At 40.6% G+C, this 72,089-nt stretch overlaps 1 protein-coding gene across 2 annotated transcripts; it reads left to right on the forward strand.

Moving 5' to 3' along the window:
- Nucleotides 1-10,489: 10,489 nt before the first annotated feature.
- Nucleotides 10,490-41,623, forward strand: INTS13 (integrator complex subunit 13; the record flags this gene model as incomplete). 2 transcript variants are annotated; one of them, XM_080706308.1, is made up of 16 exons in its annotated part: nucleotides 10,490-10,714; nucleotides 13,196-13,270; nucleotides 17,898-18,100; nucleotides 18,695-18,775; nucleotides 21,602-21,704; nucleotides 23,789-23,917; nucleotides 25,664-25,748; nucleotides 28,775-28,864; nucleotides 29,053-29,142; nucleotides 30,424-30,602; nucleotides 32,754-32,924; nucleotides 33,188-33,342; nucleotides 33,653-33,883; nucleotides 35,468-35,607; nucleotides 40,703-40,838; nucleotides 41,584-41,623. In XM_080706308.1, the coding sequence occupies 16 exons, from the start codon at nucleotides 10,490-10,492 to the stop codon at nucleotides 41,621-41,623; spliced, it is 2,133 nt and encodes a 710-aa protein (XP_080562434.1). The 2 variants fall into 2 exon arrangements, with proteins under 2 accessions (XP_080562434.1, XP_080562435.1); XM_080706309.1 differs by having other exon boundaries at nucleotides 21,614-21,704.
- Between the last annotated feature and the right edge of the window lie 30,466 nt (nucleotides 41,624-72,089).

Raw genomic sequence — 72,089 nt, forward strand, 5'->3', positions numbered from 1 at the left:
TTAAAAAATCAGAAGCTTTTCTGTACACCAACCATAAATCCCCTGAAAAAGAAATTCAGAAAACACTTCTACTCAGGATCTCCCACAAAAAAAAAACAAAAAAAAAACTTAGGAATAAACTTAACCAAGGAGGCAAAAGATCTCTACAAAGAAAATGATAAAACACTGAAAAAGAAATCGAAGAAGATCTTAGAAGGTGGAAAGATCTTCCCTGTTCATGGATAGGCAGAATAAATATCATTAAAATGGCCATCCTTCCAAAAGTGATCTACAGATTCAACACAATGCCAATTAAACTACCAAGATCATTCCTCACAGACATAGAAAAATTAGTCCTTAAATTTATCTAGAATAACAAAAAGCCCAGAATAGCCAAAGTAGTTCTCAGCAACAAAAACCATGCAGGAGGAATCACAATACCTGACTTTAAACTATACTACAAAGCCACTGTAATAAAAACAGCATGGTACTGGCAGAAAAACAGATACACAGACCAATGGAGCAGAATAGAAGACCCAGAAACAAGTCCACACATTTTCAGCCAATTGATTTTTGACAAAGGGGCCAAAACACTGGAAAAAAAGATAGCCTGTTCAACAAATGGTGTTGGCAAAACTGGTTAACCATATGCAGAAAATTGGAAATTAATCCCACTTTCTCACCCTGCACAAGAGTCAATTCAAGATGGATTAAAGATTTGGAAATTAAACCAGAGACCTTGAAGCTACTTGAAGAGGGCATAGGTCCAACACTGCAACACATAGGCACAGATAAACACTTTCTCAACAAGACCTCAAAGGCACAACAAATTAAAAGGCGAATCAATACGTGGGATTGCATGAAACTTAAGAGCTTCGGTACAGCAAAGGACACTGTCAAGAACCTCAACCAAGAGCCAACAGAATGGGAGAAGATTTTTGCCACCTTTACCTCTGATAGAGGACTAATATCCAGAATATACAGAGAACTCAAGAAACTCAACACTAGAAAAACAAATAATTCAATTAAAAAATGGGCAAGCAAACTAAATAGACACTTCATGAAAGAAAAAATTAAAATGGCCAATAAATGCTTAAAAAATGCTCAACATCACTGGCAATTAGAGAGATGTAAATCAAAACTACCCTGAGATTTTACCTAACTACAAGTAGAATGGCAATTATTCAAAACACAAACAACAACAAATGCTGGAGAGGATATGGAGAAGTGGGAACTCTAAAACATTGTTGGTGGGATTGCAAATTAGTGCAACCACTTTGGGAAATAGTATGGAGAATCCTCAGAAGAATGGGAACAAATCTACCATTTGATCCAGCAATACCACTTCTGGGAATCTATCCAAAAGAAAGGAAACCAAACTACCAAACTAATGTATGTGTATCTATGTTCACAGCTGCACAATTCACCATAGCCAAACTATGGAACCAGCCAAGATGCCCATCAACAGATGAACGGATTACAAAACTGTGGGATATGTACACAATGTAATTTTATTCAGCCATTTAAAAAAACTCAATTACATCATTTTCAGGGAAATGGATGGAAATGGAGGACATTATGCTAAGTGAGAACAGTCAGTCACAAAAAATAAGATGCTTTCCCTAATATGTGAAAGCTAAGGAGAAATGGGTCATAGGAGGAACTCTAGATGAAAAAGGAAATCCTATAGAGGAGCAAACAAGACAACCTAAATGAGGGGATGGGAGGGAGGAAGAAGGAAATTCTCTAAAACACGCAATGTACTTAAAACATTTCTAAGTGAACCACTAAGCCAAGCATGGGAAGGAGGGATGGGGAAGGAATGGGTGGGAATTGGGTAGGGGCAAAATGGGTGATGTGTACATGTATGTTCACACAAGTTTTTTACCCCAATATGATGTACGACAATATTGCACACACAAAAAAAAATTTTTTAAAGAAAGAAGTGCACAGAGACATGGCCACCTGATTTTTTAAAAAGTGCAAATGCAAGTCAAAGGAGACATGTTTATTCAACAATTGGTGTTGGAAAAACTGGATATCTATATACCAAAAAACTAGTAATATCTCAACACAATTTTTACAATTTATACAAAAGTAAACTAAGAATTGGTCACAGTTCTAACTGTAAAATTTATAGGAACACCTCTATAAGATAAATTAGAAAAAATCTTTGTAACCTGGAGATATACAAAGACTTTTAAAAAAAGGGACACCCAAAGTATGACACATAAGAAAAAAATTTGAGAGCTGGGCATGGTGGCGCACACTTGTAGTTCCTGCACTTGGGAGGCTGAGACAGGAGGATCGCACGGGTTCAAGAGCCTCAGCTACTTAGTGAGGCTCTCAGCAACTCAGTGAGACCCTGTTTCCAAACAAAATATAAAATAGGTCTGGGAGTATAGCCCGGGGGTAGAAAGCCCCTGGGTTCCTCCCCCAGAACCACCCAAAGAAAGAAAGAAAGAAAGAAAGAAAGAAAGAAGGAAAGAAAGAAAAAAAGAAAAAAATTTGACAAACTAGACTCCATTAAAATTATAAACTCCCAAGCATGATGGTACATACCTATAATCCTAGTACTTGGGAGGCAGAGACAGGAGGCCTGCAGGTTCTCAGGTTCTCAGCCACTTAAGAGAGATCTTGTTTCAAAAAAAAAAAAAAAAAAAGAAATCCATTCATCTGTTGATTGAGACCTAGGCTGGTTCCATATTTTGGCTATTACAAACTGTGCTGCTATGAACATGGGTATGCATATATTACTGTAGTTCTCTGGTTTCAACCCCTTTGGAAAGATACTGAGTAATGGTATTACTGGATCCATTCCCAGTTTTCTAAGGAATCTCCAACCAACCTGGGTCTCCATCAACAGATGAATGGATTGCAAAATTATGGGAAATATACACACAATGGAATTCTACTCTGATATAAAAAAGAACAAAATTATGTAATTCGCAAGAAGATGGAAAGACCCGGAGAACATTATGTTAAGTGAGATCAGCCAAGCACAGACAAAGAAGGGACATATGTTTTCTCTAATACGCCCAAACTAGGGAGTGTTAGGGATGCCAGAGGCACTCCAGATAATGGAAGGGAAAACCTCAGCAAAGCTAGAACAGAAGGGTAGGAGAGGAAGAAGGCTGAGGTTGATTAATGGAGGAGCTACATTCGAATATGTGTAAAAGTATGAATGTAGCATGGTCAACCTGGACACTCATTGTTGGGAGGGGGGAGGGGAAATGGGGGCGGGTGGGAGAGGGAAACAAGTGCAGTCTAAATGTGATCCACATAAAAAAATTAAAATTTTTTTCACTAAAAGAAAAATCGGGCTGGGAATGTAGCTATGGGGTAGAATGCCTCTGGGTTCAAGCCTCAGTACCATCAAAAATAAAAAAAGAAACACACACATGCACACACAGACAGACAGATGGACAGAAGAACTAACAAGACCTGTTAAGACAAATAGAAAACACAAGCTATAGACTGGGAGAAATATTTTCAAATGACTTATCTGATGAATGATTATATCTAGGAAAAAAAACTCTCAAAAGTACTATAAAAGTAATCCAATTTTTTAAATGAGCATGGGCTTTAACACTAAAAGATAATTGGCTAGCAAATAAACACATTAAGAGATGTTCAACATAATTAGCCATTAAAGACATGCAATTAAAATAATGATAAAATAGCCGAGCATGGTGGCACATGCTTGTAATCCCAGCAATCAGGAGGCTGAGATCGGAGGATCATGGTTCATGGGTAGCCTCAGCTACTTAGGCCCTTGCAACTCAGTGAGACTGTTTCAAAATAAAGAATAAAAAAATAGGGCTGGGGGTACAGTTCGAAGGTAGAATTGCCCTGGATTCCATCCCCAGTACTGCAAATAATAATAATGATGATGATGATGGTGGTGGTGGTGATGATGATGATGGTGATGATGATGGTGGTGATGGTTATGATAATGATGGTGATGATGATGATGGTGATGATGATGAAGTCCATCACAACCCCATTAAAATGGCTATTTATCAATACCATACTGCCTCAGTTTTAATAGTTGTAAAATAAACTTTATGTGGCATAGCAAGTTATCGTTTTCTTTCTCAAAGGTGCTTTACCTGTTTTTTAGCCTACTTTCCTACCTAATTCAACCCAGATGGACTACTGAGTACTCTAGAATTAAAAAATAAATAAATAAATAAAGAAAAGAAAAAAATCATCAAACTACCAGGTAATCATTTTAACTAATTTAAACAGATTATAGTTTTCTGAATCTGAGGAATGCCACCTTATATTGTCACCTTGGCAATGGGACAAGTGTTATTCCCTTTTTACCAGTGAGAAAATACCCAGAGATTCCAAATATAAAGAGCCAAGCAAACAAACAGACCTAGTACCAGAAAGAGAACCTCTGATCCCTAGAGTTTTATTCTTGAGCCAAACTGGATCCCCAGGGCCTTATATACTACATTAAAAAAAAAAATCTTGACTTCTCTAGGTTGAAAAACAAAGCAAATTAGCTAACCCTACTCCACACAGAACTTTGAAGATATTACAAAAGAAATAAATGGGAGCCAGGTCTGGTGGCTCCCACTTGTAATCCCAGTACTTGGGAGGCTGAAATAGGAGGACTATAGGTTCCAGGCTAGCTTCAGCAATTAGCGAGGCCCTCCACAACCTAGGAGACTCTGTTTCAAAATAGTGATAGGACTGAGGGTGTGGCTCTGAGGTAGAATGTTCCTGGGTTTAACCTCCACTACCCCACCCTTAAAAAAACACCAGAAAGTATATAAAGAGCATTTAAAAAAATTTAACAAATTACAATTAGGTCTCATTGTTAATCAAGAAATGTCTATTGATAGGCTGTTTAAAATTATAATTAACATCCTTTTTTGGGGGGAAGGTATCATACCCAGGGACATTTTAGGAAATTGAATCAAGGAACAATCTACCTCCAAGCTATACTCCCAGCCCTATTTATTTATTGTTTTGAAACAGGGTCTTACTAGGTTGCTGAAAGTCTCCCTAAGCTGCTGAGGTTGGTCTCCGACCTGTTATCTTCCTGTTTCAGCCTCAAGAACAGGGATTACAGGCGTGAGCTATCATGCCCATCTAACATCTACTTTAAAAATCATTGCTTCCGCCAAGGCTCTCTGCAACTCAGTGAGACCCTGTTTCCAAATAAAGTATAATATAGGTCTGGGAGTATAGCCTGGAGGTAGAAAGCCCCTGGGTTCCACCCCCAGTACCACAAAAAAAAATTAATAATTCCTTCCCTAGGTTGCATACAGAAATATTACCATCAAAATGAACTACATTGATGGGCGTGGTGGTACACGCTTGTAATCCATGTGCTTGGGAGGTGAAGACAGGAGGATCGCTCAGGTTTAAGCCCTCGCTGGCTTAAGAGACCCTGTTTCCAAATTTAAAAAATATATAAAATAGGTTTGGGAGTGTAGCTTGGAGGTAGAAGGGTTCCATCCCCAGTACCACCAAAAACCAAACCAAAACAAACAAACAAAAAAACCCTACATTTAAAATTTTTGTAACTATAAAAACTTTTCTCTTCAGAAAATGAGAAATGACAGGTAATTCAAAGGATAATTTTATTACCATTTCAGAAAAACAGTAACACAGTTTCTAAGAATCTGCATGTTCATTTCCTGTATGCAAAAAACCACAAAACAGTTGCAAATCTTTTATAATAGGAATTTACTTTGCCAGACTTCCTAAAAAATGATTTTTTTGACTAACAAGTGCAGTGAGAAAAGTATTCTTTTTAAACTCTGTAACAAGTTTCAAATTTTCAAAAAAAAAAAAGACTATTTTCATAGTGCCTGGCTTAGATCTAGTCACAAAATACTTAGATTATCTTCTACAGATAGTTCCAATTATAGGAGAATGTTTTTTAAATTTTTAAATTTTTTATTTTTTTGTGTAGTACTGGGGGTGGAACCCAGGGGCTTTTCTACCTCCAAGTTAGACTCCCAGACCTATTTTATATTTTATTTGGAAACAGGGTCTTACTAAGTTGCTGAGAGCCTCACTAAGTAGCTGAGGCTGGCTTCGAACCTCTGTGATCCTCCTGTTTCAGCCTCCCAAGTGCTGAGATTACAAGTGTGCACCACCATGCCCAGCTAAATTTTTTTGGGGGGGGGTAGTACTGGGGTTCCTGGAAGCCCTTCTACCTTCGGGTTACACTCCCAGACCTATTTCATAGGTTTTTATTTGGAAACAGGGTCTCTTATGACAGCGCAACTGGCTTCGAACCTGCGTGATCCTCCTATCTCTGCCTCCCAGGTGCGGGGATTAAAAGCGTGCGCCACCACGCCCAGCGTGAGAATATTTTTAAAAGCAAGTGTATGTGCCTGTGTTCCTGCCTTAGCCATATTCTCGCCCACTTTGCCACCCAGACATTTTCAGTCAGACTCCTGGCAGATGGTTTGGAACATTCTGCTGCTGATAAAAGAGAAACCACCACCCACCCAAGACAGCAACTGCCAGCTGTTTACTTTTAGATTTTGGTTTAAAAAAAATGTAAAAAAATTTAAGTTGCTCTGTTTATTTTACCCACATATTCATTATCTTCTAGCTGGACCTACACAAAAATATTGAAATTGTTAATGTATCACAGATGTGTCTTTAAATGTTGACAATCTAATTTGGTTTTAAATTCTTTAATGTCCAGGCAGGTAATGTTTGCAGATAAAATTAAGTGACAATATGGAAACAGAAAAACAAGAAATTTATAATCTTGACAGATCATGAAAAAATGAATGCAAATTACACAGAAAAATAATTATCTTATACAGACACGTCACTATCTGAAAGCACAGAAAAATTTCACTGCTGGAATAAAAATATTTGAAGCTTTATAAAGCAACTTTCCAAAAGAATAATTCAAAAAGGACCTAACCTAATCTAATCTAGTTATGTCTAACCTATGGTCCAAGGAGTTAATGTAAGAGCTGCATGAATGTACATACACCAAGCATTGTCTGTAGATTAAAACATTTCTCTCATGTATAATCCTACTTCTCAAATACAAATATTAGTATTATAAAATACAAAATCACTTGAAAATATTTTTTGCCATTACAAATAATCCCATCCAACAAATACTGAAAGAACAATTATCTGTGTTAGAAATGCAGGGTTGCTCTTATTCAAAAGAGATCAAGAGTCTTTAGTAATATAGAATACTTCTTCTAGGTCTACAATCTTATGGTTTTAAGGGACTGTCTCCTATGACAAATTTTCTAGAACTATTATAAGTATGAATGTTAATATGTGTATATAAATAAAGCTTGCTATGTGCCAAGCAGACTAGCTTGTCTCAAAGACATGATTACAGACTCAGATTCAAGTTGGAAGGAAAGACGGAGAAATGAACAAATAAAATATCCTAATAAGCTGGGCATGGTGGTGCTCCCTTGTGATCCCAGTACTTGGGAGGCCTGGGAGGTCGAGACAAGAGGATAGTGAGTTCACCGTCAGTTTCGGCTACTTAGTGAGGCCCTCCACAACTTAGTGAGATCCTGTTTCAAAAATAAAGAATAAAATGTGTGTGCACGTCTCTACCATATTGTACCCTATTAAGACGTATGACTACAATGCACTAATAAAAAAAATAGGGCTGGGGTTGTAGCGCAGAGGTAAAATGTCCCTGGGTTCAGTCCCCAACACCCCCCCACACACACACAAATCAATAACAACAAAAAAACTCTAATACTGCAGAACTATATCAAGTGCTTTGGGAGTAGAGCTGTATTGTAACCCGGGGGAGTCTCAGAAGTCACTGCCATAAATTGAGTTTTGAAAGACGGTAAAAGTGAGCAAAAGTAAGTATTCTAGATAGACGGCCCAGCACCTACAAAAAAAACCGCACATAGTTGTGAAAATATACACAACTTTTGGGGAAACAGACGGTTACATATTAAAATATTTGGAGAAGCCAGCTGATACTAAAAGGGTAACACATGATTGAGACAGCCAGTAAAAGGTGCTGATGATATGCAACGGTTAGGGTTTCTGTCAGCAATCGTGTTATCGAAAAGTCTAAGGAAAGGAGATAAATAAATATGTATTTCAGAATAAGTCTGTGGAGGGACGATGGAGGGGAAACCAGTTTAGGGTGGGGGAGGGCAACTACAATAATTCTGGTGAAAGAAGAACTATATTTGATTCTATATTGCCATTCACAGAATGAAAAAGAGGAGTCCTGGTTTCTAGTTTGAATATCAGGACCCATTCAGGTGCCAGGATCAGAAAAGAAATACAGGAGAAAAGGAGAAAGCCGGGGTGGGGGGAGAGTAATACCTTTTGGAGGGCAGTTTCATGAAAGAGGGAAGAGTGGGCATCCGTGTCCAAAGCTGCAGGGGTGTGCAAAGCCTCCCTTCCCCCGCCCTCACGGTAGGCTCCCAGGCGGGCACGGCGGGAAGGTAAACAAGGAAGATGCGTCCACGGAGGCAGAGCCAAGGCATTTTATTAAACTTTCCGCACCCCGGTTTCGAAAAAAGGAGCTCGGAGCCGGCGACCCAGCACCGGGCGAAGGAAGCTCCGACTCGCCTCCGCCCGCTGCCGGCCCCGGATTCGTTCCACTTACTCGGCTCTCGGTTCCCCGCAGCCGTCGGCGCTGGCGACTAGGACCCCAAAGCCTCGGCCACCCCGGCCTCATGCGCCAACGGGGAGAAGCTGGCGCGCTCGCTCCGCCTCTCCAGCCAGCAGACGCCGAGCCCAGCGGGGACCGCGGAAGGGCAGCCCGCGGGGCTCAGCCCGGCTCGGGTCTGGGAGACAGCTCCACTGACCGCCTCCGAGCTGCGCTTCCGAGCGCCACAGTCTCGCGAGACTTCCTCGCTTCCTCGCGCGGCTGCGGGGCAGAGCCAACCACTCAGCGACGAGCTGCGTAGATCGGGGGCGGGGCTCCTCGGTGTCCCGCCCTATTTATAGGCTCCCAGGCTTTCGCGCTGCCTCCCTCCAAGTCTCGCGTGTTTTTCCAGGGGGAACCGGCCTGAGTGGAGAGACCGAGCAAGGGAGGCTGGGCGGTGGGCCCTACGCCCGGGGGGGGGTCGTGGCCTTTTTAGCCGTTGATACTTCGGGGACACGCTCCCAGGTCGCCGGGATCGCTCTTCCCCAATGGGTGACTAGGAGAATCTGCGGGTAGAAAACCCCGAGGGGTGGAGGCGCTTCTCTCCCTTGGCTCCGCCCTCTTCCTGTTCGACGGCGTCGGCGTCGGCCGTCCGAGGGGGAGGGGAAGCTTGGCGGGGCTGTCGGAGAGCGCAGTGCGCACGCGCGAGCCCGAGAGCGTGAGTGTGTGCACGCGCAGGCGCGCACTCCTGCGTTTAGGAAGCCTGGGAAGGACCGGTGTGCTGGGAGATGAGCGGGGGACGCGTAGTCCCCGGTCTTTGGTACCGGGCAGTCCTGACTGTGCGCTGACCCTCCCCGCTCCCCCAGCCGGCAGCCTTTGCCGGAGAGACTGTGCTGCACAGGTTCTGTTCCTTCTCACTGCAGGACCAGACACGAAAGTAAGCAAACCTCGACCCCGAGGTCTTCCCTATCCACTCACCTGTACCCCCACCCCACCCCCGGCAAAGTGGATCCAGGAAGGCTTCTCAAAGAGTTCTGCATGGAGAGGGAAATACCTTCGGAAGCAGGAGGAGAAAGTAGCGGGATCGTGAAAAGACAGTTGGTTTTTTTAATCACTTTTGCTCTGCTTTACCATGTGCTTTGGGAATGTGGATTTGTGTGTTCAGTGTAAGCTTTTAATAGCGAAGGGAGTACCATATGCTCTGTTTTTATATAAAAAAAAGTTTCCGAAGTTCCTCCTCCCCACCGGTGGAGAAGGTAGCAATTACGTTTCTCTGTTCTACGTGGTGAATTGTGTATATCAAAAGCTGAGGGGGAGTGTGTGTGAGTTTGGGGTCCTTATCTTAATATGAACATCCGATAGGCAGTTGTTTTGGGGGGTGTTTATGATGTTTTGAGCTATACTTTGCTGTCACTCTTTTCTGTTAATCTTCCCTTGCCCTACCCACTCCCCTTTTCAAAAGTCTTGAAGCTTTTTCTTTTGTTTTTGGAGGGAAGCCCGAAAGTGCTGGCTTGGGGGTTTATGTGTGATTGATGTCAGTTAGCAAAGGTCATCAAAAGTGTATTTGAAGAGTGTCATTTATTATGTTTGATATACATATATATATATATGTATTTTCTTCTGATAACTAGGTTCTTTAAAAGAAAAAGATAAGGACTGTAATTTTGCCTGTACCTGGTAAAGTGACAGCCTAATATACTCTAGCTCTTCCCTTGAATTGATAACAGTTTCTTTCTGGTCATGGCCCTACTAACTAAACCTTGCTACACCTTATTCTTTGTCAAACACATTTTTCTGAACATATTCATGTTCCTTAACGAATCTTATCGAAGAAAAGACACTTCAATTAGAAATAATTTAAGATATTAATATGTTATGTAGCAACATTTGACTAATATATTTTCCCCCATCCATACAGGTTGAAACAAAATGAAGATTTTTTCAGAATCCCATAAGACAGTATTTGTTGTGGATCATTGCCCTTACATGGCAGAATCATGCAGACAGCATGTCGAGTTTGATATGTTGGTGAAGAATAGGACCCAAGGAATTATTCCTCTGGCCCCCATCTCTAAATCATTGTGGACTTGCTCAGTAGAATCTTCCATGGAATATTGTAGAATAATGTATGATATATTTCCCTTCAAAAAGCTGGTGAGTATGTACAAAACCTGAATTTGGAGGACTGCACTAATGAATTTGCTATAGATTTGATTAGAACTATTTGTTCATTACTTAAAAAAATGTGTGTAGTACTGACTTTTGGGATAAGTGTATTATGGATATTTAATTGGGGGCAATAGTAACAGCTAGTAATTACTGAGCCCTTACATGTGCTAGGCATGCTCCAAAAGGGCAACAGTCCTAGGAAGTAGACCGTAAGTATTGGGGCAATATTTAAAATATGTTACAACCAACATGGAGCAGGCACTGACCACTGAGAACTGTGTGAGCCCAGGCAGAAGGAGTATTGGCTATAAGCAGTTTGTCGGATTGTGCTGCTGTGTTGCCAGCTGAATATCAGTCTTGTTTATGTCTGTCCTGTTGTTGATGCATAAATTGAAGTAAGGAGATGAAGCTTGTCTTTAGCCAGTTAGAGGCAGAGCCCAAAATCTGAACCTAAGCAGGATCGGTACTTGCAGTTTGGTGAATATGTGCTAAACTGCTGCAGGATTTGCCCATCTTTGGAAAAAAAAAATGCTGTTAAGATACTACATTAGAGCTAAGGATATATATACACCTTTTTTTTCTTTTTCTTTTTCTTTTTTTCTTTTTTTTTTTTTTTTTTTGTGTGGTACTGGGGCTGGAACCCAGGGGCGTTCAACCTCCGAGCGCTACACACCCAGCCCTACTTTTTATTCTTTTCTTTTGAAACAGGGTCTCACTGAGTTGCACAGGGCCTCACTAAGTAGTAGCTGAGGCTGTCCTCCAACCACGATCCTTCTGTCTCAGCCTCCCAAATGCTGGATTACAAGAGTGCACTACCACGTCTAGCAGGATATATATACCTTAGTGGAGGAAGCTCTGGGTTTAACTCCCAGCACTCAAAAAAAAAAAAAAAAATGATGCTAATACAAATTTTTTTTTATCAATAAGATAAATTAATGACTCATAGAAACTTCAAGTATACAAGTTAAATGTTTTATTTTAGGAGAATTATTTGTTTATAAGTGGATGATATGCTTTTTGTGTCATTTGTAGCAGCCCGGGCTGGGGCATCGCCAGTTCTTAGACTGGCAAAGATAGGGCAGTCAGCAAAAGTGAACACAGAGTCCAGTACGTACATTCAGATGTATTACAAGTTAAAATATAAGTCTATTTTGAAAATTTTCTTCATTCTGTATAGGGTAAAAAACATATATAGTGAGAGGAAGGATAATGGAATGATTTAGAGGACAGACTTTGACTCAAACTTTGGCATCTTTAGTTACCAGCAGTGTGACTTAGGTCATATTTCTTAATCTCTCCAAGCCTTAGTTTCCTCTCAGGTACGCCGAACACCTGCTTTCTTGTAAGATTTAAAAGGGATGATCAAAAGTGTCCAGTAAAATCTCTGTCAGATAAGCGTTAGGGGAGAAGACCAATTGTCCGACTTTTTTCTTTGGAGAAATAAAACTCCTTCAGTATTTCATGGATATTAGGAAAAAAGATTAGATTGTCCAGGAGAAAGAAATAAATTTTATCCTCCTTTCAAAAAGGGACATAGTCATCACTGTCATTTGATGTGTTTTCTACGATGTTCCTTATCATCAGCGTACCTGATAGTACTTGGGTGGGGAGGCTGGGAAATTAACCTGGGGCCTCTTGCGTTCAGAGTAAGTACGCTACCACCGAGCTATATACTGCCGTGAGAATATTTTTTATTTGCAGGTGCATTCTTTGGCTCTCAGCGGTCTGTGGCTTTCGATGCTCTGTAGATATGGCCGCTGCCTATTTCTTTGAGCTTACCTCCGACCGCTGTGCTTGCTGTGATTTTGCCCTTTGAGGGCACACCTTGGAGGCCTTTGCATTTGCTGTTGCTGTACCTGAAGTCCTCTGTTTTCTCTAGCCATTTTGGTTTTTTCTCGATTGTTACTTTTGTGTGTGTGTGTGTGGTAATGGGGATTGAACTCAGGGGCATTCTACCTCTGAGCTACACCCAGCCCTATTTAGTGAAACAGGGTCTCACTAAACTGCAGAAGGCCTCACTATGTAGCTTGAGGCTGGCCTTGAACGTGCAGTCCTCCTCTCTCCGTCTTCGCGTACTGGGATTGTAAGCGTGTACCACTGCGTCCTGCTCCAGTTGTTACTTCCATGGAGAGCATGTCTGACAACCCAGTCTCCAGTAGCCAGCTAACTTATTTTTCAGAGCATTTATTACATGAAGTCATCATGTTCATTTATTTTACTGTCCCCCATTTTACCATATTTGCCCACCCCATATTCTCCCCATATTGTGACAGAATTGTATCTATCACTGTAGCACTGTATTTCCAGTGCCAAGAACAGCACCTGGCATGTACTAGGTATCCTAGAAGTAAAAGTGAATAAATGAATCAAACAGCGAATCAGTGTTAGAAATGACATATTATTGAAAAACATGGTGATCGAGTGAAATTAGAGTTGAATACTAATTGTTTCTTTGACATCTATTAGGTGAATTTCATTGTGAGTGACTCTGGAGCACATGTATTAAATTCTTGGACTCAAGAAGACCAAAATTTACAGGAGGTATGGTTAGATTTTCAGCTGTGGCTATTTTTGAAAATGATCTTAATGTGGTAGTTTAAAATTTTTTTAATCCATGTAGTATTTGCATATAGTCTAAAAATCCCAAGGTGCATTAAAAGAGAAAACAGTTGTCTGCATTCCAGTCTTCTCGCCCCCCAAGCAAACTTTCAATTCTAGGTGTTCTCGTATTTACATCGATATTTCTAAATAGCACATTTTTGCTTCTATTTATTGAACTCTCGATTTAAGCTTTGTCATTGTTATTAGTAAGAATTTGCCTTTTTTGTATTTCCCCTCATTCATGCCTTTCCCTTGATTTTTCAAAATTGTTTTATCATAATTTTTCGTTTGCTCAAAATTTTATACTTGTACTATAATGTCCACAAAACGTTTAATTCACTCAAGTAATTTATATGATTCTTTCTTTGTTCAAATGCTTTCTTATTCCTGGAACTTAATCATTTTCTCTTTTTTCCCCCTACATTGTGCTTAATTTTTTAGATATATCTTGTTGCTTTTCCTCATGTTTCTACAGAACTTTTTTTTTGTAGATGATTGAGTAGCGTGAGTCCCCCCTCCCTCTTAGAACACTCCTTGAAGCACAGCCTGAACCGGCTGCTCTCTAGGCCTGCCGCAGGCTCATCCTCCCCTCTCGCTTTTCAGGTCCCATTTCTCTCTTTGTGTTGTCCTGTAACTGACTTTCTATAACTTACCTTAATATTTTTGATATTTTGAGTATAACTTACCTTTATATTTTTGATATTTTGAGTATAGAAATTCCATTGTAGAAAGTGACTTTTCTGTGGATTTTTGAGGGCATCATTTCACTGTTACAGCTTCCACTGGTGCTATTAAAAAGCACAGTATCATTTTCCTTCATAATTTCTGAATACTTTTAGAATCATTTCTGTTCCCTTTTATGTTCTGGAATTTTTCATGATGTGTCTTAGTGGATATTTCTTCATTCCTGGTGGTAAGTCTTATAGTCTTTGTTTCAAAAAAATTTGCCTGTGCTATACGATGTTTAATTGTATTTCCCTGTGTTGTCTAATGTATGATATTTGTGTGTCGATAGTGTTCTTATTTCCATTTTCTCTATCTTTCTGGAATACTTATTAATGGGATGTTGTATTTCCTGGATTACATTCCTCATTCTCATTGATTATCTCTGTGTTCTATTTTTTAAAATCTTCTGGGTTGTATTTTTAATTTTCAAGAACTTGACACTTATACTCTAATTATGCCATTTTTGCCATCCCTTTCTTATTTCATGGGTGTAATTTTTTACCTGAGAGTATTAATTATGGTTCATTTGAAGTTTTCTTTTGATTCTTCTTTGTTCTGAGTTCTTTTCATGTTGAGGCTTTTTTTTTAATATGCCCACTGACATTTATCTATGCAATCTTATTTGAAATCAGCGCTCTAAATAGCAGATTAGAAAGTCTGTATGTTGGAGTAGGCACTGCTGCCTGGGCTCCACTAGTTTAAGCCAGTTATTTTCATTGAGGAACTTCTAAATGTCAGAGTTAGCAGATCATCTCTCTGGAACTGTTCACCGTCTCCCGAGAACATCTTCCGCTCTTCTATCTGCTGTAACCTTGGTTATCAGCCTTCTGGCTGGGAGAGGCTGGAGTAGGCAGACGTTCAGTTTGTATTTCCTCTTTCTGTTTGGGGTTGAGTATTTAGCTGTCTTGAAGCTAGTAGCCTTATGTGGCTATTTAGATACCAAAAAATTCTGTTTCTCTATACCACTAGCCATGGTTCAGATGTTCAGTAGGCCACACGTAGATAGTGGTTATAGAACAGATAGAACGTTTCCATCACCACAGAAGTCCTGGTGGACAGCACTGGTGTGGTGTCTAACCCTTGCTCTCTGCTGTGCTGTGGTGTCCATGCTTAGTGCCATCCTGGCTCATTTCTACCAGTGACTGACTGTGTGTGGCATGGGGGCAGGCACTTCCATGGGTTAGGGCAGAAGACCTGCAGTCAAGCCGCGCCTTCTGCTCGCATGCGTTGCCTCGCCCAGCTCTGTGTGATATGCGGTACCTTTGCTTCTCAGGCCTCTCATGGTTTTTTCCCTCTATGGCCAGTAAGAGTTCAGCTTGTTCAGTCCTATTAAGTTCATAACCATTTCTTCATTTTTATGCACTGTGTTGACATCTTTTTTTATCTCTTGTTTGCTATTATCTCCTATTCTCTATTCATCTTAGGTTTATGCTTTCTTAAAATTACTTGTGGTTTTAGTGCTTAATTATGCTTAATTTAAAAACATGTCCAATTAAGTTTATGTTTTGTTAACAATATTTGTCTAAGAATATTGAGTATCTGGTAGTTTGTGTTCTTTGCTATTGTTTAGTTGATTAGAAGACATTAGTCTACTAGATTCTTTACTTACAAATATGAATGGCATGAAAGACAGGGATTAAGGAAATATTCAAATGCCATTTGAATTATTACTTCCTGTTAAAGTTTTTCTTCTTTCTTTCTTTCTTTCTTTCTTTCTTTCTTTCTTTCTTTCTTTCTTTCTTGTGGTACTGAGAATGGAACCCAGGGGCATTCTACCTCTGAGCTACACCCCCAGCCCTACTTTTTATTCTTTATTTTGAAACAGGGTCTCACTACGTTGCAGAGGGCCTCACTGAGTAACTGAGGCTGTCCGCGAACCGCAATCCTCCATTCTCAGTCTCCCAAATATTGGGATTACAAGAGTGCGCCACCACGCCCAGCTAAAGTTTTTGTATTAATGATGCTTTTCAACAGAAATAATCTCATCTAAGGTGACTTTTAATGGAATGCTTTTAAGGAAAATGAGTTTTATCATAGTATTTGACCTTAAAATGTTTATGATTAGTATTACAACCTGAAGACATATCTAACCTTACATTTGTTTGAGATAAGTGATTCAAGGAATAAGCTTTTGTTGGATTTTTTTCTGCTTTTATCTCTACAAAAAGTTGTTATTGTTATTTGTGGTACTGAGAAGTGAATCAAGGCCTTGCCATATGCTAGGCAGGTATTCTACCACTGAGAGCTATATCACCAGCCTGTGTGTGTGTGTGTGTGTGTGTGTGTGTGTGTGTGTGTGTGTGTTACTGGGGATGGAACCAAGGCCCTTCTATCTCTGGGCTATAATCCCTAGCCCTATTTTTTAGTTTTTATTTGGAAACAAGGCTTCTCTAAGTTGATGAGAGCCTCACTGAGTTGCTGAGGCTGGCTTCAAACCTGCGATCCTCTGATCCTCTTGTCTCAGCCTCCCAAGTGCTGGAATTATGTGCCACCAAACCTAGCCTCCCCAGCCTTTTTAAAAATTTTTTTTTCTTTGTGGTACTGGGGTTCCTGGAAACCCTTCTACCTCTGGGCTACACTCCCAGACCTATTTTAATATTTTTATTTGGAAACAGGGTCTCTTAAGCCAGCAAGGCTGGCTTCGAACCTGCGCGATCCTCCTGTCTCCACCTCCCAAGCGCGGGGATTACAAGCGTGCGCCACCACGCCTGGCCCTCCCCAGCCATTTTTAAATTTCATTTTGAGACAGAGTCTTCCTAAATTGTCCAGGCTGACCTTGAGCTGCCTCAGCCTCTTGCGTAGTTGGAATTAGAGATGAGTGCACACCTAGCCAGAATGTTCCTAATATTCTTTTATTACTTATTAAATAATTTTAAGTATTCCATACATTCCTCTTCTACTGTCTTTTGAAGTACTGTGAAAGAAGCTTAAAACCTTTCTAGCTGTAGGTGAGTAAAAATATGGTTTATATAGATCTGCCCTTCTGCACCCTGCAGTGCATTTGGTAGGTGTGTTAGTCATAAGACAAGTAGTACTTCTCTCTACTTTCAAAGTGAGGGCACTTTATATCACATGCATTCCTTTACATTGTGAACAGAGGAGGAAATTCCTCTCCTGAAGGCAAAAATAATGCAAATCACTGATGTTAAAGAAGATATAAAAGAATTGACATTTTATATAAATTATATACAGTCTTACCTTTTTTAAAAATACATTCAGTATTTTTATTTTCAGACTAAGAAAAGGGCCAGAAGAGATTGACTAGAATTACAAAACCAATAAAAAGCAGAGCCAGAGTTTCAATCCCTATCTCTGACTCCAGAAGTTAGTATTTCTTTCTATTGCTTTCCCTTAGGACCATAATACCTCTCTCCTAAAAAATACTTTTTTATTGAGTTTTTCTATATGAATGGGACTTTACATAGTACTTTATAAATAATACTTTTTCTTCTTGATTATATTTTATGAATGAGCAATACCCACACAATTTAAAAATAAATTTTTATATATATAAAATAAAGCAGTGAGAGTGGACATAATCATGAAAAGGTCCTGGATTTTGTCAAATGCTCTTTCTGTGTTTATGGAAATGATTGTGATTTTTATTTCTTATTCTACTAATGATGTCTTACATCAATTGACTTTTGGGTGTTAAATCAATTTTGCATTCCTGAGGTAAGTTCACTTAATCATAGCTTGTGTGTTGCTGGATTTGGTTTGCCAGTATTTTATTAAGGATGTTTGTGGCCACATTTTTAAGATACGCTGGTTTGTAGTTTTCTTGAGATGCTTTTCTCTGACTAGTACATACTTTTGTCGACATAAGAGTTTTTCTTTTTAGCTAATGGCGGCACTGGCTGCTGTTGGGCCTCCTAATCCTCGGGCAGATCCAGAATGCTGCAGTATCCTGCATGGTCTGGTTGCAGCAGTGGAAACCCTCTGCAAGATTACTGAGTACCAGCACGAGGCTCGTACTTTACTCATGGAGAATGCAGAACGTGTTGGAAATAGGGGACGGATAATCTGCATTACTAATGCGAAAAGGTGAGCTATTCATCAGTAATTCCTTGACTAGGGGGCTTTTATTTCCTATGGTAGTCTTATTTTGCAAAGCAGAGACAGTATATAAACATGGAAGCATATTGCAAGTGGCCTTTCTGATTTTTTTCTCCTTTAGTACTGAGGCTGTGTTTATCCAGTTCTAAATAAAGTCTCATCTCAGTGAAAACTGTTTAGATTGTTGTTATGTAAATCGATTTGAGTATTTTTTCTCAGGGTTTTAATTGTTTGATATTGTGAATGAGTACATTAAAGATGACCCTTACTTGAAGTAATTTTAATGTCTATACCAAGATATTGCAGATGAATAGTGGGGTTGTTTTTGCAGTACTGGGGATTGAACCCAAAGGCATTCTACCTCCAAGCTATCTATCCCAGCCCTATTTTTATTCTTTATTTTGAAACAGTGTCTCACAAAGTTGCAGATAGCCTCCCTAAGTAGCCTGAGAACCTCCTGTCTCAGCCTCCCAAGTACTGGGATTGCAAATGTGGGCCACCATGCTTGGCTGAGTATGGTTTTATATATTTATTTTTTACTGTTTATTCCATTAAATGTGCTATATCATTTTTATATCATAGTGATAGTCATGTGCGAATGCTTGAAGACTGTGTCCAGGAAACAATTCATGAACATAACAAGCTTGCTGCAAATTCAGATCAGTGAGTATAATTCATAAATGAAATAAATATCTTCAACTTCATATATGTGTTTCGTTATAACTATTTCTGATCATTTTAATGTGATTGGTAATATCCCTTGCATTCTCTTCTGACTCAACACATTATTTCCTGACTTAGTCTCAAAATGTGGACTACTAGCTGGGTGTGGTGGCAGCGTACTCTTGCAATCCCAGTGCTTGGGAGACTGAGACGGAGAATCACAGGTTCACAACCAACCTCAGCTACTTAATGAGGCCCTCCGCAATGTATTGAGACCCTATTTCAAAATAAAGAATAAGCCGGGCGTGGTGGCGCACGCTTGTAATCCTGCGCTTGGGAGGTGGAAACAGGATCGCGTAGGTTAGAAGCCAGCCACGCTGGCTTAAGAGACCCTGTTTCCAAAAATAAAATAGGTCTGGGGGTGTAGCCCGGAGGTAGAAGGGCTTCCAGGAACCCTAGTACCACCAAAATAAATAAATAAATAAATAAATAAATAAATATAAAAATAAAGAAAGAATAAAAAATAGGGCTGGGGGTGTAGAATGCCCCCAGATTCCATCCCCAGGAGAACACACACACACACACACACACACACACACACACACACACACAGAAAAAGTAGACTACCAAAAACTTAGACATATTTTTTCCATTTTCCTTTGCACTTTAGAATTTACTTTTTCCCCATAGGAAAGGTGTTCGGAAGAATGAAATAGTTGATAAACTTTTATGCATATTTGTTTCAATGGTTCATTCTCATAGTCTGTTATGAATTTATAAAATGTGGGTTGTGTTACTCAGTATGTACCAAATTAAAACATATTAGCTTATTGCATTGTGTGAATTTTTTTTTTTTTAAAAGGCTATTGAGAAGGAAAACACGTTTTTCTCCCTCTATCCTCAACACTAGTACCTATGTATGTCACGTGTGTTTTTCCCCCACATCAGCCCTGCTTTCTGGTTTCCAACTTGGTATCCTGCAGTTCAGTTTTTACACTTACCTGCCTGGAGTTCGTGCAGACATTGCAAAGTAAGAAAGAACTCAGTGCTCCAGGTTTGTTCCCACCCCCCTTCAGACACCAACCTCAAGTAGCAAATCCACAGATTATACACACATTTGTCCAGCTTGGCTAGAAATCAGGTGTTCCCTGACCCCTTTCTCATGTTTGGCTGTTTGCCATGATAGTTTACAGAACAGGGAACACTGAAGTTTACTGATTTATTATAAATGATATGATAATGGATGTAGATAAGCAGCTAGATGAAGATGTACATAGGGGAAGTCCAGAAAGGTCCCTGCAGCTTCCGTCCCTGTGGCGGTGGAGGGTTACCCTCTGAGCAGGTGGGTATGTTCACCAACACAGAAGCCCTCAGCCCTGTGCTTCAGGGCTTTTCATGGAGGCTTCGAGTAGCCACAGTTGATGACTCATTCCCTGACCCCTCTTTCCTTCCTGGAGGATGATGGGGTAGAGTTGAAGGCTCCCAAACTTCTGATCATAGTTAGTCTTTCTGGTGATAGCTCCCTCATCTGAAAACTGTCAAGGATCCCATCAAGACTTTTCTCCTGAACACAAAAGATACTCCTGTCACCCAGGAAATTCCAAGGATTTAAGAGCTTTGTATACAGAACTGAGATCAAAGGTCAAATAGGCTTAGGAATTTACAAGGTTTTGGGGAGCTCTGTGCCAGGAATCTGAGGCCAGAGACCAAATATATATGTTTTGTTATGTCATAGCTAGTAAGAGCGTATTGGGGAGAGTTGCAATGTGAACTGTAGTTGGGATTGAGTGATTATTTTCTTGAGATAGTGATATTCTTTTTTTTTTTTTTTTTTTTTTTTGGTACTGGGGGTGGAACCCAGAGGCTTTCTACCTCCGGGCTATACTCCCAGACCTATCTTATACTTTATTTGGAAACAGGGTCTCACTAAGTTGCTGAGAGCCTCACTAAGTAGCCGAGGCTGGCTTTGAACCCATGCGATCCTCCTGTCTCAGCCTCCCAAGCACAGGGATTACAAGCTTGCACCACCACGCCCGGCTTGTGATATTATTCTTATAAGTAAGATTGCTCAAGTTTTTATGAGTGTCCTTTGCAGTTTACTCAAAATTATTTGATAAGAAAAAAATTGTACATCTACTTAGTATATATATAGAAAGCAAATATATCTAACAGAGAATGTAATGTAGAATATATGGGTGTTTATTGTAGTAAATTTCTGTAGGTGTGGAATTTTCGAAATAAAAAGTTGAATAAACTTTTAGCACTAAATTTTGTGCTCTTAGAAATAATTATTCTGATTTTGTTTTTAAGAACCATTATTATTTTTTTTCCTTTTTTTTGCGGGTTTGGGGATGGAACCCAGGAGCATTTGACCTCCAAGCTATACCCCCTTCCCTGTTTTTTATTCTTTACTTTGAAACAGGGTCTCACTAAGTTGCAGAGAGCCTAAGTAGCTGAGGCTGTCCACGAACTGGGATCCTCTGGTCTCAGCCTCCCGAATGCTGGGATTACAAGTGTGCACCACCATGCCTGGCTAAGAACCATTATTAATATAAGGGAAATTAATATACAAGGTACTCATTTTCCCTAATAGTTATTTAAAAAGCTTAATTGTAAGAATTTTCCCTTTATTTCTGTCCTTCAAACATATATAAAATTGTACATTTGAATTAAATTGATAAACATTCATACCTGTATAGCAATTATACACTATCTTTCTAAGTAGTTAGCTTTTACAGTAGCAATTCACTGTTTTAATATAGTAAGATTTTAGTAGTTTGGTGCTTGAATGCATATAGTATATATTCTTATATTTTAAGTGAAAAGTATCTCTTTAAGTCTTATGCAGATACAAAAATGTGAATTGGTTTTGATCCATACCTATCCAGTTGGTGAAGATAGTCTTGTATCTGATCGTCCTAAAAAAGAGGTAAGTATAGAAATATTGAAAAGAGAGGTCATTGTGAATAATTCTTAATGAATGCTGAGAAAGGTTAGTGTTAAAATAATCACATTGCTAATCTTTTCTGCCAAGAAAATATGTGAAATCTTCAAAGCAAGTCAGTATGGCAAACATTTAGGTTGGTAAACATGAAGACTGCTATATTTGTAGATTTTAATGTGTTCTGTTTTGCTTGACTGTTGACAATTATCTTAATGTGTTGCAAAACCAAACACATTGTATTCTTTCTATGTATTTTATTTTTTGCAGTACTGAGGATGGAACACAGGGACATTGTACTTCCAAGCTACATCTGCAGTCCTATTTTTAGTCTTTCTATTTTTTCTTTTTATTCTTTATTTTGAAACAGGGTCTCACTGAGTTGCAGAGGGCTCACTAAGTAGCTGAGGCTATCTGCGAATCACGATCCTCCAGTCTCAGCCTCCTGAATGCTGGGATTACAAGTGTGTGCTGCCACATCCGGCATAGTCTTTTCATCTATTTTTTGAGAGGGTCGTACTGAGTTGCAAAGGGCCTTGCTAAGTAGCTGAGGCTGTCCGCGAATCCCAGCCTCCTGAATGATGGGATTGAAGCATGTGCCATCACACCCGGCTTCCTAAGTATTTTAATGAAGTTCCATTACCTTAATAACTTTTTATTATGCAAAAATCTTTTTTCCTTCATTAGAAAACAATACACTCCAATAACAAAGAAGCTAGTTTTATATATTAGGTGGAGGAAACTTACTTCCCAAACTTTACTTTTAACTTTTTAAGTGAATTTGAACTTTTTTTGTGTATGTGTATGGTACTAAGGACTGATCCTGGGGCATTCTACCTCCAAGCTATACCTCAGCCCTATTTTTTATTCTTTATTTTGAAACAGGGTCTCACTAAGTTGCAGAGGGCCTCACTAAGTAGCTGAGGCTGGATGTGAACTTGTGATCCTCCTTTCTTAGCCTCCCAGTTACTGGAATTACAAGAGGACACCACCAGGCCCGGCTGAATTTGAATAATTTTGAAGGAAAAGATGATTCTGTTGATTATTAAATGGATTCATGTCACGTTGTTCTCTATCAGTAGTCTATATTTAAAGATATAAATGTATCTCTTTATGTAATCAAAGGTATGCATTCTTCTGTTCTAGATATTCCAGTCCATGGTTTGATGGTACTGGGGATTGAATCCAGGGACATTTTACCTCTGAGCTACATCCCCAGCCTTATTTTATTCTCTAGCCCACATTATTATTTTCTGGATTACTTATTTATTATTTATTTATTTTTATGGTATTGGGGATTGAACCCAGGGGTAATCTGTCTCTTATCTATATCTCAGACCTTTTTATTTATTTATTTACTTTTTTGTGTGTGTGGCACTGGGTATTGAACCCAGGGGCATTCTATCTCCAACTTACACCCCTATTTTGGTTTTTTATTTTGAAATTGGGGTCTCACTGAGTTGCAGAGGGCCTCACTAAGTTGCTGAGGCTGGCCATGATTCTCTAATAAGTGGTTTCCAGTAAAATCCCCTTTTTCATTAACTTTTTTTTGCCTTTTATAATGGACATTATTTTGGTTTTATTTGTAACAATTAAAAAATTATTTAAAATAAAATTGCCCTGGAATGAGTAAAATTTTAGGTTATCTTGTTAAGTACATTTTGGCTACTTGATCTTATTAGTGATGAAGTGAGGTATTTATGGTTTATCTTTAGGGTTTTGTCTTCTTCACAAAATGAGTTTTTGTTTTATTTTGTACTTACAGTATTTCTATGAGCTACTTTTAAATCCATTTTGTGTGGAGATAAATAGAGGTAAAAATACAAATTGGAAAATATATTTAAATCCAGGGCTATTGTCTAATGGCTCACATAGTTTATAATTTTTAATACTGTACTATTAGTGTTATGAGTGAATGAGTATATGAACATTACTGCTAAAATAATTATCATGGTTAATTTGTGGAGCTCCCCTCAGAATCTAGAAATAAAAAGTACTCAGCGTTTATGGGTTATAGTACACGGTTACAATGAACTAATGTCCTGTGGGTTGTTTTTAATCCTTTTCTGTAGTTGTCCCCAGTTTTAACCAGTGAGGTTCATAGTGTTCGTGCAGGACGTCATCTTGCTACCAAGTTGAATATTTTAGTCCAGCAGCATTTTGACTTGGCTTCAACTACTATCACAAATATTCCCATGAAGGTAAGCATTTCTTTTTTCCTGCTAGTTTGAAAACTCTGCTTTGCTTTTAAATATGTGTTTGACCTATATTATTTATTTTAATTGAATCTTTACTTTTTCTCCCCATATCATATTTTCTGTTTTACTAGCCCACATTCAGTGTCTTTGACCAGGTCAGTAAATACTGAAAAGCAGCAAGAAAGGATCACAGAACAAAATGCTGTGTTTTATTTCCAAGAAGAACATGTTACATGGGATTTTTTTTAAAAAAATTCTGTTCTCACTGTTTGCATCAACATATAATCTGTATTTTAAATTATTTTTCTGTGATTCTTTTTGTGACAGCTTTGGTATTAGATTTTACTCTGTGTATTCCAGTGGATCTTTTGTTTTCTATATCTTTGTTCTTGGCCACCTATAAAGGTACTTATAGGTAACAAATCTAGCTAGGGAAAAATGGCTTACAAATTTCTAGTAGGTTATTACTCTGTAGTTTAACAGCCATAGATGTGAGTCCTTTGATTTTTCTTCTAGATTTTCTTCAAAATCTTTTGCTGTGTGTTTATTTTCATTATATAATCATTAAGTTGTCAAAGACCAGCGTAATTACTTATCCCGTAGAAGTTTCAGGTGCGTTGCTACTGAGTGGAATTGAATTTGTCTTGATTTTATCTAAAATACAAAGTAATTACTATTCTTAAAGGTTCCCATTGGTTTTCTTATCATGCAGTTTCAATTTTTTGCTTCTAGATCATGAACTTAATACTGTATGAGAAATGTCTTTTTTTTTTTTTTTTTTTTTTGGTAATACTGTGGATTGAACCTAGAGGCATTCTACCTCTGAGCTACATCCCCAGGTCTTTTTTTATTTTCATTTTGAAACAAGGTCTCGCAAGGTTGCTGAGGCTCTCTTTGAACCTGTGACCCTCCTGTTTCAGTCTCCCAAGAACTGGGATTACAGGTGTGCACCATCATGCCCAGCTTAGACCTTTCATTTTAATTTCCACTTTATTCCATTGGCTGGTTATTCACTAGAGATTTCAGACTTACTCTTGAAACCTTTTGGATGCAAAAGCAAATTAACAAGTAAGATAACATAATACTTTTAGTATACATAACTTTATGAGTTATAAAAAAGAACCATGAGGGTAACAAATGACTTACTTTTTTACTTTGACATTAGTGTGCTACTGGTGTGATTCTCTTTTCAATCATTGTCTTTTTTGGTAAATAGATAGTATTGAAATTCTTATTTACTATGTGAAAGTAAGTTTCTAAACTTTTTTTTATTAGTTTATATTTGCTGTTTTACACAATTAGTGTTTACCAATTCACTGTGGTATTTAAAGATGCTATTTCCTCTTTTTAACAACTATCTCTTTCAATTAAGGTAAATTATCTTTAATACATTTTGTTTATAAAAATTATTAGAAAGAATACATTTGGAGCAAAAAAATCCCCAAATTTCTCTGATATAATTTAATAAAAATCATTTTATTTTCTAATCTAAATAGAGCCAATATTTTTAAATGGAGTTAAAGTACTATTAAAAACTATTGCATCTTTAAGATGTTTGACTACAGTGCACCAATAAAAATATATTTAAAAATAAGATTGCATCTTTAAATAGATTACTTAGCACACTGTGCCATTTTAGCAAATTAGTGGTTGAATTATTTGACCAAAAGTAAACCAAAAGTAAAATGAATAATTTCATTATTTTGAAAGCAAAACCATCATGTTTAAATGTTTTAAATTTGCTTTAAGGAAGAACAACATGCTAACACGTCTGCCAATTATGATGTGGAACTACTTCATCACAAAGATGCACATGTGGATTTCCTGAAAAGTGGTGAGGCATTTGAAAGTACTGATTTTTGTAAGGTAGAATATAAGAAAACATACTAACAGCTCTTGAGAAGGTCTCCAGTAAATAAACCTGAATGACTTCAGTTCATCTGTCCATGGACTTAGTTGACAATATCATTCGTTAATGGCCATAGAACTGCTATTCTATAGCATTTACTTTTGAAAAGATTAGGGTAATAGAGCAAATATTGGGAAAGATGGTCATGTCTTTTCTCAAATTCCCAAGTTTTTTCAAACAAATCATAGTCATAGTTTCTCTCCTAGAGTCAAATGACCTTGGCAAAGAAAAAGAACAGAGCAGACCCAAAACCATGATAGACTTACAACTTGGCTGGATAAAAACTTTGAAATTTAAATTATTAAGCCAGATGAGGTGATATCTGCCTGTAATCCCAATACTTGGGAGGCTGAGCCAGGAGAATTGCTGGTTCAAGACTAGCCTCAGCAACTTAGACTCTGATCCAAATAAAAAATAGAAAGGCCTGGGGATGTAGCTCAGAGGTAGAATGTCCCTGAGTTCAAGTCCCAGTACTGAAAGGGGGGAAAGAAAAGAAGGGAAATCTCAAAATTATTTTAGTCAGTAGATCTCATCTTCCAAACCTATGATTTCAGTAACCATTTATCCCCTGGCTTAAGGGGGATTTGAAGATTTGAAGCAGGTCCCATATGTTTCTAGACTTCAGTTTACATGTTTATGAATTAAAGATCCTGGATTAGATGAGTTATAATGCTCCATCCAGTCCTAACGTTCAATGAAATCTTAATATTCAGAGGTCATTTTGAAAGCTTTTTCGCTTTAACGTTTAGCTAATCCCTTAGTATGTTTTCTTTGTAGATTGTGCTTTGAGAGAACTAAATCGTTGACTTTAATCATGTCGTATGCATCAACTATGAGGTACATTATGAACCAGTTGTAACCTGTTACATATCTATAGAATCTTGGAATTTACCTGTGGAGTAGCTAACAGGAGAAAAAATATTGTGATAACTGTTCTATTAATGTGTAAGAAAGGAACATAGAAAACTTGTTTTAAGAAATATAATTCATGAAAATTGCTAAGAACTTGTAAGATGATATCAATTTTTAGAATACTGATTTTTGAAACTTGGAAAAATGTTTAGAATTTTTTTTTTTTTTTTCGGTACTGGGGATGGAACCCAGGGGGATTCTACCTCCGAACTACACCCACAGCCCTATTTTTATTATTTACTTTTAAAACAGGGTCTCACTGAGTTGCAAGAGCTTCACTAAGTAGCTGAGGCTGTCCACGAACTGTGATCCTCCTGTCTCAGCCTCCCAAATGCTGGGATTGTAAGCGTGTGCCACCACACCCAGCTAGAAATATTCTTGGTAATATAAAATATTACTCTAAAATAGTTGTTAACTGGACTTGCAGTTGTGTGTGTTAACACATGGTCATCGTGTGTAAAAATGCTATTGTAGTAATATGTGGGAATGCAGAGGAGGCTGCACACAATTGTGCCTCTAAGAGTTAGTCAAGTGTCACTGAGGAGGTGACAGTAGAGCTGTGAGTAGTGGGCTCACAGGTCAGCCCAGGTGTCTGCCCTGGACTCCAGGTGACACAGCTGACTGCCTGCCTGAGGCCTGGAACTGTCCCTCAGGCACCTCTGACTCAGAGTGCCCAGAGCAGCTTCATGAGCTTCGCCCCTTGAACTGGTCTTCTGACAGTGCCTCTCTCAGCGAATGGCCCAGCTGTCTTTGTAGTTATATAAGACAGACGCCTCTGCTTTCCAATTCTTCATCACATACTCTTTGGGGGGGGGGAGGGGTTTGCTGGGGATTGAACACAGGGGCATTCTACCTTTGAGCTACACTCCAGCTTTATCATCATCATCATCAATCATCATCATCATCACTATTATTTTGAAGCAGGGTCTTGCTAGGTTGCTGACAGCCTCACCAAGGCTGGCTTCAAGCCTGCAATCCTTTTGTCTCAGCCTCCCAAGTGAGTACCGGGATTGCCAGTGTGTGCCGGCTGCCTGGCCTCAGCAATTTAGTGAGACTGTCAGCAACATAATTAGACCCTGATTCAAAACAAAAACGAAGGGCTGGGGTGTAGCTTGTAGGTAGAATGCCCATGTTCAATCCCTAGTACCACCAACAAAAAAAATTAGGAATCAGTGTAATTACTTGTACGTTTTAAATTTGTAAGCCTTTCTCTGAATATTTATGCTATTTTATCACTTAATGGTGCAGACAAAGAGGAACCCTGTAGATACTTAAGATTTTTTTTTTTATTACCTTTTTGCATAGTGACCTGAAAAAATCTGGAAAAAAAATTAGAGGGAAATTACATGTGTGTGTGCACACGATCGCGTGCGTGTGCGCATGCGTTAAATCCTGGACATTCTACCTCTGAGCCATACCCCCAGCCTCATTTTAGTTTTTATTCTGAAACAACTAAGTTGCTGAGGCAGTCCACAAAACTCTTTCTGTTTCAGCCTCCTAAGTACTGGGATTATAAGTATGTGCTACCATGCCTGGCTTACATATTATCTTTTTTTTTTTTTTAAGGTACTAGGGATTGACTCTGGGGCATTCTACCTTTGAACTACATCCCCAGCCCTATTTTTAGTATTTATTTATTTATTTATTTTTGGTGGTATTGGGGGTGGAATCCAGGGGCTTTCTACCTCCCGGCTATACTCCCAGACCTATTTTATACTTTATTTGGAAACAGGGTCTTACTAAGTTTTGGAGGGCCTAAGAAGCTGAGACTGGCCCCAAACCCATGATCCTTCTGTCTCCGCCTCCTAAGTACTGGGATTATGAGTGTGTGCCACCATGCCCGGCTTACATATTACATTTAATCATAGCTAATATTCAACTTTATTTGACATCTTCCTAGGAGACTTTGCAGAAAAATGTTTTCCTGGAGGAATTTTCTCTTACAGAGCTTGAACTCCTTTTTAAATTCCGCATAAACAAGTTAATTTGAAGTGTGATCTATTTAGTAATGCTAATGTTTCTCTGGCGTATTTTTAAAGGTGATACTCACTCAGGTGGCAGCAGTAGAGAAGGCCCGTTTAAAGAAACAATAACATTAAAGTGGTGCACACCAAGGACAAATAACATTGGTATGTATTTTAAAACAATTGAAAGAAAAGAGCAAATCTAAAGGTTCTCCAAGTAGTATGTAGAGATCAGTTAATTTTGTTTTGAATTTTTGTTTTTCATTGTTTCAAGGCTCAGTAAGCAAGTTTTGTTCTTTGATTGTGAGAATATTTCTTCATATTCCTCAAATCTGTGTTTTCTTCTATTTCAGAATTACATTATTGTACTGGAGCTTATCGAATCTCACCTGTAGATGTAAATAGTAGACCTTCTTCCTGCCTTACTAATTTTCTTCTAAATGGTAATTCTTTTAATGGTTTTGACTGGGTTGTTATAAGTGAAATCATTAATGAAATATGAACTCTGGATAGCTATTTATGTCAGTTTAGTCTAGCCATTTATTTGCCAAAACTGTATTACACTTATAAGTTGGAAATACCCTTTAGCAGTTTTACTAAGGTTTTATTTATTTATTTATTTATTTATTTATTTATTTTCGGGTCTGGGGATAGATCCCAGGGACATTTGACCTTTGAGCTACACCCCCTGCCCTATTTTTTAACCAGGTCTCACTGAGTTGCAGAGGGCCTCACTAAGTAGCTGAGGCTGTCCTTGAACTGCGATCCTCCAGTCTCAGCCTCCCGAATGCTGGGATTACAAGCATGTGCCATCACGCCCGGTAGGATTTACTAAGGTTTTAAAATAATAGATCTTATGTCTGACTTTCAGACTACTGTTTGTAAGCAAGTTTTATTTAATGTATTTTTATAAGTCTAAATTATTGAATTCCATTTTTTAAATTTTAAAAGCTCCTTTGGTAATTCTTACGATCCAGCAGATTTTAGAACCATTAATCTAAAAAGTTTGTCTTTATCATAAGACCAGTTCTTATGTTAAGGACAGCTTGATTATCAAACTGTAAAATCCAGATTTTTTTGAATGTTTGGACCTGTGAAATATTAGTTATGATAATCGTGTTGGTAAGGAGACAGTGAATTGAGCTATGCCCTCTCCCCAGTTGTTTTATAGCAGTGATAACCTGAGCACTATCCAGTAGTTGTCTTTCTTTTCTTTGTGAATATCCAGGAGAGAAATCTTACATGAACTTGAAACTGAATGAACCCATATATCCAAACATACCAGAAACCATTATATTTGTTATGGAAGATTGTCCAAATTATTGTGTTAATCTGGAGTATGTTACAGTTAACTAAGGCTAAATTTTAGTAACCAAAATGAAGATACATTAATTAGTAATGCTGGTTTAAAATACGAGTATCAATTTTTTTTTTTGGTGGTACTGGGGTTCCTGGAAGCCCTTCTACCTCCGGGCTACACTCCCAGACCTATTTTTACATTTTTATTTGGAAACAGGGTCTCCTAAGCCAGCACGCGCTGCTGGCTTCGAACCTGCATGATCCTCCTGTCTCTGCCTCCCAAGCACGGGGATTACAAGCGTGTGCCACCACGCCCGGCTATGAGGTTCAATTTTAAAAATGAAAAAAGTCTAGACATAAATCTTAATGGAATAAATAAAGCTAATTGAACTTTATTGCTGATGGTATTATCTTGCTTTTGACAGGTCGTTCTGTTTTATTAGAACAACCACGAAAGTCAGGTTCCAAAGTCATTAGTCATATGCTTAGTAGCCATGGAGGAGAGATTTTTTTGCATGTCCTCAGCAGTTCTCGGTCCATCCTAGAGGATCCACCTTCAATTAGTGAAGGATGTGGAGGAAGAGTGACGGACTACCGGATCACAGTAAGACTTTAATATCTATACATTTTATGTTTTTAATCTGTTATCAGTTAGCAAGTAGTTACTAAGTTTGGTTAATATGCTTATTTTTTTAAAAGAGGTTTGAAAGAAGTTAAATTTTTTTTAACTCTATTTTTTTTAACTCTATTTATTTATTTATTTATTTATTCATTTATTATTGTGGTACTGGGGATGGAACCCAGGGGCATTCTACCTCTGAGCGACACCCTCAGCCCTATTTTATTATTCTTTATTTTGAAACAGGGTCTCACTGAGTTGCGAAGGGCCTAAGTAGCTGAGGCTGGCTTAGAACCTGCGCAATCCTCCTGCCTCAGCCTCCCAAATCCTGGGATTACAAGCGTGCCCACCACACCCGGCTGCACTCTTTTCATTTATACCGGGGATAGTCACACCTCTGAGCTACATTTCCCGCCTTTTTAAAATTTTTTTTATTTTGAAACAGAGTCTCACTAGGTTGCTGAAGGTCTTCCTAAGTTGCTGAGGCTGGCCTCAAACCTGCAGGCATGTGCCACTGCATCCAGTGAAGTTAATTACTTATTATTTTAAGTAGGTAAATTTCCTATAGTACTTGTTTAAAAGATCTATTTATCACTGTGTAGTCTTCTGTAATAGGAATTCAGTGAGAAGTATTTGGCTTCCACTTAGAAGTATCTGAGTTATACTGACACACTGGGATTTTAGAGAACGTAAATTCACCTGAAGTAATACTCTAGATGATATTTATTTATTTATTTGTTTGTTTATTTATTTATTTATTTATTTATTTATTTATTTATAACTGGGAAATGAACCCACGGGCATTCTCCTCTGATCTGTACCCCCAGCCATTTTTATTTTTTTTTTTAAAACAGGGTCTCAGGTTGCTGAAAGTCTCACTACTTGCTAAGGCTAGTCTTGAACCTGTGATTCCCCTGTCTCTACCTTCCAAGTACTGGTATTACAGGTGTGGGCACCTGGCTTTGTAGTTTAATTATAATAATTTAAAACGGCAAACAGAAACATACATACATGTGTTGGGGGTACTGGGGATGAACACAGAGGCATTCTACCTCTGAGCCTACACCCCAAGCCCCATTTTATTTTGAAATAGGGCCTCACTGAGTTGCTTAGGTTGGTCTTGAACTTTCTATCTCGGCCTCCCAAGCACTGGGATTAAAGCGTTTGCTATTATGCCTGGTCGGCAAGTAGAAACATTTGAATATTTGAATTGCTACTATTTGGAAATAACACCAACTTTTATTTTATTGGGAAGAACATACCAAAAAATTGTATTTTTGGTAAAAATTCTGTTGCTCTGATTCTCATATTTTATTTTTCTTCCGCTTTTCCTACTTGGTATTTTGTTACTGTCTAGTTTTTGAAGCAGTTGTGAAAATTAAATGTGATTTTGTCTATAAATATGCTTTATAAACCACAGAGTATTAAATATGCTTCAAATAATTGTTTTTGTGACTAGGCTTTCTTTTTGAAAAAAATTTCACATCTTGCTTAATAAGGAGAAAGTGGGAAAGTTATAGCTTACAGACATCTAAAAACAAAACCAAACAACTGTAAATTACCTGTAATTCCATCATGCAAAGATAACTTCTGTTTACTTTCTTTTTGGTGGTGTAGGGGATTGAACCCAGAACACTACATCCAAGCTGCACCGCCAGACCTATTTTATTTTTATTTTGAAACAGTCTAACTAGGTTGATGAGAGTCTCACTACTTGCTGAGACTGTCCTTGAACCTACCAGCCTCTTGTCTCAGCCTCCCCAATACTGGGATTACAGGTGTGTGCCACCATGCCCAGCCTCCTGTTAACATTTTGATGTTATGCTAAGGTAGTTTTTAAGTAAACAATTGGTCTTCTAATGTTAAATAATTTATTCTTTTATAGATAGAAAAAGGTTAAATTATAGGAGTAAAATAAAATGAATATTCCTGTGTTTATATTTAAGGCTTTCTTAATTTGCATTGTATGAAGTATGATAGGTTTCAAATTTAAAAAAAGTAGTAAGGTGGCTGGCTGTCCTTATGCTTTGTTCAAAGCACAGGAGAGAAGACATAAAAAAAAACAGACTATTACATGTAATCCATACTGAAACATTAGAGATAGTTTCTAATTTTATCTTATTTGGTTATTATTAGGATTTTGGTGAATTTATGAGGGAAAACAGATTAACTCCTTTTCTAGACCCCAGATATAAAATCGATGGAAGTCTTGAGATCCCTTTGGAACGAGCAAAAGATCAGTTAGAAAAACACACCCGTTATTGGCCTATGATTATTTCACAAACCACGATTTTCAACATGCAAGCGGTAAGTGTTAGTTTCACTTTTCTTCTTCATTACATATATATTCTTTGTAGAAACAAATAGAAAATCTATAATTTATACTGTTTCTCAAGCAAAGAATGAAATATCTGAGTTTGCCATAGTTAAAAAATTAGTAATTGAGAGCCAAAGTAATAATTATAGGTTCCTTCACCAGTAATCTTTAGTCAGTTTTAAAATTAAGTACTGCCTGGATGCTTTGATACTTGTTTTTTTAAAAACAGGTTTTCTTTTTAAAATTTTAATAGGTAGTTCCATTAGCCAATGTTATTGTGAAAGAATCTTTGACAGAAGAAGATGTGTTAAACTGTCAAAAAACAATATACAACTTAGTTGATATGGAAAGAAAAAATGATCCTCTACCTATTTCCACAGTTGGCACAAGAGGAAAGGGCCCTAAGAGGTAGGGGTTTTTTTCTTACTTTATACATCACATTTACTTGATGCATATTGTTTAAGATAATTTACTCTTCATCTAAATTATATTTGAGGGTGTGTATATGTGCACGTGTATGTATAATGGAGATATAAAATAGTAGGCATGGGTACATTATAATTTTGATTTACACCATTAGCTCTCTATCTAGTGAGGACAGAAGTCCATATTTATTTTCTTTTACTTTACCGGTTTCAAGTAAAACTTCAATATTATTTAATGCTAAGTATTATTTAAAGAGTATTTCTGAGAATATTCTTTTAAATCTTTGCTGCAGAGATGAGCAGTACCGTATCATGTGGAATGAATTGGAAACCCTTGTGAGAGCCCACATCAACAACTCGGAGAAACACCAGAGAGTGCTGGAATGCCTGATGGCCTGTCGGAGCAAGCCCCCGGAAGAGGAAGAACGAAAGAAACGGGGAAGAAAGAGGGAGGACAAAGAGGACAAATCAGAGAAAGCAGTGAAAGAGTATGAACAGGAAAAGCCGTGGCAGGACTCGGAGAGGTGACTGCGTGGTGCTTTTGGTGTTGTGTCACATTCTGCAGATAGTACATTCAAACTTCCCAATATGCGTTTATTCATTTTATAACTAAGTGTATCATTCTTGGCTCTAGAAGATCATTCTTCAACTTAAAAAATAAGAGTTTTACTGTTGGGCAAAGATGGTATTAATTTTTCCTAATTAGCTTCTGAAAATCATAATGTATGTTTGGTATCAGTATGAGCTTTATGCAGTAAGAATTTCAAAAGCATAATTTTATTCTTTTCAACAAATATTTCTACATATCATGTACCAGGCGTTTGGCACAAGATCCTTGTCCTGGAAGGGCAGAGTGTTACGGTAAAACCAGGCGAGCTCATCAGTGATCGCAGTGTGAAAAGTAATATAACATTTGGCCCAGGATCCCCTGGGAGCATTGAGGAAGAGCAGAGAGTCCTAATTCTGAAAACATTCCTCAGTAGTACGCTCTTTTCCCTTAGCTTCTGATTCATATAGTGATGTCAAGGTTGAATTTAAAAAAAAAAAAAAAACAGAAAAAGAGCCGGGCGTTGTGGCACATGCTTGTAATCCCCACGCTTGGGAGGCTGAGACAGGAGGATCTCTCAGGTTCGAAGCCAGCCTCAGCTGGTTTAAGAGACCCTGTTTTCAAATATATAAAAATAGGTCTGGGATATAGCCCGGAGGTATAAGGCCCCTGGATTCCATCCCCAGTACCACCAAAAAAAAAAAAAAAAACACCAGAAAAAGGAATAAAGACTTATAATGTAAAAATATTCTATCAGCTGGCTACATCTTTTACCACCTTGGCAGACAGACAACTCGATAAATATTATAATGGCATTGTAGTAAGTCTCTTAAAAACAAAACTTTTTATTATGGAATTTTCAAACCTAAACACTAGTAGAATAAATAGATACCCATTGACTACCTTAGCAATTATCAATTCATGGCAGATTTCAGTTCATATATATATAATATACATCCACCATCTTCACCGTCTTCCCCACAGGAATATTTTGAAGCTAATTCTGGGAGTCATTTCATCCATAAATCAATAGGACATTTTTATTTGCTTCGACTTTAGAAGTTTACTTTTCTTAGGGCTCCTGGGCTCCTGAAACAAAATTGACTCCGTGTAAGAAGAGGAAAAAAATTGAGCACCAGCCGATGTTCACGTCCACCTCGATTCATTTTGAAAGTGTCTTGTTCCCTGATGAAAGTCAACAAAAGCTTGGCGTAGCACATACAGTATTTCATCTCTTTAAAATCATCAAGTATCTGCTGAATATTATATTATTTCTTACCTTTTTAATGTAATTTTAGTTTTCCTCTAGTTTTTCCTATTTTCTGGATGACTAATCCCTGGATTATTGCATTATTATTATGAAGAAAAAGAGAGATTTGTGTTAATCCATTAAGTTCTCTTACGTAATTTTAGATTGAAATTTCTGATGAGCCCCTAAGTTTATTTTGTGGCATCTGTTATCTTTTATAAAGACTGATATGCAAAGATAGTTTCATTCTCGAATCATTTGTAGACTTCTCAGTGTTTTAACTTGACATTTCATCCTTTATCTCCCTAAAAGATTAAAAGGAATCTTAGAACGTGGAAAAGAAGAGTTGGCTGAAGCTGAGATTATTAAAGATTCACCTGATTCCCCAGAACCTCCGAACAAAAAGCCTCTTATTGAAATGGATGAAACCCCACAAGTGGAAAAATCAAAAGGTAAGGTACAACCGTGGTAACTCTGTATAAATTGTTCCAGTTAAGCCTTATTCATTCATTCATTCTTTCTTTCTTTCATTCTTTCATTTGTTTGTTTGTTTGGTTTTGGTGGTACTGGGGGTGGAACCCAGGGGCTTTAATTTATTTGGAAACAGAGTCTCTACTAAGTTGCTGAGAGCCTCACTAAGTTGCTGAGGCTGGCTTCGAATCTGTGCGATCCTCCTGTCTCAGCCTTCCAAGCGCTGGGATTATAAGTGTGCACCACCATGCTCAGCTAGTTAAGCCTTATTTACTTAATAATGTGTGTATGAGGAAGAGCTATCAGCTATTCTGTGTGCTAGGTTGTTGAAGACACACTGTTCACGCCTAAACTCTTATTGAACTCAGGGAAAAATATAACACTTATTTGTTGATATATTAAAGTGTGATTTGAATGAGCTTAAATGAAGGTGTTGCTATAAACTATTTTCACTGTAAAACTTTGAATCTCTTATTTATAGGTTGAGAAGTTTAATTTTCTCTTGAAGGAATTCTAGGCATTAAAGATATGACTCGGGATTGAGAGCTTCTGAAGCCATTCTAGGTCTTAGTGATCTTGAGGGTATACTAGGCTTAGTCTTTTCAGTGTACATGGGAAATGGTATGCCATCATCAAACTGATGTTCTGCTGCTGTGCCTCTTCTCAGGCATCAAATCCTTGGAGCTAGCCAGGTAACCATACCTGGCAACTTATTCTGGGCTTGTTTGGTTTTTTTGTTTTTGTTTTTTGTTTTTACTTCTGTTATGGCATATATATTGTGATACCTGTTACATTCTTCAGTTTACTTGTTTCTTTGAAGTTAGAATCTGAGCCACTCTTGAGGTCATAAGAGAAAAAACACATATTAGTTTAAAAAAAAAAGAATAAATGATAGTGTCTTCATAGGATGGTTTTATGTAGCCCAAGAATGATTATTGTCACAAATACCCACTCTTCCTTCTCATTTAACTTTCAACTTAAATATCTTCAAGGAAGAATTTTCTGACTTCCTTTCATAATTAAGCCTGGTGTTGGTCTTTGTTCTTTCATTGCATGCTAGGATTGTTGCTCTGGTAGCACTTACGAGTACCACATTAGTCTGGCATGGTGATGCACACCTGTAATCCCAGTACTTGGGAAGCTGAGACAAGAGGATCACAGGTTCTAGGACAGCTTAGCAAGTTGTGAGACTCTCATCAATCTAGTGAGACCCTGTTTCAAAATAAAGAATTAAACAGGGCTGGGGATGTAGCTTGGAGGTAGAATGCCTCTAGGTTCAATCCCCACCCCCATACACACACACAAAGAGCACTGCACTGACATTGCTTCTCAACATCTTGTGCCTACTACTAGCCTGAAACATTTTAAGGGTAGGATTGTTTTTATTTTTATTTTTTTTATTTTTTGGTGGTACTGGGGTTTCTGGAAGCCCTTCTACCTCCAGGCTACACTCCCAGACCTATTTTATTTTTGGAAACAGAGTCTCTTAAGCCAGCACCGCTGGCTTCAAACCTGCGTGATCCTCCTGTCTCTGCCTCCCAAGCACGGGGATTACAAGGGTGGGCCACCACTCCCAGCATGGGTTTGTTTTTAATTTGCTATTATGTTACTACCACCCAACACAGTCCCTGGTCCACTTCTACTATGAGTTCAGTTATTTGCTGAATGAATGAGCAAATAAATTAATATGTAATAAGTTTAGATGGGGGAAAAGCAGACTATAAATTCATATATACTGTGATCTCAGTTTTTGTTTTTGTTTTTTTTAATGTTGGTGTTTGCTTGCGTTTTGCATTACAGGGGATTGAACCCAGGGACATTCTATCTCTGAGCTATACCCCAGTCCCATTTTTTATTCTTTATTTTGAAACAGGGTCTCACTGAGTTGCAGAGAGCCTCACTAAGTAACTGAGGCCGGCCACGAACCACAGCCCTCTCAGTCCTCCTGTCTCAGCCTCCCAGGTACTGGGATTTCAAGTGGCAACCACTACACCTGGTCTTAAAAAAGTTCTTATATACATATATACTAGTTAATCACTTACATGTGTTATCAGCTATCTATTAAATTAAATGGATTAGATGGGCATGGTGACACACACCTATAAGCCCAGTTCTTGGAAATCTGGGACAGAAGGTTCAAGGCTAATCTCATAGCAACTTAGTGACACCTTGTTTCAAAATAAAAATAAAATAGGGCTGGGAATATGACTGAGAGGTAGAATACCCTTGGTTTCAACCCCCAGGATCATACACACACAAAATAAAGTTAAATGAATACCTAATGCTGTTCACCGTGGAACGCTGTACAGATGGCCTATATGGGAAGCGGTTTGATCACAAATCAACTACTTCCCCCGATGCTTTCCATTTAGACTGACACTTGGAAAGCATTTTTTTTTCTTTTATTCTATTATAAAGCCTAACTCATCTGTCTCTTCTGGCCTGCAGCGTATCTGGACCTTTTATTATACCTTAGTTTCATCTGCTTCAGAAAATTACTTTCCAGACCCCGCCAAAGTAAACTTTGTGCCTCTTGTATACCTGCTCTTCAGATTGGACTGTTCCACATATACCTCTATAGATGTAGTAAAACTCTAGTCACCTTTCTTTGTATGATGCAGTAACAGAAAAACGTAGAATGTCATTTAGCTGATAAAGATTGGCATTGATTAAAAAGACTAAAATATTTACAGTTGTTAGAGCAAGCGGTATTATGAAAGATTTTAGGTGCTTCTTCATGTGTCTTATGTTTTCTAAATTTAATAAACATTTGATTATTTTGTAATAAGACAACTCAAATAATTTTATTTTACTTCTTAAAAATTGATATACAGTAATATTAGCTTTTTGATAAGTAGTTCTGTGAATTTAAACACTGTATAAAGTTATAGAACAACTTCCACCACAGTCAGGGCATAGGACAGTCTACCCCAAAGGATTCTCTCTCATCCCTCCTTCGTAGCCACCGACACTGCCCGTATGCCCAGTCCCCTGGTAACCACGGTTGTGTTCTCTCTTTCTATAATGGTGCCTTTTTCAGTGTTACAAATGCAACTAAATATGATGCTGCCTTTCAGGTTTGGCTCCTTTCACCTGGCACGTTCAAGACTGAGCTGAGCTTTGTGTGCTGCGTGGCAGTTGGTTCTTTTTCTTTCATTTATTCATTAGGTGTATACCTAACTTCTTGGGAAACTACCACTTTGCATCCACACCGGCAGTGTGTGAAAGTTCCAGTTGTTCTGCGTCCTTGTCCGTGTATGCTCTTGCCAGGGTTGTTTTTGTTTTAGCTATCTGATAGGTATCGAGTGAGAATCTGGCTTTTAAATTCCCATTTCTTGCATGACTAACGATGGTGTGCCTCTTTTCATTTTATTTGCCACCTGTATGTTTTCTTTGGTGTTGGGTCCGTTCAGATAGCTTGTCCATTGTAAACTAAGTTCTTATTTTTTGTAATGGTTGAATTTTGAGAGCTTTTTATTCTAGAACTCCATTTATTTTTAGAAAGCCCTTTATCAAATATGTCATTTGCAAATATTTTCTTCCAGTGTCTTGTTTTGTTAATGGTGAATTTTACAAAGTGGAAATTTCTGGTTTTGATGAAGTCACATGTTTCAGTTTTTACTTTTGTGATGCTTTTGGTATTATATGTTATAAATCTAATTCAGAGGCACAATGGAATCCTACAATTTTAGGTTTTACATCTAAGCCATGATCCATGTTGAGCTATTTTTATATAAATTACAAAATATGTCATTTTTTTTTTCCTTTTGTCATACTGGAAATTGAACTCTGCGCTATATCCCTGCCCTATTTCTTTTTTTTTTTTTTTTTTCAGTGCTGGGGATTGAACCCAGGGGCATTTTAGCTCCAAGCTACACCACCAGCCCTATTTTTTATTTTGAAACAGGGTCTCACTGAGTTGCAAAAGGCATCACTAAATAGCTGAGGTTAGTCGCGAACTCTGATCCTCCTGTCTCAGCTTCCCAAATGCTGGGATTACACCACCATGCCTGGCTCTCCTACCTTTTTTTTTTTTTTTTTTTTTTCCAGGTCTGGGGATGGAACCCAGGGGCATTCGACCTCTGAGCTACACCCCCTGCCCTATTTTTTATTCTTTATTTTGAAACAGGGTCTCAGTTGCGGAGGGTAAATAGCTGAGGCTGTCCATGAACCACAATCCTCCTGTCTCAGGCTCCAGAGTGCTGGGATTACAAGCATGCGCCACCATGCTTAGCTCTGTACTTATTTATTTATTTATTTATTTATTTATTTATTATTTATTTATTTATTTATTTATTTTTAAACAGAGTCTTACTAAGGTGCAGAGGCTGGCCTTGAACCTGTGATCCTCCTTTCTCAGCTTCCCAAGTGCTAATATTACAGATGCGTCCCATCATGCCAGGCTTTGTTCTTTTCCCTTTTTATCTCGGGGAGGGTGAATTTAGCGGGCCTGAGGTTATTATCATTAGAAAGCTTGCGTGCAAGTTTGGCCCTTGGCTGGTGTTGTCTTTTGAAACATTTTGTAGATGAGGAAGTAACTTTGCCTTGCGTTTGTACTTAACAGCAGCTTTCCTTTTGTAAGTCTACAATTTGGGTTGTTGTGGTTAGGCAGAGAGTGCCTACATAATCAGCCCACAATAAAATCCCTGTACTCTAGTCTCAGTCTTTCCTGGCAGAAATAGTGTCTGCATGTGATTCTATTTTCCTCTAGAGGGAGTATGTGCTCTGTGTGACCCTCACCTGAAGGCAGAGAACCCGGGAAGCCTGGGAATGGGTTCCTCTGGTCTGCCTAATTCGTCTTCTCCCCTTACTAATCTGGCTGTGCATCCTTACTCTGTTGCTGTAAGAGTTCCTAGCCATGACTCTAACTTCATGTTTAGATACTTGAGTCCTTCAAACAGATCACTTGAACTAATGTGTAGTCTTGAGGACCCTAAAACATGTAGATTTTAGAGTATGAAAAAGATGCTACTGCCCTAATTGTGTAAACTGAATAATAGAATTAAAGGTAAGTTTGTTAATTTTGAAGTGATACATTTTTCTTCATTTTTTTCTCTTTTCTAATATTCACACCAGGGCCAGTATCTTTATTGTCCTTGTGGAGTAATAGAATCAATACTGCCAATTCCAGAAAACATCAGGAGTTTGCTGGACGTTTAAACTCTGTTAATAACAGGGCTGAATTATATCAACATCTTAAGGAAGAAAATGGGTTTGTGTTATTTATTTCAGAAAATTTTTATTAATTATATAGTGTCTTTAAAAAACTGCTTCTTTGTTGTGTTCAGCAATTTTTTATTACTGTTGTGAACTAATACCCGTTATCTGTAAAGAGAAAAAAAATTAATTTGTTTGATTCTTCATACTGATATGAAGCCCAATTATATTTATTATAACGCTGAAAGTATTTACTACTTACAGCATTATTTTTTCATTGCTTAGTAAGTATCAGAGGGAAATGTGTAGAGAATACTTAGGATGTAACACTGAATTTGTATAAAATAACAAAGGGAAAATATTTTTCTACCAAGTAATATAGTATTATAATACTTAGTATTAAAATGTAATAGATAAATCTCAAGTCTGATTAATCAATTTTTAAAAGAAATCTTAAAATGTATTGCTAAAGGAATTTCTTAGTGGAAAAAGAAAAATCCTTTACTAAATGGTAGAGATTGTTCCCTCATATTTTTGCTTGAAGAAGAAAGTGTGGTACAATAAAAATAAACAATGGTAGCCTTTGAAATGTGACCTTACAAAAGTCTCTTAATCTCTCCAAGCGCAACTAGTACACATCTGTAAGAGAAGCAGGTTGGCCTCACTGGAAGATCCAAATTTGGCTGTATTAGATTTTAATCTCTATGTGTAAGGTAGATAATTAAGTAGAAAATATAGAGATGACTAATGAGTGTTTAAATATGAACTTACCAATTCATATTTATCTCTTCTGTTTTTAGGATGGAGACAGCAGAAAATGGAAAAGCCAGCCGGCAGTGAGGAGTGACTGGAACTCAATTTAGTATATTGCAAAAATATTTTGGGCAGAATTTGATATAAGTACTTTTACAGTAAGATTGTATAGCTATGTTGCCTGGACTGGTTTTTACATTTTTAAAATATTTCAACAAATTGTCTTTTTGTACTAATTATATAATTGGCACATAAATCAAAAATTTGTCTTCCCAAAGCACACAAGTTTATTTTATGGTAAAAGATATTCCCTCTGGAAATGTTTTTAAGAAAAATTCTTAGGCTTCTCTTTGTCAAATAAAACTATTAAAATACCTGAAATACAAAATATTAGAGTGTTACTTTAGAGAAAAAGGTATTATTCATCTAATTACTGACAGTCTTTTTTTTTTTCTTTCTTTCTTTTTTGCGGTACTGGTCATGGAACCCAGGGGCATTCTACCCCCAGCTACAACCCCAGCCCTCTTTTTTATTCTTTATTTTGAAACAGGGTCTTACTGAGTTGCAAAGTGCCTCACTAAGTAGCTGAGGCTGTCCTTGAACCGCAATCTTCGGTCTCAGCCTCATGCCCGACTAATTACTGACAATCTTAAGAATTTTTTAAAAATTTGATCAAGTTAAGGTGATTTGTAGTATTTAATATAAAATCTGTCTGCATCATATAGTGAGCACTTTTTTTTAAGAACAAGTGTTTTGCTTATTTTTAATTATTTTGCCTGACATTTTAATAATTAATAATTAATTTTAATTATTTTGCTTCGGGTATATATGTGTATATTTCAGTCTTTCCATTCCTTGGAAATGTCATGGTATGTGTTTTGTGAACCTTATCCCCTGTGCTGTTTCATCTGGAAGCTCATAATAGGTTATTTCCATGTTAGATACTATTTCTAAGCTGGTCATTTTTCTTGAATGTTTATTGAGACAGGAAAAGCTCTTCATATCATTCATTTATAATAGAGTCTTAAGTCCAGAATTAGTGATTGCAGGAATCATCCCCATCGAGAACAAGTATGTGTGTGGTACTAGGGATTGAACCCAGGGGCATTCTACCTCTGAGCTTCTACCCCCAGCCCTATTTTTTATTTTTTATTTTGAAACAGGATCTAACTAAGTTTCAGAGGACCTCACAAATTGCACCACCATGCCCAGCTTAAACTTAGAAGACAAGCACTCGGTTACTTTTTATTTTGGTACTGAAGATTGAACCTCAGAGGCATTCTACCTCCAAGTTATAGCCCACCCGGATTTTGTTTCTTTCGAAACAGTGTCTCACAAAGTTGCCGAGGCTGGCTTTGAACCTGCGATCCTCTTGTCTCAGCCTCCCAAGTACTAGGATTACAAAGTGTGCCACCACATTGGGCACTCAGAGAACAAGTATATTTTTAATTATATTAAGAGATTCTGCTAAGTACATTTATTTTTGTACTTATAGATTAAAGCAGATTTTTTTCATTTCTCTTATGTGATATGTTTGACATACTATCATGTACAATCATAAATACTACAAAAATTTATTCTAAAAAGTCCCAGTGTGCTTGAATATTATTCAAAATCACCATATGGTATATACAGCCATCATTACAACTTCCATAGAATTATTAATGTATTGACTGTTTGACCTCCGAGCTATCCCTCTTTTTTATTCTTTTTGTTGTTGTTCTTGTTTTTGTTTTTTTGTGGTACTGGGGATGGAACACAGGGGCATTCTACCTCTGAGCTCCATCCCCAGCCCTATTTTTTTATTCTTTATTTTTTTAAACAGAGTCTCACTGAGTTGTAAAGGACTTCACTAAGTAGCTGAGGCTGGCTTTGAACCTGCTTAATCCTCCTGTCTCAACCTCCCAAATGCTGGGATTACAAGTGTGCGCCACCACACCCAGCTTTATTTTTTATTTTGAAACAGGGTCTCACTAAGTTGCGGAAGACCTCACTAAGTAGCTGAGGCTGTCCATGAACCACGATCCTCTGGTCTCAGCCTCCAGAATGCTGGGATTACAAGCCTGCACCACCACACGCAGCTGTGCTTGAATTTTTTAATACTGTACTTCTCTTTCTCACTTTACATTGAACTATAAGGTACCCTTATTTCAAGGCAAACGGTCTATAATTTGTGTGTATGTGGGGGATTGAATCCAGGAGCATTCTACCTCCAAACTATACCCTTAGACATTTTTTATTTTTGAAACAAGGTCTCATTTAGTGAGAGTCTCACTAAATTGCTGAGGTTTTCTTCAAACCTGTGATCTTCTTTCTCGACCTCTCAGGTACTGAGGTTATAGGCATGTGCCACCATGTTCAGCTCATTCTATAATATTTTATTTGAGATTGTTTGCTCAGGCATTGAGTTATTTGATTTCTGGCACATTTCAATTAAAACCATCAACATAATTGTACATATGTGGGAAACAAAGGAATCCACATACTAATCTGTTATGGAGATGCTGCTGAAGTGAGAAAATCTAGAAAATTCCATGTTATAAAGATCTAAAGCATTAGACTAGTTTTAGAGATCACTGGATCTGATTTTGTGTGTGTGTGTGGGGGGGGGTACTGGGGATGGAACCCAGAGGCTTTCTACCTCCGGGCTATACTCCCAGACCTATTTTTATATTTTATTTGGAAACAGAGAGAGTCTCACTAAGTTGCTGAGAGCCTCACTAAGTAGCTGAGGCTGGCTTCGAACCTTCGCGATCCTCCTGTCTCAGCCTCCCAAGCGCAGAAATTACAAGCGTGCGCCACCACGCCCGGCTACAGGATCTGAATTTAAATTTATGAAGTTTCATTCATAACTATTTCATGAGTAAAGACATAAGATTGAACCACATAAAGTTGCTATTTTGTATGTAAAATATAACTGAATATTGGCAATTTTGTATGGGTCAGTTTGACGGAATTGTCAAGTTAAATTTAACAGTGTATAATATTGAAATTTTCTTTTTCTTTTTTTTTTGTGGGTCTGAGGATGGAACCTAGGGGCATTCAACCTCCGGGCTACACCCCCTGCCCTATTTTTATTTTTTATTTTGAAACAGGGTCTCACTGAGTTGTGAAGGGCCTCACTACGTAGCTGAGGCTGCCCGTGAACCTCGATCTTCCAGTCTCAGCCTCCCAAATGCTGGGATTACAAGCGTGCGCCACCACGCCTGGCTTAGAAATTTCTTATTTGTAACATTTGAAATAAATTTCATCACAGTTCTCCATCATTAAAAAATGAGAAGATCTGAGAGAAAACGAGTTAAGTACCACTACAATTACTTTTATTTTAATTGATGGGGAAGGTAGTGGGGATTGAACCCAGGGGCATTCTAACTCCAAGCTACATCCCCAGCTCTTCATTTTTATATTTTGAAACAAGGTCTTGCTAACTTGCTGAGACTGTCCTCAAACCTTCCATCCTACTCTCTCAGCCACTCAGGTACTGGGATTACAGATGTGTACCACCGTGGCCAGCTTATAATTAATTCTTAATAAGGAGCAGGCTATTGGACAATAGATTATTTAAAATATTGAAAGGAAAAAATAATGTTCAATTTTTAAACACCAGCCAGGGTGGTGGCACACACCTGTAATCACACCGCACGAGAGGCTGAGGTAGGATGATTGCAAAGTTCAAGGCCAGCCTTGGCAACTTAGCAAGACCTTGTCTCAAAGTAAAAAGGGACAGAGGAGTAGCTCAGTAGTAGAGTGACCTGGTTCAGTTTCTGGTACTGCATAATAAGTTATTAAGTAAAAAATAAAAATACACTAAGCCCTGTGTATCCTTGTTTTCAACCAACCATGGATCAGAATATTTGGGAAAAACTTACATCTGTACTGAACATGTTCAGACTTCATTCTTTTTTCTTTTTTTTTATGGTACTGGTGTTCCTGGAAACCCTTCTACCTCCGGGCTACACTCCCAGACCTATTTTTATATTTTTATTTGGAAACAGGGTCTCTTAAGCCAGCACTGTTGGCTTCGAACCTGCGCGATCCTCCTGTCTCCGCCTCCCAAGCGCGGGGATTACAAGCGTGCGACACCATGCCCAGCCCAGACTTCATTCTTGCATGAATTCCTAAGTAGTAGAATATAACAGCTCTTTACATAGTGCTTTGGTTGTATTGGATATTACCCTAGAGGTGACCTAAAGTATATGGGAAGATGTATGTGGGTTCTATACAAATACTGCTGCATATTATGTAAGGGACTTGAGTACTTACAGTATTGATTGTCATGGGGGTCAACGGGGTCTTGAAACTAATCCTTCATGGATGCCAGGGGATGACTGGATATCACAAATTAGTCTAAATCAGGTTCAAAGACAGATTTGGGGATCATGTTTAAAGGGATAAAAGAGAACGAAAAACAGGAAGGTAAGAATAAAGAAGTGTGTTTAGTGGAGCTGTAAAAGTGTTCAGATGGCTGAGGATCAGGGCAACCAAGGTATTTAATATGCTAACCAAGATGCTGGTAATGCCTTCAGAAAACCACTTCTTTGAAATAAACATTAAGTTGCAATGATTAGTATATTACTAGAATGGAGCTCAAAGTAGATGATAATCAGTGTCAAGTATTTCATTCTGAAAAATGTCTTTGCCTGTTGTAGCTTGATAAATAGTCTGTTTTTAGGTCACTGTAATGACTTTGCTTATAGGCTAAAGATAAAATACAATAAATAAGCAAGGTTTGGTGGCACACACTTGTAATCCCAGTACTTGGGAGGCTGAGACTGGAGGATTGCAGGTTCAAGAACAGCCTCAGCAATTTAAACTCGACACCCTAGTACCAAAAAACCCACAAAAAATTAAAATGCAGTGAAAAGGTTAAGATTCCATAATTCTCTGCACATGCATAGTAGATGTGTGTGTGTGTGCGTGCATGTTTGGGAATTGAATTCAGGGCATTATACCTCTGAGCTACAACCCCATCTCCTTTTATTTTTGTTTTGAAACAAGGTCTCAGTAGGTTGCTGAGAGTGTCATTATGTTGCTGACAATGTCTTCAACCCTGCAATCCTCCTGTCTCAACCTCTGAAATACTGGGATTACAGGCATACACCACCACACTCAGCCATAGAAGACTTTTAACTCATTGCTGTATTTAATTAAGCATGACTCTATGCTGAGGGTGATAATGAATACCTTGAACTGGCAGTTTATAGCTTTTCACATTTAAAGATGTTATTGCCAGCGGAACTACTTGATTGTAAGAGAGGGTGCATTGCATGACTTGCTTAGGGTGATGGTGGCCAGGGCAACAAATCTACAACCGAGACTCTGGGCTTCCGAGAGCAAACAAGTGATTAGACTTTATCACAACACAAGGATGAGTTGTCATGCATCTTTTGACAGTTGATGCATTTAAATCAGCCTTGTTTCTCAATCAGTTGTTGATCACAGATTTCTGACCACTGCTGGCCTTGCCCGTGGTTAATGCGCTCTTACTCGAAATGGAATAGGAATTGCTGTTTTGGAAGCGGGGAAGTGGCTGCTCTGTTTCCGCGGCAGGGGTTGTTTTCTCTGTAAGGAGTCAGTGGTGCTCTGCTCTTCTCCATAACAGGTGAGGGTGGAACTTCACGCTCCAGAATGGGTGGTTTTGGAGTTTTAGCAGACCCATTTCTTGGTCAGTATTACTAATCAAGGTTCTCCCTTGAAACACCAGGAACAGGAACAAGAAAAGCATTACAGTTGTTAAAGAAGCAGTGTGACTGCTGCCACAATCAGGGTAAGTACGCTTTCCAACAAACATTTATCTCCTGTGTTAGATGAGGCTAGGACGCTGTTTCCAATTAACCACCCATCGTTTGGCTCCAAGGTAAGGTGGGGTCCACTACATGTGATGCTTCCAGTGGTGTCAATTCTGTACTCTCAACCAGGTAGGCAGAGTTTGGGTGGACATTTCCAACAGAGCTCCTTCGTTTAAACATTTCTTCCTGTATTTTCCAAAGAACTGCCATTGGCTAAACTTAAAGCCCTGTTATAGTAGGATGTGATAGTAGATCCTAGTTTCAGCGTAGTTCATGCAACTTGCTCGGGATTATTGGAATTTAGGCAGCAAGTTGAACGAAAAGCAAACCAGTCCCTTTTTTAAAAAATGAATGTGTAAGAGATTTTGTGCATAGAGTATAAGTGTGGCAGGGAGTACTTCTGGGAAGCTTCAACTCAGTGGTCAAGGCCTGGAATCAGTGGCACAAAGAATAAATTCCCGAGGGGAATATTGGAATCCAGTTCTACGGGATACCCATACAGTATTTGATGAGTTGTATCATGTTTACAACCTGCTTTCTGGAGGGTCTGAGGTATATTCATTTGCTGTTTTTTTGTTTTGTTTTGTTTTGTTTGGTGGTACTGGGGTTCCTGGAAACCCTTCTACCTCTGGGCTACACTCCCAGACCTATTTTTATATTTTTATTTAGAAACAGGGTCTCTTAAGGCAGCGCCACTGGCTTCGAACCTGCGCGATCCTCCTGTCTCCGCCTCCCAAGCGCGGGGATTACAAGCGTGCGCCACCACGTCCAGTGTTCATTTGCTGTTTTTTAACTGCATGACAGATGAGTTGAGTTGCCATCTTCCTGATCATAGGATATGTCAGGAGGGATTGGGCAGTTAAGTCTGTCCAGAGCTGTTGTCAACTGTGAGATGGCTGCAGATCTTTCCAGAGAGAATGGAACAGGGACACTCCATTTACTGAGAAATACTGTCATTGACAGTAGTGCCTCTGAAGGTCTGGTTAGCTCTTATTGCCTCAGACTGAGGAGCGACAAAAATGAGAGCACTTGGGGAATTAAAGGAGGGCTTGTGAATGTTAAGCTTCACTATTGGACGCTGAAAGGTGAAACAGGTTGCTTTTGTATTTTTGTTCAATGGATTAGGATATACCTCTGGAGAGTCTAATTTTCTTACTAACATTGATACTGGAGAAGTTCTACCCTGAAGGAAATCAAAATCTGTGAATGAAGAGCCAGGCGCAGTGGTGCATGCTTATAATCCTAGTATTGGGGAGGCTGAGACAGAAGGACACTTTCGAAGGCAGCCTCAGCTACTAAGGCTCTCAGCAACTTAATGGGGCCCTGTTTCCAAATAAAAATAAAGTAGGTCTGGGGGTATATCCCAGAGGGAGAAGGCCCCTGGGTTCCATCCTCAGTACCACCCACACACACACACACACACACACACACACACACTCTCTCTCTCTCTCTCTCTCTCTCTCTCTCTCTCTCACTCACTCTCACAATCTGGGAACGAAGTATTGTTAGTACTATGGAAGGAGTGGCCTTAGGAAAAGAATGTCGGGATTTGTTGTCATTTCCTTTAACACATTTTGGGATGCTGCTGCATTCTGTGTTCCTGTGATCTTTGTGTACCTTGGAATAAAGTACTTGGACTATTTGAAATAAAATCAGGGTAAGGATTAGGAGTGATCTGTCATAAGGTGCCTTATTAACTGAGAATTGATGATGTCTTACCTTTTGGCATCCACCCTTTTGATGACCATCTTTTGGTCTAGTCTTTCACATCCACTGAGGTAAGAGAACAAAACAAAGGCTTACTTAGTTTTGTTGTAATTTCAGTTGGCCCCATTGTGGTTTTGTTTTGTGGTTGTGCAGATTGAACATGGGGTGTTCTACTACTAAACTAGACCCCCCCAGCTTTTTGTGTGTGTGGTACTGGGGGTGGAACACAGAGGCTTTCTACCTCTGGGCTATACTCCCCGACCTATCTTATACTTTATTTGGAAATAGGGTCTTACTAAGTTGCTGAGAGCCTCACTAAGTAGCAGAGGCTGGCTTCAAACCTGTGCGATCCTCCTGTCTCATCCTCCCAAGCGCTGGGATTACAAGCGTGCACCATCACGCCCGGCTTCACCCCCAGCTGTTTTTAAAAACTCTTATTTGGAGACAGAGTCTTGCCAAGTTCCTCAGACAGGCATCAAATTTGTGATCCTCCTGTCTCAGCTTCCTTAGAACTGGAATACAGGTGTGTGCCACTGAGCCCAGCTCCAGTTGACCCCTTTGTTGAGATTGGGATAGCCCTTATCTCCCTGGGTCATCTTTCACATTTCTGAACTAATTTCTAGTCTTCAACCTTGTATCCTGAAATTTGGGCAAGATCCGTAAGGAAGCTTGCTTTTAAACAACTTGTATTAGCTCAGGCAGTATTACAGAAACTTCATGTTCTTAGGCTGGTGAAATTGTACAGAGTAACCTTGTAGAGTGATGATGGGCTGTGGATCTTCGGCCAGTGCTGGAAGGTCCCACGGGAGCTTGTTTGTTTTGCTTCCAAATGGGCTCATAGTCGCCAGAGGATCCAAGTGGAAAGCTCTGCCGTTGTGTCTGCCAGAAAGAGGCAGTCTTGACCTTGCAGCTGCTTCCAGCGTGATTTCAGACAGAGCGGTGGGAGGCGCCAGTGACCCCCCTCTGGCCCCCACAGTGGAGGTGCAGCGCAGCAGCATGGCAGGAGTTACTGCTCCATTAACAGTCTCTCTTTTTTGTGTGTGGTCCTCCAGAGTTTACACGGTATTCTCATATATATCATTGCATTGTAGCCTGCGATGACAGGGAGGGGAGGGAGAATGACTTACTGTCTTTACCTTATAATCAAAGACACTGAGGTTCAGTATAGGTAGAAAAATGCCCAGAGGTGCAAAGTAAGGGCCTGCTCTAAACCCAGATACTGGGACTTCACACTGAAAGTAGGGGATTTCACTGGAAAAGTTGTGAGTTTGGGAACATTTTTGCCATGATTCCGTATTAACTGATTCGAGCCTCAGTTTCTTCAAATAAAAAATGGGACCCACATTTACCCTGAAGGGCTTTTTTCAGTATTAACCAAGTAAAGGCTCTTTGTGAGTCACCGGGCGGACTCAGCCTTTCGCTCTACGGTGCCATCTCTGCTCCTTCCTTCCCTCCCTCTGACCTCTCTCATCTCCCCTCCTTGTGCTCTGCCTGCGTCTCTCACTCCCCGCATCCTCCCTTCCCTTTCATCCTTCTGGATTCTTCTTTTCTTTTATCCTTTCCTCTGCTTTGCCCTGGTATTCTTCTTTATCTCATGTCTCTTGCTTCCAGACAAACAGTGGGTCCCCCGAAAATGTAACGGTCAATGGCCCTGTGGTTACTACGTGTGTGCCTTTAGTGAACAGCCATGGCTGGGCTGCAGCTCAGAGTTGGAGTCATGAGGCCGGTGTCTTGAGAATATTGTCACTTTGCTGAGTAGAAACCAAAGGGCCAGAAAAATTCTGAGGGTGGTGTAGCCCTAGTGTACTACTGAATTGTGCTGGCATGCTAAGTCAGAAAACCAAGTCTAAGAAAGTATATATATATATAAAGCCAGGCGTGGTGGCGCACGCTTGTAATCCCCGCGCTTGGGAGGCTGAGACAGGAGGATCACACAGGTTCGAAGCCAGCCTCAGCTACTGAGTGAGGCTCTCAGCAACTTAGTGAGACCCTGTTTCCAAATAAAGTATAAAGTAGGTCTGGGAGTATAGCCTGAAGGTAGAAAGCCCCTGGCTTCCACCCCCAGTGCGAAAGAAAGAAAGAGAAAGAGAAGTGGTGGTGCACACTTGTGATCCTAGTACTTGGGAGGCTGAGACAGGAAGATCTCAGATTCATGGCCAGCCTCAGCTACTTAGTGAGGCCCTCTGCAACTCAGTGAGACCCTGTTTTAAAATAAAGAATAATTTAAAAAGTAGGGCTGGGGATGTAAACATACACACACAGTTTTTAAGCTCTTTGAAGAAAAGTGAGATAAAGGGTATGTGGGGGTGGTATAGGGATGGAGCTCAGGGGCCTTCGACCTCCAAGCTACACTAATTACATTTATTTTGCCTTCTCTTGTAACTTAGCTTTCTCCATCTTTTGCCAATCCTGATCCCTGATTTCTTGCTAGAATCCTAGGCTCTAAATATTTTTTTCTTTTTCCTCTCTCTTTTGTGTGTGTGTGTATTTTACAGGAATGTTTTGCCACTGAGCTACACCCCAGGCCCTTAAAAATTATAGATTTTAAAACAGTTATTGCACACCTGCCTTGAACCTGCCACCCTCCTGGCTCAGCCTCCCCAAATCTGGGATTAGAGGCAGGTGCCGGCCGGCCCTTAGTTGCTAAGGACAGTCAAGACTCCTATGTGTACACGATGGAGAGGCACTCTTCTAGGTGCTGCAAATACAGAAGTGAACAAGATAAGCAAAGCCTTTGAGTTTATATTCCACAGTTTAACCCTCATCTCGTCTTCCAGACTTATCTCTCTGCATTAACTTGTACTTTCAGGGAAAGTGACTATCTCAATGTTTTTTCTGCCTCTCCCAATTGTACCACCTGGAATGACCTCTACCCTCTGCCTGAGTCCTATGCTTTTTCTAAGATCTAGTTTAAGCCCATTCATGAATCCTCTCTAGACAAGAGCTTCATATAGCAGTGATCCACAACTTTCTTTTCTTACTCTTTTTTTTTCCAGTAGTAGAGATTGAGCCCAGGGCATTCTACCTCCGAGCTACATTCCCTTCTTTTTTTTTTTTTTTTTTTTTTTTTGGTGGTACTGGGGTTCCTGGAAACCCTTCTACCTCCAGGCTACACTCCCAGACCTATTTTATTTGGAAACAGGGTCTCCTAAGCCAGCACGGCTGGCTTTGAACCTGCGCGATCCTCCTGTTTCCTCCTCCCAAGCGCGGGGATTACAAGCGTGCACCACCACGCCCCGCTACATCCCCCTATTTTTTATTCTTTATTTTGAAACAGGGTCTTACTAAGTTGCTGAGGGCTTCCCTAGATTGCTGAGTCTGGCCTTAAAAATGTGATCTTCCTATTTAAGTCTCCTAATTCCTGGGATTATACCACCACACCCAGCATCAGCTATTTATTCTTAAAAATGACAATATTAAGTGCTGGTGATGATACAAAAAGTAAAAACAAACAAAAAACTGAAATGGTTCATATATGACTAGTACAAAATGGCACAGCTACTTTGAAAAACAGTTTCTTACAAAGCTAATCACAATTATAAAATTTATCAAATACATTAATTTTAAATTACTTTTGGTGACAAAATAGCATTACAGAACTCCAGATTTGAGGGGATTTTGTTTTGTTTTGTGTTTTGTTTTGCAGTGCCAGGGATTGAACCCAGGGGCATTCCATCTCTGAACTACACCCCCATCCATTTTGGGGGGGGCGGGTCTGAGGATGGAACCCAGAGGCATTTGAGCTCCGAGCTACACCCCTGCCCTATTTTTTATTCTTTATTTTGAGACAGGGTCTCACTAAGTTGCGCAGGGCTTCACTAAGTAGCTGAGGCTGTCCACAAACCTCAATCCTCCTGTCTAAGCCTCCTGAATGCTGGGATTAGAAGCGTGCGCCACCACGCCCGGCTTCCTATTTTTTATTCTTTATTTTGAAACAAGGTCTCGATGAGTTGCAAAGGGCCTCACTAAGCAGCTGAGGCTGTCAGCAAACCTGCAACCCTCTGGTCTCAGCCTCTCAAATGCTGGGATTACAAGCATGCGCCACCATGCCCTGCTTGAAGTCATCTTAAAGAGTAGTAGTATCTAAATATTAAAAAGACTATTTTACTAACAAGATCATTAGATGACAAATGTAGTAAAGCACTGAGCAACAAGTCTGCATCTGCCTTGGGGATATTAGAAGAGACGGTATGAGAATGAGCAGCACCATGCAGGCTTTTCATTTTCTCCAAGGCGTCAGCTTCACGTTCCCGGAAAGAATGCGGCTGCCCAAAGAGACAGGTGTCACTGGGGGTGAATATGGGGCTGGACAAATTGACATTTGTTTCTTGTAGCATCTTGGAACTAATGACTCAAGAAAGTTAGACTCCATCCTCCTGCAAACAGAAGGCTCCCCCAGCTAACAGCTAGTGCCCCTCTTGGTGAGCCTCTCGTGCCCTCACAACAGAATGACCAGTGGTGGCAGAGCAGGTGGAAAGCTCTCTATACTGGGGGAGTTAGGAGACCTGGCTTCCTGCCCCTTTAGCAGTTTTACTAACCAGTACACCTTGGGCAAATCACTTCTCTCTGGGTCTCAGGTTTTGCAGTTAAGTCAGAGAGGATCAGATTAGAAGCATCTAGTATTAGAATCATCTAGTATTAGAAGCTCTAGTATTTTATGATTGGTTAGCGATGTCAGGACTTGTGGGTCCTCTCTCTCTCTCTCTCTCTCTCTCTCTCTCTCTCTCTCCTTCCCTCCCTCCCTCCTTCCTTCCCTCCCTCCCTCCTTCCTTCCCTCTCTCTCTCTTTTTTTTTTTTTTGGTGTGTGTGTGGTGCTGGGGATTGAACCCAGGGCCTCACGCATGCTACACACATGCTCTATCACTGAGCTCCATCCCAGTCTGCTGGGATCTCTTATGAGAGAACCGACCCCACTGATTAAGGCTCTGCCCATCTGACATAATCACCCCATCAGTGCCACTTGCTAGTACCGCATTGGATGTTAGTATTTCAACCTATGAATTTGGGAGGAACTCAGACTTTAATCTCTACCAGAAGAAGCACTTCTGTGACGACAGAGGGTTGAGACTGAAGCCTTCACTTTTTTTTTCATAATACACTGTATCAAAATTCTAAACACAAGCCTGGCGTGATGGCTGCACACTTGTAATCTCAGCATTTGGGAGGCTGAGACAGGAGGATCACAGTTCGCAGCCAGTCTCATCTACTTATGCCCCTTGCAACTCAGTGAGACCCTGTTTCAAAGTAAAGAATAATTAAAAAAAAAATATATATATATATATATATATATGGCTGGAGGTGTATCTTGGAGGTAGAATGCCCCTGGGTTCCATCCCCAGCACCACCACCAAAAAAAAAATCCTAAACACAGATGAGACGAGTGAAAACTCAGAAGTCTTCAGGGTAACTCAGGTGTGCTCCAGGGAAATCATCACCCTTGCTTACTGCCTAGGGTGCCTTATTCACTTGGTGTAGAGATCTGAATATTTCTCCCTCCCTCCCTGTCTTCCTCCCTTCTTTCCCATTTTCCTTTCTTCCCTCATATTTCTTTATTTCTTTCATGGTACCAAGGATTGAACCCAGGGGCCTTCTTTCCCTGAGCCATACCTCAGCCCTATTTATTTATTTATTCATTCATTCCTTTAGAAATAGGATTCTGCTAAGTTACTGCATTAGACTCAAACCTGCAATTTTTCTGTCTCATCTTCCCAGGTCCTGGGATCACAGGCATGCGCCATCTTGCCTGGCCTAGATATCTGAATATTTCTTACTCTCTCTTACCACAAGAGTTTAAAAGATATTTTTATCCAATTTTTCTATTTGTATCTAGTGAGAGACTCCTTCAGGATCTCCTTAATCCACCTTGCCACTGGAAATGTAAAAATCTTATAAAGTCCAAGCTGAGTTCAATTCATTTTTGTCACTAGTGTTTTCTTTCCTGACACAAAGGGCTTAGTAACTAGAAAGCCACAAAACTTTGATCCAGCTTAGCAGAAAGAAAATTTATGAATTTCTTACAAGGCAAATGAAATTATAGTTCCAGGTTCCTTTAGGCCTTGGTTACATGCTTAGTCCACAGAACCTGACACTGGCCAACTTTCAGAATTTACCACACCCGCGATCTGTGTCATTGACTTTGAAATGTGAAATGTAAATTTTTGGAAAGACTTGGATGAAATACTCCCAGTAACTCGATGTTCATAAACAAGTTACACGGATGCAACTTGATTCCTTCCAGGCGTGTTCAGTTCTCACCACTGGAGAGGAGGATGGGAATTCCCTCCAGTGGATACGGCAGAGCTGGGCTGACACCAGAGAAACCTTCCTCCTTGCCTTTTCTATTTTCTTCTGACTTGCTTAGTTGTCCTGAGATCAAAACGGGTATTGTCTTCTGAGAACATTTCTGAAAAGTCGTTTGCTTTGGAATTTCATTTGAACAAACTACTCCGAATGCCAACAGCAAGATGATAAAAAAAATACCATGTTCCTAGAAAAAGGTAAAGACTGTATCCTGTTCCTACCTCTGTCCACACTGCGAAGCCTGCTGTAGAGAGAGTTCCTGGGCCAGCCAACCGAAGAGGGAAAACCCATCCCATATTTAATGTCTGTTTCTGCAGCCCACGTAGACTCAAGATTTCTTCCAGCTTTAAAGTGCTGTGATGTGTTGGTGTATCTTTGACTCACTGCAGCTGCTGATAGAAACCTCGATTACTTCTGGGAAAGCGTTGAGCTGAATGTGAGTCCTCGCTCTGCAGAGCCACCCACAGCCAGTAATGAGACCATCCCCGTCCCCACGCCCTGTTCAAGTAGGCCTCTAGAACGCTGGCCAGGAAGCAATGGCTAAGTAGTTCAGAGAACCTCAGGAAAAGATCTCACAAATAGCAGCTTGGTTAATCATTTTAGAGGTATGTGCTGAGTGTCCACTGTGGGCACTCGGTACTCTAACTGGGAGAGGTGCAAGAGTGAACAAGACAAATCCATTCCTTCTTGCCTTGTCCGTAGTCCCGTGGTGGAGATGAGTTAGAGCCAGGGGCTGTCAGCCAGGCGTGGCGGGGAAGATAGGAAGAAATGATGAAGAAAATGTTATAAATATTTAAGTCACTTTGCCTTTCAGTGAGGTTTCGATACTCTATATCAAGATAAGCTGTTTAATAATGATACATTGGTACATTTTCCTCACAGGAGAAACTTTTTGTGTGTGTCTGTGGTACTGGAGGTGGAACTTAGGGGCCTTCTACTTCTGGGCTACACTCCCAGACCCATTTTATATTTTGTTTGGAAACAGGGTCTCACTAAGTTGCTGAGAACCTCACTAAGTAGCTGGGGCTGGTTTTGAACCTGTCGATCCTCCTGTCTCAGCCTCCCAAGTACTGGGATTTCAAGCATGCGCCATCACACCCGGCTACAGGTGAAACTATTAAACAAGAGTGGGAAAAGAAACTGAAGAACATTTTTGGTTTGAAATCAAGAAATCAAATTTTTGTATTGTTTAATGGCCACAATAAGTCTTATTTTTCAAATTAAATTCTTACAAAAATGACATCTTAGTTGTGAGCTCTGAGCATACCCCCAGCTAATGCAGCCACGTAAAGCAGTCAGACTTACAGACTAACAAAACCCATCAACCAACCCACACCAACACACACACACATGAGGGGCACTGGCACAAAAATGTAGTGCTTATTTTTTCAGAAATAAAGCCTCAGAGCCAGGTATAGTGGCACGCGCTTGTAATCCCAGCATTCGGGAGGCTGAGACCTGGAGGATCGCGGTTCACAGACAGCCTCAGCTACTTAGTGAGGCCCTCTGCAACTTAGTGAGACCCGGTTTCAAAATAAAGAATAAAAAATAGGGCAGGGGGTGTAGCTCAGAGGTCGAAAGCCCCTGGGTTCCATCCCCAGACCCGCAAAAAAAAAAGTCTCAGGCTCTTGTTGGAGTTGTTCTGATTGGTAGTCCACCTAGATCCATGATTTCTTCCAGCTTATAGCATGACAAGCCCTTGAAAGCCTGGTGCTGGTGCCAGTGTGAGTCCAGCCTGTCTGCTGCGGCCAGCACGCTCGCCCTTGCCCTCTGCCCTCGCCCTTACCCTTGCCCTGTGCGCTTTCTTTCTTTTCTTTCTTTTTTTTTTTTTTTTTTTTTTTTTTTTGGTGGTATGGGGGATAGAACCCAGGGGCCTTCTACCTCTGGGCTACATTCCCAGACCTATTTTATATTTTATTTGGAAACAGGGTCTCACTAAGCTGCCGAGAGCCTCACTAAATAGCTGAGGCTGACTTCGAACCTACACCGTCCTCCTGTCTCAGCCTCCCAAGTACTGCGATTGCAAGTGTGCGCCACCACGCCCAGCCCTGTGCACTCTCTAACGGAGTCACAGCTGCTTGTCAGCACCTGAGCTTCTCTACGCTTCTTTGCTTTGAGCCCAAGGTATAAAAGTGGAGTTTTGTACTTAAGTATTCTAGCAACTATCTCCATGGTGATGGCCAGGAAATGAGCTTTGGCCTGACCTCTATTGTGTATCCTGGAGGCCTGACTTCTGCACCTTGCCTGGAGGAACCTAAAGCTGGCCCATTTTCTCCTGGGCCCAGGCCATCAGGCCACTCACCACACATTGTTTTTCCAGGTCAGTGGGCAGCAAGGGAGGGCGCAGCAGAGCAAAGCCTACTTTGTGTGTGTGTGTGTGTGTGTGTGTGTGTGTGTGTGTGTGTGTGTGTGTGTGTTACTGAGGATGGAACCCAGGGGGATTGTACCTCTGAGCGATACCCCTGCCCTATTTTTTATCCTGTATTTTGAAACAGGGTCTCACTGAGTTGCAAAGGGCCTCACCAAGTAGCTGAGGCTGTCTGTGAACCACAATCCTCCTGTCTTGGTTTCCCAAATGCTGGGATTACAAGCGTGTGCCACCATGCCTGGCTCAAAGCCTGCTTTTGTGTGTGTGTGTGGGGGGGGGGGGTCTAGAGATGGAGCACAGGGTTATTCGACCTCTGAGCTACACCCCCTGCCCTATTTTTTATTCCTTATTTTGAAACAGGGTCTCACTGAGTTGCAGAGGGCCTCACTAAGTAGCTGAGGCTGTCTGCAAACCGCAGTCCTCTGTTCTCAGCCTCCCAAATACTGGGATTACTAGTGTGTGCCACCATGCCTGGCTAAAGCCTATTTTTAAGTAGGGGATACTGGGGGGGGGGGTGGCACCACAATGCTTACCAGGGACAGCCTTTTTTTGTTTTGTTTTGATGGTTTAACCCAGGGGCATTCTACCTTTGAGCTACACCCCTAGCCCAATTTTTTGTTCTTTTCTTTTTTTTTTTTTTGGAAACAGGGTCTCACTAAGTAGTTGAGGGTCTCACTAAGTAGCTGAGGCTGGCGTCGAACCTGTGATCCTCCCGTCTCAGTCTCCCAAGTACTGGGATTACAAGTGTGCGCCAACTCACCCAGTACCAAGAGGTAATTTTGGAATCACCAGCAGGGGGACCTAGCGGGCATGATCAGGTGGTCACGTTTTGAACCCTACTTTGGAGGACAACCAGTGGGCCTTGAGTACTGACCTGAGCTTTTCATGCAGCCTTTAAATCAGATACAACTTCATGCCTTACTTGCACCTTTTTCTGAGTAGATTACCTAACTTATTAGGCTGGATGTCTTTCATTGTTCGTTCCATAACGAGTTCTCTTTTCACTAGTTTAAAAATATATTCGCTCAAGTTTCCTTTTATTTCACTATTTGTTTCCCTGGTTAGGCAACTTTAGCTTTGAAACCTACCTTCAGGTCCATTTTGTCCACTCGTGTAAGATCCCAGGTAACGGGCCCATGCAGGACTAGACCTGACCCTTTCCTTCCCTCAGACCCTATGACCAAATCCTGTTGGTTTCAATTACAAGGTACAGTATTTGCTTAATACAAGCATGTCTTCTTAACACGACTATCTTAGTGCAAAACCCCATAATCTACTTCCCGGACCACTGCAACAGCCCTGTAGTGGTTTCTTTCCTTTTACCTCCCCTCCTCAATAACAGTCTGTTCTCAAAAACATCAGCTAGAATGATTTTTATTTTCATTTTTTTTTTTGGTACTGAGGCTGGAACCCAGGGGCATTCTACCTCTGAGCTACACCCCAGCCCTACTTTTTAGTCTTCATTTTGAAATAAGGTCTCACTGAGTTGCAAAGGGCCTCACTAAGTAGCTGAGGCTGTCTGCGAAGCACAGTCCTCCTGTCTCAGCCTCCCAAATGCTGGGATTACAAGCGTGCGCCACCATGCCGGGCTAGAATGATATTTTAAAAATATAAACCAAACTACAACATCCTTCTACCCTGTAATGGACTGATGAGAGAGGCACGCAGCTGTGGAAGAATCTTCTATCGGTGTCTCGTCCCATTTAGAAAAGTCCTTTCCTAAAACCAAGCCCTCCACAATTTGTCCCATTTCCCCATTAGACTTTATTTCCAGCCAGGCATGATGGTGTACACCTGTAATCCCAGTACTTGTGAGGTAAGACAGGAGGAGCGCAGGTTCAAGGCCAGCCTCAGCAACTCAGGCCCGCAGCAACTCAGCTGAGGGTGTAGCTTAGAGGTACGATGCCCCTGGATTGAATCCCCAGTGTCTGTCTATGTCTGTCTGTCTGTCTGTCTCTCTCTCTCTCTCTCTCTCTTACACACACACACACACACACACACACACACACACACACTTCACCTCCTATCACCTTCCCTTTGCTCCAGGCACGCTGGTCTCCTCGGTGCCTGACGCACACGGGTACACCTTCAGCTCCCTCTGACTGGCATACAGTTCACATACATGTTACATGTTTTGTTCCTTCCCGAGTAGGTACCATCAGCTCCCGTTATCTTTCTCTCCTGTGTTAATCCATTCATAGCTCTTATTACTTTATGCAATTTCATCCTTTTTATCTCTTTCCTTATGTAGCATTTTTTTTCTCCAACCTTAGAATGAAAACTCTGTTGCAAATTGAGATTTCCTAGCACCTAAACAATACCCTGCACATAGAAGGCACTGAATAAATATATAAACTAGAAGCATCCCTCAGACTCAGATCTGGCAGATCTCCCACGGGGCTCTTCTCACGCCTTACTAGCTGTTTCTTGCTTCATCCTAGAAAAGTTTCAGTTTCTCCAAATTGGGTCATTTCTTCGCCCTGTATTTTTGCATGTGCGCATCTGCTCCTGGTCTCTACTTCTATCGTGCTCATTAGTTGGCTAGGATTCCTTTTTTAAAAAATTAATAATTATGCTGAGTGTGATGGTATATACTTGTAATCCTGGTAATTGAGAGGCTGAGACAGGATTGCAGGTTTGAGGCCAGCCTCAGCAACTTGGGGAGATCCTGTTTCAAAATAAGCAAAAAAATAGGGCTAGGGGTATAGCGAGGAGGTAAAATGTCCCTTGGTTCAGTCTCCAGTACTGCACATACTCACAAGCACGCACACATGTGCGCACACTCACACAGACACACACACTTATTTATTTGTATTTTGGTACTGGGGATTTAACCTGCAATCCTCCTGTCTCAGCCTTTCAGGCACATGAATTACAGGTGTATACCACTCTACCTGGCTGGCGTGCTGGGATTTTGCTAATATCTATTAATTGTTGAGCACACACCGGCCACTGTGCTAAGAACTTCATTTGCATGATGTCACATAACCCTGCTGACAGCCCTCCGAGTCAACACTGTCATCACGCCAACATTCTGCGTGAAGAAAGAGAAGCCCAGGGAGGCCAAGCAGCCCGATCCACTCAGTGAGCAGCCGAAGCAGAGAGACTGTGTCTTGTGCCAGAGCCTGTGCTCCTGGTCTCCTTGCTGCCGGGGAGCTGCCTTGGTAAAAACAAAGCAAAACAACTCCGAACAACAACAAACCTTAAAACCACCACTTGGGAATGTAGGATTTACAGACAGAAACTGTAGTAAAAAGAAGCCTATGTTAGAAAACAATAGAGAGGGGGCTGAGGCAGAGCTAAGTTGTAGAGCTGTGCGCAGTTTGCAGAAGACTCTGGTTCAATCCTAGGCATCAAAGACAAAACAAAATAATTTCTATCATATAATTAATAAAGAACACTAAATTTAATAAACTGTTTTTGGTACTGGAGATTGAACCTAGGTGCATTCTACCTCCAAGCTACACCCCCAGTCTTAATTTTTTTTTTTTTTGAAACAGGGTCTCACCAAGTTGCAAAGGGCCTCGCTAAGTATCCTCCTGTCTTAGCCTCCTGAATGCTGGGATTACAAACGTGCACCACCACAGCTGGTTTAAACATTTTCAAAATTCGTAGTGTGAACCAGTTACAGCTTACCATGTAAGGCTGAGCAATATAATTTCCAAACTCTAGTAGATCAATTAAAAGAGCATTTAACATCTTTGATTACATAACTATCTCAAGCTATTCCTCAAATCACAGTGTATTGAAGCCCCCACTCTGCCAATGTAGAAAGTGGATCAGCCAGGTGTGGTGGCGCACGCTTGTAATCCCAGCGCTTGGGAGGCTGAGATAGGAGGATCACACACGTTCAAAGCCAGCCTCAGCTACTCAGTGAGGCTCTCAGCAACTTAGTGAGACCCTGTTTCCAAATAAGTATAAAATAGGTCTGGGAGTATAGCCTGGAGGTAGAAAAGCCCCTGGGTTCCACCCCCAGTACCACCAAAAAAAAAAAAAAAAGACTAAAAAAAGTAGATCTCGGTGGGTGTTTAAAGTACTTGCTTTGGAGTCCCTTAACCTTGGTTACGGAAGCGTCCGAGAGCTCCTCTCACCTGCGCCTGCGCCTGCGCCTTTGCCCGGCCTGCCTGGTGTCTAGGAGTCACTCCGTCACTCACTCTTCCGCCGGGGGCCCTTCTCTGGGGTCTTCTGCTGTGCTGAGTTCTGTTCTTCAGCCTCTTGTCACCTGTCTCCTTCCTATTACAGGCACCTCCAAACAAAAAAAGAAAACCTCAACATTAAAAACATAGTTTTAATCATTAGGAACTACCTTGAAATCGAGATATAAGATTAACATGAAAAAATCAAACATTGGAATTAACTAGATTTATGAAAGGAAGAAGAAACAAAACTCACAAGTGTTTGTCTGCGGCTCCCAAGCGGGTGCAGTGAGTCTTGTTCTGTGGGTGTGACCAAGGGCCGGACGATGTTTTGCATTCAGGTAAGTCTGGAAACCCTGGCTTAAGGTCATTTAGGGGTTTTATTTTTATTTTTTTGCAGATTTTCTTAGCACCTCTGAATGATTATATAGTTTTGAATCTGTAAGAAAGAATTTAGCCAAGGCGTTCCTAACTTTGCAGCATTCATGTATGGTATACTTACATTTCTTATGGTGACGCTATCCCAGGCCAGCTGTCAATGAGGAAGAGCCTGGTCTCTTTTAGTACAGCTTACTTTCTCACATTTACAGTAATTCTTCTTCCAGAAATTGCCATTACTTGCTCTCCTCTCCTAATCCACCTCTCCTTCCTTCCTTTTTTTCTTTCTTTCTTCCCTCCCTCTCCTTGGGATTGAACCCAGAGCCCCGTGCATACTAAGCACTGGCTCTACCACTGAGCTACGCCCCAGCTCCTCCAGCTCCCACTTCCAGTTTCCCTGCTTGTATAAGCAATACTGTCCTTAGTCCCTTTACCTTTCTGCCTGACAAAACATGTCAAAGAGGTGGAGCGACAGCTGTCAGACTGGGCCACTGAGTCTCCAATGGTTCAAGTGACATTTCTTCCAAGAGACCGCCTTAGCAGTCAGTCCCTCCTCCCGCATTCGTTTTTGCTTCCTCTGGGGAGGCCTCCCCTGAGTGGGATGGTGCATGGATGCCTACGTGTACAAAGGTGAGAAGAGCTGCTGTGAGGTGTGGTGCGGTGCACACAGAGCCATGAAGAAAAGACTAAGCTTCTGATGGACAGAAGGACTTGTGCAAAAGATTCAACCATAAATGACTCTTTTTTTTTCCCCCCCCTGGGTCTGGGGATCCAGGGGCATTTGACCTCCGAGCTACACCCCCTATCCCCCCCTTTTTTTTTTGGTGGTACTGGGGGTGGAACCCAGAGGCTTTCTACCTCCAGGCTATACTCCCAGACCTATTTTTTTATATTTTATTTGGAAACAGGGTCTTACTAAGTTGCTGAGAGCCTCACTAAGTAGCTGAGGCTGGCTTCAGACCTGTGCGATCCTCCTGTCTCAGCCTCCCAAGCGCTGGGATTACAAGCATGCACCACCACGCCCAGCTCCTGCCCTATTTTTTATTCTTTATTGTGAAACAGGGTCTCACTAAGTCACAGAAGGTCTCACTAAGTAGCTGAGGCTGTCCATGAACCATGATCCTCCGGTCTCAGCCTCCTGAATGCTGGAATTACAAGCATGCACCACCAGGCCTGGCTAATTACTCTCTTTTTAAAAGTTCTACTTAGCCAGGCATGGTGGCACACGTTTGTAATCCCAGCACTTGAGAGGCTGAGACAGGAGGATCGTGGTTCACAGCCAGCCTCAGCTACTTAGGCCTTTTGCAACTCAGTGAGACCCTATTTCCAAATAAAGAATAAAAAATAGGGCTGGGGGTGTAGCTCGGAGATAGAATGCCCCTGGATTCCATTCCCAGTATGGAAAAATAAAATAATAAAAGTTCAACTTAAGAATAAACAAGTCTCAGGACAAACGTTTAATATGACCAGAGACTCTGGTCACATAACTCAGAAGGAATGGTTGCAGGAATTTTCCAGCAAAATTAAGCTCAGGGCACCACACACCAACAGGCCGACGGTAGGGCGTCCGACAGCACGGCACGCAGGAGCCTAATGAGCAAGGCCGTTTCATTTTCTCCTTAATGGATTTCTTTTTTTCTCCAGATTCTGAGAGTTTCACATACTGTTCCCTTCTTGTACTGTTCAATCTGAAGTGGGACGGCTACTCCAGATGCAACCAGCGCAGTATGAATGCCAGTCGCCAAACCTCACTGTGAAAGAAATGTTTACTTTTATGTAACTCAATCTAATTTCTGTTTGAGCCTCCGTCCTTCAGTGCAGCCAAAATTAATTCCTGTCAAGCTGGGGGCTTCCTGCTACCCTTGCCAGGGTCGACCCTAATTTCTGGAGGATGCTCCCAGTGACTAGAGGTGGGGATGCGGCGCAGGGTTTGTGTCTGGTCTCTGTACTGGCATCACTGTGACGGTTGACAGCAGCACAAACACTCACAGAGCGGGGTGTGGTGCATCACCCCAGTACTTGGAAGGCTGAGACAGGAGGACTGCAGGTTCAAGGCCAGCCTCAGCAACTTAGCAAGAGTCTCAACAACTTAGCAAAAACCTGTTAAACAAACAAACAGAAACTTTCTACCACTCCAGCTCCCCTGGGGCCCACACTTCAACATCCATCTCCTGGACAGTTACTCTTCTAGGCTATTCTTGTTCTTTCCCTGGCCACCACTCTTGAGTGGGTGAGGGAGAGGAGGGGATGGGCGCCCAGGGGGCACGCGAGCGGCTGGCTTCTGGCTTCTCTCTAGCGTCTTTCCCCTGCGCCTGGGAAATCTATGTGTAATGGCGAATGGAAGTTCTTTGTCTAGATGATAAAATAGGCTTGTCGATCTCACTTCTGCTCTCCATCTTTCCCAGTCCCCTTCTGGAGACTCAAAAGCTAAAAGAAGCTCATTTCTCCCCTACTTCTTGTGAACCTACCCTGCCTGGGGGTGATGGAACTCACAATAACCTCTCTGTTATTTGAAAGAGGTTAAGAATGAAGAAGTAAGAAAAATAGAGCAGGAAAACATGGATTAACACTTTGAAAGTATAGCCCGCCTCATAACTTTCTACTGACTATTTTCCTAATGGGTATCTGGGATGGCATTTGGAATAAAGACTAAATCTTTCCATGCATGCTAACTAGCATACAAGCTCTGATAAAATGGGAGTTGTTTCTTTTTTTTTTTTTTTTCCTTTTTCTTTCACTATTTATTTACTTATTTTCATAGTATTGAAGATTGAGCCCAGGGGCATTCTACCTCTAAGCTATACCCCCAGCCCTCTTTTATTCTTTTTTTTTTTTTTTTTTTTGGTGGTACTGGGGGTGGAACCCAGGGGCTTTTCTACCTCCAGGCTATACTCCCAGACCTATTTTATACTTTATTTGGAAACAGGGTCTCACTAAGTTGCTGAGAGCCTCACTAAGTAGCTGAGGCTGGCTTCGAACCTCTGTGATCCTCCTGTCTCAGCCCCCCAAGCGCGGGGATTACAAGCGTGCGCCACCACGCCTGGCCTATTTTATTCTTTTATTTTAAAAGAGGGTCTCACTAAGTTTTGGAGGACCTCATCAAATATTGCTGAGGCTGGCCTCAAATTTGCCATTCTCGTCTCAGCCTCCCAAGTATTAGGATTATAAATGTGCACCACCAAGCCCGGCTCAGTAATTAGATTTAAATAATCAATTACGTAATTATCAGCTTTAAGGAATCACCAGTGGCTCTTCAGTAAGTGCGTGTTTGTCCGTTCATTTATTCATTCATCCATTCAGTGTTCATTCTTTCTCTCATCAGGCTCGCCTGCTCTCCTCCTCTACAGGGTGACACCACTTTAACCACATGGACATAGGTGGCGGGGTGGGTGTGACCCTCGCCGGGCCACTCCCCTAGTCCCTTGTGGATGCGCGTTAAGTCAGATCAGTGAAGAGAGGCCCTGGAGTCAGGATTCCTAGGGGTCTGATGAGCCCATACTTGCAATGGGAGCCTCCCCGTGCCTCTTACTGGTTTCTGGTGAAAGGGTTTTAAGTAGAAACAGTTCCTTGAGTGACGGCTTTCGATCTCGCGCGATGCGGAGGGCAGCAGCCACCTCGAGGGTTCTCTAAATGACGACCAGCGACATTTCTCAAGTGTCATATAGAGTGGAACCAGATAAAATCTTAGCCGAATTAGAAACTATTTTTCTTCATTTAATGTATCATTTTCATATAATAAAGTGTAATAAGTGTCCAATTGGGTTTTGACTATTCTGTACACCCAGGTAACCAATCGTTATTACCCCAAATAGAATGGAACATTTTCACCATCCTAGGAATTTCTCCATACTCCCTTCCAGTCTTCCCTTAGGATGGCAGACTATTGTGAAAGCTCCCAGGTATTCTTAGGTTTATTTTATTTAATACTGAAAATATCATAACTTCCTTTGGAAGTAGACTAAGGATGAGAGCCAACATTTGTTAAGAGGTTTGTGTGTATCATCTCGCTAATAGTTCTAACTATGAGCCGGGAGTGGTGGTGCACGTCTGGAATCCCAGTGTTTAGGAGGTTGAGACAGGAGGATTGCAGGTTTGAGGACAGCCTCAGCAACTTAGTGAGATCTTATTTATTTATTTGTTTATTTATTTTGTACTAGGGATTGAATCCAGAGGCATTCTATGTCTGGGTTACCCCGCCAGCCCTATTTATTTTTATTTTTTGAAACAAGGTCTCATTAGGTTGATGAGAGTCTCACTACTTGCTCAGGCTGTCCTCAAACCCCAAGAGCTGTTGTCAGCCACTGCGGGGCATCCTCTTATCCTCTCTGCGTCACCCTCCATCCTGTGCTCAGCTTCCGTGGTATAAACACTGTTAGTCCCCAAGGCTGCAGACACCTGGCTGCAGAACTTGGCAACAGCCAGCTCGGCTCCAGGCCAACTGGAGGAGAGAGTTTATCTTGGGCATTTTTTTGTTGTTTTTATTGGTGTCAGTGGTACTGGGGATTGAGCCCTACCTCTGAACTACACCCTCAACCCTTTTATTTTTTATTTTGAATCAGGATGGGGCTCACTAAGTTGCTGAAGCTGGCCTCAAACCTGTGATCCTCCTGTCTATTGCCGGGCATGGTGGCCCACGCTTGTAATCCCAGTACTTGGGAGGCTGAGACGGGAGAATCACACAGGTTCAAAGCCAGCCTCAGCTACTTAGTGAGCTTCTCAGCAATTTAGTGAGAACCAGTTTCAAAATAAAAATATAAAATAGGTCGGGGTGTAGCCCGGAGGTAGAGGCCCCTGGCTCCTAGCCCCAGGACAATAAATAAATAAATAGTCCCTCTAGACAGCATCTCCCCAGCAGAAATTACCTCATGGTAGAAAGAGGTCACACTGAGAGGCGCTGGCTCGTCATTCTCTTAATGACAGCCAAGATGGTCAAGTGTATGAAACGGAAAGAATACAGACTAGTAAGTTTGTCAGGAAACTGTTGATAAGAGGGAAGAACATTGTGTTTCAACTTAGGAAAAACTGAGACTTGTGGTCTCTCTGTGAGAGAAGTCAGTACTCAGAACAATGTCTGCAAAAAGAAAAAAAAATAGCAAGCCGCCCACCTGGGTCAAGTATGATCGGGGCAGCCAAACGGTAGAAAATATGAGCATGGTGTGGAGACATCTCCTGTGAAATGAAGAGCAGTATCAAAAGGTTCTTTTGGAAGCCGGGCGTGGTGGCGCACGCTTGTAATCCCCACCCTTGGGAGGCTGAGACAGGAGGATCGCACGGGTTGGAAGCCAGCCTCAGCTACTTAGGCTCTCAGAAATTTAGTGAGAACCTGTTTCCAAATAAAGTATAAAATAGATCTGGGAGTTTAGCCCAGAGGTAGAAAAGCCCCTGAGTTCCACCCTCAGTAACACACACACACACACACACACACACACACACACATACACACACACACATACAAGTTGTCTTGGGGCTGTAAAGAACTTTGCCTAGCAGGTACAATGCCCCAAGACCAATACCAAGCATCATAAAAAGACCCCAGAAAACAAAGCAAAAGAATACTCTGTGAAAAAGAAACAAATCTCAGTCAAGAAAAAGATGATGCCGGGCTCTGTGGCACACGCTGTGATCCCAGTACTTGGGAGGCTGCGATGGGAGGATCTCAGGTTCGCAGCCAGCCTCAGCCACTCAGGTTCACATCAACCTAGTGAGACCCTGTGGCCAAATAAAAATAAAATAAGACTTGGAGTGTGGCTCAGAGGTCAAATGCCCCAGGGTTTGATTCCCAGCACCACAAAAAATTTAAATAAATAAAATAGAGTAAGAAAGAGAAATGATTAGAATAATTTCTTTATGTTAAAGAAGTGAAGCTTTAATAATCACCTTTTATATTTCATTACGTGATCACTAATTTTTTTTGTTGTTTTGTTTTCTCCTTGGTAGAATTAGCAAGTTTACTAAAGTTTCATGTGATCCAGATGTCAGCCTCTGGAAAGAGAGACTGAGGGAAAGAGAAAGCCCAAGATGACACATCCTTAGAAACAAGAGTACAGGTGGCACATGCCTGTCATCCCAGTAGCTGCAATTTAGCGAGACCCTATAAAAAATAAGCCGGGCGTGGTGGCGCACGCTTGTAATCCCCAGGCTTGGGAGGCGGAGACAGGAGGATGGCACTGGTTCGAAGCCAGCCGCGCTGGCTTAAGAGACCCTGTTTCCAAATAAAAATATAAAAAATAGGTGTCTGGGAGTATAGCCTGGAGGTAGAAGGGTTTCTAGGAACCCCAATACCACCAAAAGTAAATAAATAAATAAAGGGCTGGGGATGGAGTAGCTTGGCAGTAGAATACCCCTGGTTTCTATCCCTAGTGCTAGAAATCTAAAAAAAAGATTTCTCATGTAATTTGGTAACAAAAATGTGCAGCATGTAATAGAGCACCATTGCTTAGCAGTATCCCTGAAATAAATCATCTGAGAAAGGAAAGTAGTTTTACCCGACAGTACTATACCCTGAATACTAGGAAGAGTAAATGAAATGTACGCAGCTGACCATCGTACCAAATGCTACAGGCCTAGACAGCATGATTTTCTATTAGTTTTTTTCTCTTCCAGTACTTATTAGGAGAAAATCATTATTTATCACAAAGATGAACTATAATTGCCTTAATTGTCTTTTTTCCATAAGTTAGTTATTAGTAGACATTTATTAATAATATTCATTTTATAGCAAGCTTAGAAATTACAGCTGGGCGTGTATGCCTATGCCATCTTGTGCATCTTAATGAAGTATGATTACGATGCACCAAATAATAACTATGAATATCGGCCTATTCTATATAAATACTCATGTATGCATGAAAAATGCCTTTTCTGCCTTTCTTTCCTCTGAAGCGGGATCTTTTTTTCTTTGTTTTTTTCTTTGTTTCTTTACTTCTTTGTTTCTTTCTTTCATTCTTTCTTTCAGCCATATTGGGGATGGAACCTAGGGGCATTCTACCTCTGAGTTCCATCCCCAGCCCTATTATTTATTTATTTATTTATTTATTTATTTATTTATTTATTTGGTGGTACTGGAGTTCCCGGAACCCCTTCTAGGCTACACTCCCAGACCTACTTTTTAAAATATATTTTTATTTGGAAACGGGGTCTCTTAAACCAGCGCGGCTGGCTTCAAACCTGCGCGATCCTCCTGTCTCTGCCTCCCAAGCGCGGGGATTACAAGCGTGCGCCACCACGCCCGGCTTTTATTCTTTATTTTGAAACAGGGTCTCAGTGAGTTGCAAAAGGCCTCACTAAGTAGCTGAGGGTGCCCTCGAACCTCGATCCTCCTGTCTCAGCCTCCTAAACACTGGGATTACAAGCGTGCGCCCCCACGCCTGGCTGGAGTGGGGTTTCTAAGGTGGCTGTGAGACTGGCTGGGGGGACTAAGGGGTGGCATGGAGTTGTCAGAAGGAGCTCCCTGTAAGCAGTGTTCTCAGGAAAGTGAGCTGAGGAGAAAACATGCTACTGCCTATGCCCGTCCACCTTCACCAGCTCGGGATGTTAATATATTTGGAAAAAATATTAAGAGCAAAATATAAAGATCCTCATCCACTTTATAAAATAGGAGCTAGGGTTGAGGAATGTTTCTGAGAATCCTAGAAATAATTTACATTTAAAATACCATTTAAGCCGGGTGTGGTGGCGCACGCTTGTAATCCCGGCGTTTGGGAGGCTGAGACAGTGGAGGACAGCCTCAGCTACTATTTAGTGAGGCCCTTTGCAACTCAGTGAGACCCTGTTTCAAAATAAAGAATAAGAAAAATAGGGCCAGGGGTGTAGCTCGGAGGTAGAATGCCCCTGGGTTCCATCCTCAGTACTGCAAGAAAAAAAACATTAAAAAAAGAAAACCATTTGCCGGGCGTGGTGGCGCACACTTGTAATTCCCGCACTTGGGAGGTGGAAACAGGAGGATCTCGCAGGTTGGAAGCCAGCCTCACTGGCTTAAGAGACCCTGTTTCCAAATTTAAAAAGTATAAAAATAGGTCTGTTAGTGTAGCCTGGAGGTAGAAGGGTTTCCAGGAACCCCAGTACCACACACAAAAAAAATACCGTTTAAGTGGGGTGTGGTGATGCACGCCTATAATCCTAGTACTTGGGAGGCAGAAGCAGGAGGATCGCAGGTTCGAGGACAGCCTTAGTTAACTAGTGAGACTCTGTTCCAAAATAAAAAAGAAGATAGAGCTAGGGTGTAGCTTGAAGGTAGAATACTTTTGGGTTCAATTCCCAGCACCAAATAAATAAAATACCATTTAAGCCAGGCATGATGGAGCAGGCCTGTGATCCCAGTACTTGGGAGGCTGAGACTGGAGGATCACAGGTCCAAGGACAGCCTCAGCAACTTAGTCGCTCCGCAACCTAGAGGGAGTGTGTGTGTGTGTGTGTGTGTGTGTGTGTGTGTGTGTGTATTTAAAGGCTGGAGGTGTAGCTCAGAGATAGAATGCCCCTGGATTCAATCCCTAGTACTATAAATAAATAAATAAGCCATTGAAAGTGAAAGGATGCTTGTTGACAACTGATACATATAAGAAATGGCCCTGCTTATGGTGTATAACAAACTTGAAATAGTGTGCTCATTGGTCAATGTGTCTTCCAATCAGCTGTGAGCACTGACTTGGCTGATGAGCTAGGAAAGGTATAAAAAGATTGGAAGTGTGCGTGCCCTGTCTACTCTCGCTCTGTGGGCGGCGGGGAGTGTGGCTGCTGAACTATGCCAGTGCATTATCACAACACGTTAATTGTCCCTGAGTTATGGAGGGGAGGCAAAGTTGTCCTTAGAGGGAGTGCTGGCTTCCCACCTCGGGGAGGTGACCTGACAACAGCCTTCCCCTGCACACCCCGGGATCTGCTAGGAACGTAGAGCCTGTGTGAGGAGCGTCCCCCCCCTCGCCATCACCCCGGGGCCCTTCTGGAGAATCTGGGCCACCTTGGGCCTGTCCCGGCCCTACTCAGCCCAGCACGCGGCCGCTTCCCACGCCAGCAGCCCACATCCTTCCCCGGCTCTGTGATGGAATGGCCTGAGCCTCCCTGTCCTTGATAACTGGCTTCTCTTAGGAGGATGTGAAACTCGGTACAGGAGGATGAAGGTTTTCAGCAGAAAGAGACACACCTAAGCACCACACCCAGCTTAGAAGCAGACATTTTTAACAGGGAATAAAATATAAGCAGTTTCAGGGTTGTGTTGATTTATTGAATTATAACCACCTAATAAAATAGTATAATTTAGCTGGATACTGTGGTTCAGGCCTGTAATTCTAGTACTTAGGAGGCTGAGACAGGAGCATCACAGAGTAGAGGCCAGTCTGAGCAATTTAGCAAGACCCTCAGCAATTTATCCAGATCCTGTTTTAAATTTTAAAAAACAAATAGGGCTGGGGAACTAATTTAGAAGTAGAATGCCCCTGGATTCGATCCTCAGACCAAAAAAAATTTTTTTTTTTTTTTTTTTTTTTTTTTTTGGTGGTACTGGGGGTAGAACCCAGAGGCTTTCTATCTCCTGGCTATACTCCCAGACCTTGTTTTATATTTTTTTAATTTTTATTTATTTATTTATTTTTGGTGGTACTGGGGGTGGAACCCAGGGGCTTTCTACCTCCAGGCTATACTCCCAGACCTATTTATACTTTATTTGGAAACAGGGTCTCACTAAGTTGCTGAGAGCCTCACTAAGTAGCTGAGGCTGTCTTCGAACCTGCGCGATCCTCCTATCTCAGCCTCCCAAGCGCGGGGATTACAAGCGTGCGCCACCATGCCCGGCCCCCCCAAAATTTTTTTAATTTTTAAATCGGCACAGTTATTGAACGTATTTATGGTATATAGTGTGACATTTCAATACATCTATACAA

Source organism: Muscardinus avellanarius (genome assembly GCF_963383645.1).
Source record: "Muscardinus avellanarius genome assembly, chromosome: 11".
Taxonomy (NCBI): Eukaryota; Metazoa; Chordata; class Mammalia; order Rodentia; family Gliridae; genus Muscardinus; species Muscardinus avellanarius.